The following is a 60,948-nucleotide window of genomic DNA, read 5'->3' on the forward strand; positions in this document are numbered from 1 at the left end:
GCAGCCCGGTCTCTGCAGTCATGGGGGAATGGAGCACCCCCAGGCCCCCCTGTAAGCAGGGCAGGGCCTTTTCCCCTGACCAACGGCTTGGTGCCCCTGGCCAGCGTGACCCCCTGTACTCAGGGCACGTCACAGTCATTTGGCCCTTGGCCACCCCTCAGAAGGTTCAGGCCCTTGTGGCTTCCCTGCAGCCCCCTCGGGGCAGGCCTGCAGCTCCTGTCTCCTGCCCTGCGGCTGGCAGGGACCCCCCAGGCTGTGGCACAGAGCTCCCTCCCTCTCCTGGCCCCCTGCCCTCCTGTGTCCCCCTGCCCATGTCAGTGTGAGTGAGGCAGTGTGTGTGTCCCCCTTAGAACTAGAGCAGAGTAGCTGAGGCTTCCCAGGAGGGGGACAGGAGCTCTGTGACTCAGCCTGGGGGGCCCCGGCCAGCCGCAGGCAGAGCCAGGGCCCGGCCTGGCCCCTTGCTCCTGAGGACAGAGCGAAGCCGCTTAGTGGCAGCGTGGGCACCGGGACCCGCCTGTAGCCAGGGCCTGGGTGTGTGCCTGTGCTGCGGGGCTGCCTGTCCTGCTGCTGCCCTGCCAGCGTGCCTGGCCTGCCCTCAGAGCAGGCAGCACTTTGAGCCCCCTGTAAGCAGGGGTGCAGCCTCTCTGGCTGCTGCTTTCCATGCCCAGCTTCATTTGCCCAGAGGGCCTCGCTGCCACCGCTGGAGGGGCCTGCAGCGGACGCCGCTGAGGTGAGGCAGCCTGTGCTGGTGGGAGACTTCTGGGGTGGTTTTGGGGGCTGTGTGGGAGGTGTGGTGGTGGTTTGAGGAGCTCCCTCTGGGGCTGTTGGGTACCGTTTCCTTTCACTTCTTGGTGCTGAAGCATCTCAGGCCTGACTGTTGTTCTTCCTTGGCAGAAGCCATCGAGGAAGAAAGAAGAGCCATTGTGAGGGACGACGAGGCAACAGGACAAGAGGATCAGCGGCTTCGAGGTCAAGAGTGGAGCGGCGAGGCAAGACACAACAGGAGGATCAGCGGCTTCGAGGTCAAGAGTGGAGCGGCGAGGCAAGACACAACAGGAGGATCAGCGGCTTCGAGGTCAAGAGGTGGCACGTGAGACCCTCTGGGCAAATGGCATCCCTGGCCTTTCCAGGGCACACGTCCCACGGAGTCTGGTGGGCACCTTCACGGTGCCTTGACTCCTTTTGTGCTGGGCGACCTCCCTGTAAGCAGGGCTGGGTCTTTGCTTTGGTGCCTTTGGCCTTTTGCCATTGTGCTGCTTTGGCTGTCTGGGGAGAGGGGCGACCCTGTAAGGAGGGTGAGAGCCCCTGCCTCAGAACTCAAGAAGGTAAATGGTGCGTTCTCTAAGCCCCCCTGTAAGCAGGGCAGGGCCTTTTCCCCATCGCCAGCAGCTTTCAGTCTTCAGGGCTGGGCCCGTGTCCCTGGCATTAGGCCGTGAGCTCAACTGCGTGGCTGTTGAGTCTCATTCCTGTTCCTGCAGGGGGGAAGGCCAAGTCTTGCGGCTGCCTGGGTGCTGACCGGCCTGTCAGCAGGCTGTGGGTCTGGGAGCTTTGTGCTCCCTCAGCTGGCGGCCTGTGCGGGGTGACCCCTCCGTTAGCGGCGAGCAGCTCAGGGTGCCCCCGAAGGAGCGACAAGGAGCCTGCGTGGGCCTTGGGGGCCAGGGGCACCCCGTAAGTTGGGGCTAGTGGCCCAGAGTCCCAGGCCTTTCAGTCCAGACAGCAGCTCCAGCCCCCTGTAAGCAGGGGTGCAGCCTCTCTGGCTGCTGCTTTCCATGCCCAGCTTCATTTGCCCAGAGGGCCTCGCTGCCACCGCTGGAGGGGCCTGCAGCGGACGCCGCTGAGGTGAGGCAGCCTGTGCTGGTGGGAGACTTCTCTGGTGGTGGTTTGCAGAGTTCCCTCTGGGGCTGTTGGGTGCCGTTTCCTTTCACTTCTTGGTACTGAAGCATCTCAGGCCTGACTGTTGTTCTTCCTTGGCAGAAGCCATCGAGGAAGAAAGAAGAGCCATTGTGAGGGACGACGAGGCAACAGGACAAGAGGATCAGCGGCTTCGAGGTCAAGAGTGGAGCGGCGAGGCAAGACACAACAGGAGGATCAGCGGCTTCGAGGTCAAGAGTGGAGCGGCGAGGCAAGACACAACAGGAGGATCAGCGGCTTCGAGGTCAAGAGGTGGCACGTGAGACCCTCTGGGCAAATGGCATCCCTGGCCTTTCCAGGGCACACGTCCCACGGAGTCTGGTGGGCACCTTCACGGTGCCTTGACTCCTTTTGTGCTGGGCGACCTCCCTGTAAGCAGGGCTGGGTCTTTGCTTTGGTGCCTTTGGCCTTTTGCCATTGTGCTGCTTTGGCTGTCCGGGGAGAGGGGCGACCCTGTAAGGAGGGTGAGAGCCCCTGCCTCAGAACTCAAGAAGGTAAACCGAGCCTCCCCTAAGGCCCCCCGTAAGCAGGGCAGGGCCTTTTCCCCATTTTCTGAGCAGCTTTGAGGCTTCAGAGAGGGGCGACCCTGTAAGGAGGGTGAGCAGCCCGGTCTCTGCAGTCATGGGGGAATGGAGCACCCCCAGGCCCCCCTGTAAGCAGGGCAGGGCCTTTTCCCCTGACCAACGGCTTGGTGCCCCTGGCCAGCGTGACCCCCTGTACTCAGGGCACGTCACAGTCATTTGGCCCTTGGCCACCCCTCAGCAGGTTCAGGCCCTTGTGGCTTCCCTGCAGCCCCCTCGGGGCAGGCCTGCAGCTCCTGTCTCCTGCCCTGCGGCTGGCAGGGACCCCCCAGGCTGTGGCACAGAGCTCCCTCCCTCTCCTGGCCCCCTGCCCTCCTGTGTCCCCCTGCCCATGTCAGTGTGAGTGAGGCAGTGTGTGTGTCCCCCTTAGAACTAGAGCAGAGTAGCTGAGGCTTCCCAGGAGGGGGACAGGAGCTCTGTGACTCAGCCTGGGGGGCCCCGGCCAGCCGCAGGCAGAGCCAGGGCCCGGCCTGGCCCCTTGCTCCTGAGGACAGAGCGAAGCCGCTTAGTGGCAGCGTGGGCACCGGGACCCGCCTGTAGCCAGGGCCTGGGTGTGTGCCTGTGCTGCGGGGCTGCCTGTCCTGCTGCTGCCCTGCCAGCGTGCCTGGCCTGCCCTCAGAGCAGGCAGCACTTTGAGCCCCCTGTAAGCAGGGGTGCAGCCTCTCTGGCTGCTGCTTTCCATGCCCAGCTTCATTTGCCCAGAGGGCCTCGCTGCCACCGCTGGAGGGGCCTGCAGCGGACGCCGCTGAGGTGAGGCAGCCTGTGCTGGTGGGAGAGTTCTGGGGTGGTTCTGTGGGCTGAGTGGGAGGTGTGGTGGTTTGAGGAGCTCCCTCTGGGGCTGTTGGGTGCCGTTTCCTTTCACTTCTTGGTGCTGAAGCATCTCAGGCCTGACTGTTGTTCTTCCTTGGCAGAAGCCATCGAGGAAGAAAGAAGAGCCATTGTGAGGGACGACGAGGCAACAGGACAAGAGGATCAGCGGCTTCGAGGTCAAGAGTGGAGCGGCGAGGCAAGACACAACAGGAGGATCAGCGGCTTCGAGGTCAAGAGTGGAGCGGCGAGGCAAGACACAACAGGAGGATCAGCGGCTTCGAGGTCAAGAGGGGGCACGTGAGACCCTCTGGGCAAATGGCATCCCTGGCCTTTCCAGGGCACACGTCCCACGGAGTCTGGTGGGCACCTTCACGGTGCCTTGACTCCTTTTGTGCTGGGCGACCTCCCTGTAAGCAGGGCTGGGTCTTTGCTTTGGTGCCTTTGGCCTTTTGCCATTGTGCTGCTTTGGCTGTCCGGGGAGAGGGGCGACCCTGTAAGGAGGGTGAGAGCCCCTGCCTCAGAACTCAAGAAGGTAAATGGTGCGTTCTCTAAGCCCCCCTGTAAGCAGGGCAGGGCCTTTTCCCCATCGCCAGCAGCTTTCAGTCTTCAGGGCTGGGCCCGTGTCCCTGGCATTAGGCCGTGAGCTCAACTGCGTGGCTGTTGAGTCTCATTCCTGTTCCTGCAGGGGGGAAGGCCAAGTCTTGCGGCTGCCTGGGTGCTGACCGGCCTGTCAGCAGGCTGTGGGTCTGGGAGCTTTGTGCTCCCTCAGCTGGCGGCCTGTGCGGGGTGACCCCTCCGTTAGCGGCGAGCAGCTCAGGGTGCCCCCGAAGGAGCGACAAGGAGCCTGCGTGGGCCTTGGGGGCCAGGGGCACCCCGTAAGTTGGGGCTAGTGGCCCAGAGTCCCAGGCCTTTCAGTCCAGACAGCAGCTCCAGCCCCCTGTAAGCAGGGGTGCAGCCTCTCTGGCTGCTGCTTTCCATGCCCAGCTTCATTTGCCCAGAGGGCCTCGCTGCCACCGCTGGAGGGGCCTGCAGCGGACGCCGCTGAGGTGAGGCAGCCTGTGCTGGTGGGAGACTTCTCTGGTGGTGGTTTGCAGAGTTCCCTCTGGGGCTGTTGGGTGCCGTTTCCTTTCACTTCTTGGTGCTGAAGCATCTCAGGCCTGACTGTTGTTCTTCCTTGGCAGAAGCCATCGAGGAAGAAAGAAGAGCCATTGTGAGGGACGACGAGGCAACAGGACAAGAGGATCAGCGGCTTCGAGGTCAAGAGTGGAGCGGCGAGGCAAGACACAACAGGAGGATCAGCGGCTTCGAGGTCAAGAGTGGAGCGGCGAGGCAAGACACAACAGGAGGATCAGCGGCTTCGAGGTCAAGAGGTGGCACGTGAGACCCTCTGGGCAAATGGCATCCCTGGCCTTTCCAGGGCACACGTCCCACAGAGTCTGGTGGGCACCTTCACGGTGCCTTGACTCCTTTTGTGCTGGGCGACCTCCCTGTAAGCAGGGCTGGGTCTTTGCTTTGGTGCCTTTGGCCTTTTGCCATTGTGCTGCTTTGGCTATCCGGGGAGAGGGGCGACCCTGTAAGGAGGGTGAGAGCCCCTGCCTCAGAACTCAAGAAGGTAAACCGAGCCTCCCCTAAGGCCCCCCGTAAGCAGGGCAGGGCCTTTTCCCCATTTTCTGAGCAGCTTTGAGGCTTCAGAGAGGGGCGACCCTGTAAGGAGGGTGAGCAGCCCGGTCTCTGCAGTCATGGGGGAATGGAGCACCCCCAGGCCCCCCTGTAAGCAGGGCAGGGCCTTTTCCCCTGACCAACGGCTTGGTGCCCCTGGCCAGCGTGACCCCCTGTACTCAGGGCACGTCACAGTCATTTGGCCCTTGGCCACCCCTCAGAAGGTTCAGGCCCTTGTGGCTTCCCTGCAGCCCCCTCGGGGCAGGCCTGCAGCTCCTGTCTCCTGCCCTGCGGCTGGCAGGGACCCCCCAGGCTGTGGCACAGAGCTCCCTCCCTCTCCTGGCCCCCTGCCCTCCTGTGTCCCCCTGCCCATGTCAGTGTGAGTGAGGCAGTGTGTGTGTCCCCCTTAGAACTAGAGCAGAGTAGCTGAGGCTTCCCAGGAGGGGGACAGGAGCTCTGTGACTCAGCCTGGGGGGCCCCGGCCAGCCGCAGGCAGAGCCAGGGCCCGGCCTGGCCCCTTGCTCCTGAGGACAGAGCGAAGCCGCTTAGTGGCAGCGTGGGCACCGGGACCCGCCTGTAGCCAGGGCCTGGGTGTGTGCCTGTGCTGCGGGGCTGCCTGTCCTGCTGCTGCCCTGCCAGCGTGCCTGGCCTGCCCTCAGAGCAGGCAGCACTTTGAGCCCCCTGTAAGCAGGGGTGCAGCCTCTCTGGCTGCTGCTTTCCATGCCCAGCTTCATTTGCCCAGAGGGCCTCGCTGCCACCGCTGGAGGGGCCTGCAGCGGACGCCGCTGAGGTGAGGCAGCCTGTGCTGGTGGGAGACTTCTGGGGTGGTTTTGGGGGCTGTGTGGGAGGTGTGGTGGTGGTTTGAGGAGCTCCCTCTGGGGCTGTTGGGTACCGTTTCCTTTCACTTCTTGGTGCTGAAGCATCTCAGGCCTGACTGTTGTTCTTCCTTGGCAGAAGCCATCGAGGAAGAAAGAAGAGCCATTGTGAGGGACGACGAGGCAACAGGACAAGAGGATCAGCGGCTTCGAGGTCAAGAGTGGAGCGGCGAGGCAAGACACAACAGGAGGATCAGCGGCTTCGAGGTCAAGAGTGGAGCGGCGAGGCAAGACACAACAGGAGGATCAGCGGCTTCGAGGTCAAGAGGTGGCACGTGAGACCCTCTGGGCAAATGGCATCCCTGGCCTTTCCAGGGCACACGTCCCACGGAGTCTGGTGGGCACCTTCACGGTGCCTTGACTCCTTTTGTGCTGGGCGACCTCCCTGTAAGCAGGGCTGGGTCTTTGCTTTGGTGCCTTTGGCCTTTTGCCATTGTGCTGCTTTGGCTGTCCGGGGAGAGGGGCGACCCTGTAAGGAGGGTGAGAGCCCCTGCCTCAGAACTCAAGAAGGTAAATGGTGCGTTCTCTAAGCCCCCCTGTAAGCAGGGCAGGGCCTTTTCCCCATCGCCAGCAGCTTTCAGTCTTCAGGGCTGGGCCCGTGTCCCTGGCATTAGGCCGTGAGCTCAACTGCGTGGCTGTTGAGTCTCATTCCTGTTCCTGCAGGGGGGAAGGCCAAGTCTTGCGGCTGCCTGGGTGCTGACCGGCCTGTCAGCAGGCTGTGGGTCTGGGAGCTTTGTGCTCCCTCAGCTGGCGGCCTGTGCGGGGTGACCCCTCCGTTAGCGGCGAGCAGCTCAGGGTGCCCCCGAAGGAGCGACAAGGAGCCTGCGTGGGCCTTGGGGGCCAGGGGCACCCCGTAAGTTGGGGCTAGTGGCCCAGAGTCCCAGGCCTTTCAGTCCAGACAGCAGCTCCAGCCCCCTGTAAGCAGGGGTGCAGCCTCTCTGGCTGCTGCTTTCCATGCCCAGCTTCATTTGCCCAGAGGGCCTCGCTGCCACCGCTGGAGGGGCCTGCAGCGGACGCCGCTGAGGTGAGGCAGCCTGTGCTGGTGGGAGACTTCTCTGGTGGTGGTTTGCAGAGTTCCCTCTGGGGCTGTTGGGTGCCGTTTCCTTTCACTTCTTGGTACTGAAGCATCTCAGGCCTGACTGTTGTTCTTCCTTGGCAGAAGCCATCGAGGAAGAAAGAAGAGCCATTGTGAGGGACGACGAGGCAACAGGACAAGAGGATCAGCGGCTTCGAGGTCAAGAGTGGAGCGGCGAGGCAAGACACAACAGGAGGATCAGCGGCTTCGAGGTCAAGAGTGGAGCGGCGAGGCAAGACACAACAGGAGGATCAGCGGCTTCGAGGTCAAGAGGTGGCACGTGAGACCCTCTGGGCAAATGGCATCCCTGGCCTTTCCAGGGCACACGTCCCACGGAGTCTGGTGGGCACCTTCACGGTGCCTTGACTCCTTTTGTGCTGGGCGACCTCCCTGTAAGCAGGGCTGGGTCTTTGCTTTGGTGCCTTTGGCCTTTTGCCATTGTGCTGCTTTGGCTGTCCGGGGAGAGGGGCGACCCTGTAAGGAGGGTGAGAGCCCCTGCCTCAGAACTCAAGAAGGTAAACCGAGCCTCCCCTAAGGCCCCCCGTAAGCAGGGCAGGGCCTTTTCCCCATTTTCTGAGCAGCTTTGAGGCTTCAGAGAGGGGCGACCCTGTAAGGAGGGTGAGCAGCCCGGTCTCTGCAGTCATGGGGGAATGGAGCACCCCCAGGCCCCCCTGTAAGCAGGGCAGGGCCTTTTCCCCTGACCAACGGCTTGGTGCCCCTGGCCAGCGTGACCCCCTGTACTCAGGGCACGTCACAGTCATTTGGCCCTTGGCCACCCCTCAGCAGGTTCAGGCCCTTGTGGCTTCCCTGCAGCCCCCTCGGGGCAGGCCTGCAGCTCCTGTCTCCTGCCCTGCGGCTGGCAGGGACCCCCCAGGCTGTGGCACAGAGCTCCCTCCCTCTCCTGGCCCCCTGCCCTCCTGTGTCCCCCTGCCCATGTCAGTGTGAGTGAGGCAGTGTGTGTGTCCCCCTTAGAACTAGAGCAGAGTAGCTGAGGCTTCCCAGGAGGGGGACAGGAGCTCTGTGACTCAGCCTGGGGGGCCCCGGCCAGCCGCAGGCAGAGCCAGGGCCCGGCCTGGCCCCTTGCTCCTGAGGACAGAGCGAAGCCGCTTAGTGGCAGCGTGGGCACCGGGACCCGCCTGTAGCCAGGGCCTGGGTGTGTGCCTGTGCTGCGGGGCTGCCTGTCCTGCTGCTGCCCTGCCAGCGTGCCTGGCCTGCCCTCAGAGCAGGCAGCACTTTGAGCCCCCTGTAAGCAGGGGTGCAGCCTCTCTGGCTGCTGCTTTCCATGCCCAGCTTCATTTGCCCAGAGGGCCTCGCTGCCACCGCTGGAGGGGCCTGCAGCGGACGCCGCTGAGGTGAGGCAGCCTGTGCTGGGAGAGTTGGGGGGGATTGTTGGGCCTGGGCCTGAGAATTTTCTGTGTGGAACTTGCGTTGTAACTTTTCTGTCTCAGCCTTCCCAACGTGGTTATGGGGTTTCATGTGCTGATGAATTGTTTTTCTCTGTTTCTGCCCCTCTCCTTTAGTGTTTTTGCCATCTTGTTTCTCTAATCTTTTTTTTTTGTTTTTTAGAGTAGTTTTACTGGTTAGAAAAATCTCTTTATTTAGCATTCTCAGAGTCCTCTTTTTCTATTTCCTCTCCAGGAACAGCAGCCATGATTTCTGCTTTTTCTGTTCTTCCATCATCTTTTCCATCAATAAAATGCTTTTTCTGTGTGTGGTTTACTGTTTTTCGTACACCTTTTTCTCTCATGCTTTTACACTTCTGCTTTCCTTGACGTTTTCCCCTGCGCCTGCAGATTGTTACGTCATGAGGTTTTTGTGCATCCCTCTTGCTCCTCAGTGCAGGTTTGTTACCATGTTTTGGTGCCCAGGTAAGTGCCATTACCCTGTTACAGCTTACATCTTATATGCATGTATCTCTGAATTATCTGTGAATAGGATGAGAGTGAGTTGTAATCAAGTGCTGACTGGCAGGATCTCAAACCCCTTAGGCATAAATGTTACACCAGATGCTGTGTAGCTTCTGCTTTGGAACATGCTCGCGCTCCCTCAGCCATAGGGAGACATTTCTTCCATTAAATATGTGACAGGAGGTGTTTGCTCTTTGCAGTGAAGACTTCAACATTTAAGGGAGATTTATTAAGCATATGTGTTGCCTTTTCTTGTTTATTCCTGGGGTTGCCAGCTGTGAATTCTTCAGCAACAGGAGAGCAACCTCAGCAAAACCTGGTTTTACTCATGTCTGTTGTGCTTCTTGGCCAAATTTAAAGAATTCTCCTAGTGCCAGGGCCTCCATTTGTGCTGGGCTTTAGGTACTGTAGACAATAATAACAACTAATCAAAAGCTAAGTAATTTATAATGATAATAGGTAAATATTTAATGATAATGCATAAGTAATAGCTCAGAGGGATGAGCACTTACCAGCACAGTTCTTTGTGTGCCAGGGTAAGTTCTCAGTGCTGCAGTCCTGAATTCTTTTCCCCTTTCATTTCTGACTTTAGGATTCTCCTTTCTAAAGCTCAGTGCTGTCTATATCCACAATCTCTACTACACTAATATTTCAAAGCAGAGGGTTGGCCCGGACTAAAAAAAAGGAATTTTTTAAGGGTGTGTTTTCTGTGGCAAAACCGCTCCCCAGGGATGTGAAGTGACCCACTTGCTGTCCCTGAAGGCAACTGTAGAAGGGATGGGGGACTTGGGCTTCCAGCTCTGCTTTGAGAGCCAAGGCACTCCTGGGTCCTCCAGCCTAAGCTGGAGTAGACAACAAACGGGTATTGAGCTGCCTGGGAAGCACTTGAAAATGGCCCTCTGCTCCAAACAATTTGTCCTTAGGGACTGGGAGCAATCCCTGAGTGACCATGTACAGCAGAAGAGGCTGATGTGGCCGGAGGGCTGCTGCTCTTCGGGCTGTGATGCTGAGAAGGGAAACAGCCGGGCTGGCCGAGTGCCCGGAGGAGCCACAGCCCGGGCTGTGGGCAGGCAGGGCGGCCTCCTCCCCTTCCCGGCACTGCGCTGCGGCTGGGGCAGGAGGGCTCCTCCGAGCAGGGGAAGCCCGTTCTCCCTGAGCCCTGCACATGTGCCATTGTCCCTGCTAACAATGGGAGAGGAGGGAGCGCTGGAGCTGATGACACAAACCCCAGCGCAGGAGCAGCTGGTGGCTGCTCAAGGGAAGCTCTGTGTGCGCAGCCACAGCCACGGCTCTGCCAGCACTGCCCGGGTCCCAGCCGGGGCTCCTGACAGCCTCAGGGTAGGACTGAGCCCTGTGTAGTGCTAGAAAGGGGCAAAACTGCCTTTATTTTTTGTGGAATCATGGAATAGCCTGAGTTGGGAGAGGTCACTAAGTCCCACAGCACAGCCCCAACAGTCCCACCCTGGGCATCCCTGAGAGCGTAGTCCAAACGCTCCTAGGGCTCTGGCAGCCTCGGGGCTGTGACCATTCCCTGGAGAGCCTGGTCAGTGCCCCAGCACCTTCTTTTCCTAATATCCAACCTAAATCTCCCCTGGCACAGCCCCAGCCCTTCACTTCCTGTCCTAAAGAGCAGAGATCAGTGGTGCCCCTCAGGAGGAAGTTGTAGACTGTATTTAAGCTGCCCCTCCAGACTTTGGGGCTTCCCAGCTGGCTCAGAGCATAGGGAAGCTGCTTCTTGTGGTTCCTCTCTGGTGCAGTCCCTGGGAACCTGTGTGGTAGGAGTTAACCACCCTGGCCTAATGGTTCCTTCATAAATAAGGAATGCTAATAAATACTTTGTATTCCTTAAGGCCCAGCAGATAGGAAGAGAATAATCAAGGAAGTTATTTCCACTTTCTGTAACTTGCATTAGTCATCTCTCCTGAGACAGGAGAAAGCTTGGCTGTGCATGGGCAGCAGAAATGGTGCTGTGCTCTGTCCAGCACCTCCTGGGAGGCCCCCAGCAGCTTCTCCTTTCCAACGTGGGTAAGTTTCCCCAAAACAAAGGCGTTTATCTGAGAGTCAGTTCCTTCTTGGGGCTTCCAGTGCTGCACATCCTGTGTCGGCCCCCGCAGCACTCCCCATTTTAAAGGGAGTGAGGGTGGAGGTGTCACAGGTGTTCAGCAGGTGCTGGAGGGGAGTTTCACCATCTGAAGTGCCAGCTTTTCCCAATTCCAACTCTGTCCATGTTTGCTGCCCTCCAAAGAGCCCGTGGGATGTGGCACCTTGCAGAGCTTGGAACACAGTGACCCTGCAGGTATGAAACAGGTCTGCAAACTGAGCCAGGAGTTAGCTGCCAAACCTGCCGGGCTCAGCTGGCAGAGATGCCTCTCCTGCCCCCAGGGATGAGTCTCCCTCGCAGCTCGGCAGAGATCAGGTTTGCAGGGCACAGTGCAGAAAGCAGCTCTCCAAAAAAAACAGACCCTGCCAAGAGCTAACAGGATGCAACGGGAGGCAGTGAGGAGGAGGCTGGAGCAGGCAGCCAAGCACCCTTCCCACTCAGTCTGGAGAGCAGATGGAGCAAACTGAGAGCTCTCTACCTCAGTCAACCTCCTCTTCCAGGCTGAGCTGGCTTTGTCGTGTCCTGGCTGGCTCCCACAAGGATTCCCGCCTCTTGCAAAGAGATTTTAGTGGTCTTGGGCTGCAGGCAGACAGTCACCCACTCCTCCAGCTGGAGATCAGGCTGCAGGGACAATGGCTCTGCTCTGCTTGGGCAGGACAACTCCACTGCTGGGCTCCTGTCTCCTGGATCCCAGTAGGCTGGGAAGGCAGTGCAGGTGAAGCTGGGATTCACTGGGGAGGATCCTCCACTGTAGTGAATGCTCAGTGCTGGCAGCCTCCCAGAGAAACCCCCCACATAACATAACATTCCCACTTTGGGGCACCCCTGTGACTGGTTGTGAGCACAGAGCTGGGAGCTGCAAGGCAGCTCCAGGACAGTGTGCAGTAAACAGGGAGGAATGGGAGGGGATGTTCCTGCTGGTAAATGTGTCGGTGCAGGGCTGGAGCTGATTGCTCACAGGCACTCCCCAGCCCTGATCGCTGTTGGAGATCTTCACTCTCTGGGGCTTCTCTTTATGCAGGACTCAGACACGAAGCAGGTACAGGCTACCGAGGCTGGGGCTCTGTGCCAGCCATCTCCTTTGCCAGGCTGCTGTGACCCCAGGCCGGTGCTGCAGCAGGAGTCCTCCCTGCCCCTGTTTTCCCTGGCTCTGTGCTGCCTGCAGGAGGCAGGGGAGCAGAGTCTCCTCCACCCCTGCTCTGTGCAGCACTGCCACAAAGCCCAGGGGTTTTATATCTGGGCCGTGCTACATTTAGCATCTGTGGGGCCTCGCTGGGCTCCCGAGGGCCATTCTGTCTCTCCCATCAAGGGCACAGCTCTTCTGTAGCCTCCCCTCCTTGTCCCTCAAAGATGGGGTGGGAAGGGCCTGGGTTTGGCTTAGTGCAGTGAGGAGTGAACCCTTTGCAGCCCCCGAGTCTCTGGGGCAGGGGCTGTGCTGTGAGGTGGGTGGGCATCAGTCACTCCTTGGGCTGTGATCTCTGCAGCTCCACCACTGATTCCCAAATACCCTCCCTTACTCCTCGATGTTGCAATTCCCTGGCTCTAATGGACTTGGGGAGGGTGTCAGGGGTCTCCCCACAGCACAGCTGCCCCCAGGTCCTGCTGTCCGTGCCCTTATATCACCTCTCCCCAGCAAATGCTTGCTGCGTGGGCATTGTTTTGAGCGGGACCCAGGGTGTGCTGTGATTCATGAGCAGGAGGGAAAGGGAGAGACTCTCCAATTCCTGTGTTTGGGATAGGCTGAGGGCAGGGCAGAGATGTTCCTCTTGGGAAAGATGTGTATCCACCTTTCTCCTAGAAGGGTGAATCGTGCAGCAGGATGTCCTTGGGCAAGGCCAGGATTTAATTGCTGCAGCATCACCAGACACCCGAGTCATGGTGCCCCTCAGAGCCTCTGCTCCCAGCCTGCCTCCTGCAGCTACTGAGCTATTGGGAGCAGTGAATTTCCCCCCAGGGACCCCCACATGCCCTGGATTTCTCTCCAGAGAGGATCCAGGGGCAGTTTGGCTGCTCTGAGCTCCCAGGGGAGCTGTCTGTGCCCTGCCTGTGCCTGCTGGTCTGTCTGTCCTGCCGCATCCACTCGCTGCTGCTGGTGCCTGCGCTGCTGTGCTGCACTGTGCCTGTTTGGCTGCCTGCTTGTCCCTCTTGCTGTCTGTCTCCCTGACTGACACCTGCCACTGCAAACACTGCCTGCCCCCCTCTCCACTGCTCTGTCACTATCAGGTTTTCTCCTCCCCACCCCTTTCCTCTGGCTGCTATCTGGAGGCCTCTGCATTAGGTGTGACTTGGGTGCTTCTCTCTGGTTTATGGATAGCAGCCAGGCTGCAATCTGCAGCAAAAGGACTTCCCAGAGGGGAAAGCTCTGCAAGGAGCCTCCTGCAAATACCTAGGCAGGACAGTGGCTGCCAGCACTGCCCAGAAACTGCACACTCACACCTGCCTCCACAGCACCACAGCCAGAGACTGAAAGGAAGCCCAAATCTCTCACAGTGGGACTGTGTGCCTCTAAAAGCCAGTCGTTGGAGCTTGAATTCCCTGTGTGATAGCTGGGGCTGAGGGTGGGGATGTGGAGGAGACACAGCTTGTGGAGATGTGAGCCTAAATGCGAAAAGGACCTGTGTATGTGGTTATGTGTGCTGCCCCACATCACAGCTGTGTTTGGACGTACACCTCTGTGCTTGCAATTTTCCCCCGACAACATTGCAGCGTGCCTCGTGTCTGTCTCTTTGCCTTGCATCCATCTGCTCCCACTCAGTATCTTTCCCTGTTGTTTTGCTATGCTTCTTCTCCTATCCATAGGCATCCTGAGCCAGCAGTGTGGTGTGTCATTGTGCTGCCACGAGGGTCTGGCCTTTGCCCTCCTCATGGCAGCACCCTGGGACCCTGCTGAACACTCCCAGGGCACCACAGGCCCCCTGGCCAGCTTGGGTGGCTGTCCCTGTTTGGGCCAGTACACCTGCAGGCCATGCAGTGAGCGAGCAGCCAGAGCCAAGCTTCTGTAGAATTAGCAAAACCCCCAGCACAGCCAGCTTGCAAAACCTCAGCACTCGAGTGTCACCTGGGATCAGGTTCTGCTGGAGGAGAACATGACTTGTATCAACTTTCCCAGTGTCAGCCCTTTTAGCAGAGCCCAGCCAGGGGTGTGGGAGGAGGTGAGGGCTGGACTGGCCCCCCTGTGTGTCTCCGTGCCTTTCTGGGATACCTCTGGACCCAAACTCCTGGGGAAAACAGCTCCCTGATGCTGCCCTCCTCTCCTGTCGTGGCCTTGCCAAGGAGCAGGGAAGAGGTCTTGTCCCAGGCTGCTGTCTGGAGCTGAAGCCATTTGGCCTGTGCAGCAGCAGCTCTGCTTATCCCCTTCCCAAACGTGCTGATAGAAGCACGTGGGGAGCAAAACCTTGGTGTGTCCCCACTGTCACCAGACCTGGGCCTAAAAGTGAAGGTCTGTGTCCAGTGACACCACAGACAGAGCCTGCAGATGTGACACTCGGGGCCATGGCCTAGTGGTGGATTTGGCAGTGCTGGGTTAGCAGTTGGATTTGATGGTCTTAAAGGTCTTTCCCTTTAAATGATTTCCCAATTAAATGACTGTGATTCTTTGATTCAGCTGAGCGTCCTGCCATTCCCACAGTGATTTCCCACATGGAGGAGAGCTGTGTCACACAGGCCTTTGGTGACTTGGTGCAGAGTGGCCACCTGGAGCACCCGAGCTGAACTCATTTGGTGGCAGAGGACGATACCTGCTTCCTCCTCAGCAAAGCCCACGCCAAGCTCCTCTTCCCCTTCCCGACCACCCTCCTTTCCCAGCAAAACACCTCCCACGCTGCCGGGGAGGACGAGGGCTGGCAGCTCTTCCGCAAAATGATGTTCCCATGGCAATGGCGATGTGTCGCCCTTCCCGGGGAACATAACGGGGGCGAACCGCACCTTCCGCATCGGTGCGCGCCCCTTGTCCGGGGCGGGGGCGGCCGAGTCCCGCAGAGGCAGGGCCCCCCCGCACCGCCCCCCGCCGCAGGGCCGGGGGCCGAGCCTCAGTGACGCCTCCCGGTCCCCATTCGCTGGGTCCGCCCGCCCGGCCCTGCCCAGACTGCGGGAGCGCCGCGCCCACAGCCCGCCGGACAGCGCCGGCAGCCCCGCAGGCGGCGGGCAGCACCGGACAGCGCCCGCAGGTAGGCACCGACCGCCCCGCGGCGTCCCGCACGCTGCCGGCCCGGGAGCGGCCGCCGGGCTGGGGGCACCGCGCGGGGCTGCGGGCGCGGGGAGGGGTCCGCAGCCCTCGGGCGCGGCGGTGGCACCGGGAGCATCTCGCCCCTCGCCCGGGGGATGCTCGGCCGGCCGGAGCGCGCTGGAGGAGGGGACGGGCTCAGCGTGCGACCCCGGTGCCCCTGCCCCGCACCCTCGGCTCGGGACTGCGGCATTCCCGGTGGGCGCGCCCGCGCGCACGCCCGCACCGCAGCCGCGCTCCCGCTCCGCGCTGCTGCAGGGGGGGAGCTCGCCCACCCCGGGCCCTCCTGCCCCTCTCGAGGGTCGCCCGATCGCTCTTCCCTGCGCACCGCGTCCCCTGTGCACCCCCTTTGCCGGCAGCCACCCCCCAGGCTCCGGCGGCTTTGCCTTTCCCCCAGCCCGCCAGCCTGGCTCTGCACGCCCCCGTCCCCATCCCCGCAGCCCGTTTGTCGCTGGTGGGCACGGGGGGTGGGATAGGTACCGCCGTGGTGTGACCCCGAGCAGGTGGGGACTGCGCCAGGAACTTTGCCCAGTAGGAGCTGGAGCCCCTCGAATGCCACCGTCCTCCTGAGCCCTGTCCCCTACGGCAAACCCCTGGGATCATGGAGGGAGAGTTACCTGGCTCCCTCTGCTCCCAGCACTGCTGTCAGGAGAACAGGGGTCCAAGGGTTACCAACACAGAGCCCAGAAAATCTGAGTGTTTGGGCACATAGATCCCCTCTCTGGGAGCTTCTTTGCACTGGTTTTCTGCAGGAAAGCCAGGCTATGACCTAGATAGTGCCCCAGGACATTCAAAAAGGAGCAGGTTGGTGCTGGGAAATGACAAGGGAAAGGGGTGGGGGGGACAGTTTCTAGGAATCCAGAGGTTCAAGCGTTTACCCCATTGGCAACCTCTTGGTTGTCAAGATGAAACAGAAGGGAATTTTTCTTCCTGGCCAAGGTTTAGGGTTCTGGATAAAGAGATTTTTCAGGGCTTCAGGGTGAGCAAATGGGTTTGGTATTTCCTCTTAGAACCTTATATGCAAAACCCAAAAATTACGAAACAGAAAAATGCAGCTGGCTGTGGTACAGGCAAGTCCTAGCTCTTCCCTGGATGCTTTGCCAGGCTCAGAGGGAGCAAACTGAGGGTCTGTTGTCCCCTCTGCCAGCCTGGAGTCAAGAAGGGCTGGTTTATCAGCTCCCCGTCTTGGACTTGGCCCTACATGGGCAGCCTGGAGGGCTGACTGCAGGCTGCTCGGTGTGTCCTTCAGCCTCACTGCTCCCCCACCCCGTCCCTCCATTCCGCATGTCTGCGGCTGGATTCCCCACGAGGTTGCTTGGCCGGGCTGCAAACCTTTAATTGATTCCTTGTGGCTGCGTTGGGCCAGCTGGAATCAGCAGCCCTGCTGTTTGGATGGCACATCACGGGCCCCTGTACCCACATGCACAGCCTGGAGAGAGACAGGCACCGCGCAGGGACCCAGAAAGTGGATGCTGCCACCCAAACCCTTTCCTCCCCGTGGCCAGGCAGGCCGAGCTCAGCTCCTGGAGGCTTCGTGCCATCCTTCAGTGGGCTTGGCTCCCTGTCCAGCTGCTGTGTCCCTCTGCCTCGCTGCTCTTGGCCCCTTTCCCTCACTGCATCGCAATGACTCATCCTTGCTGAGCTCACCCGCTGGAGCTGCGGGAGGACTGGCAGGGCGGGCGCCCACCGGCCCCGAGAGAGGGTCCCTCACCTGGGAGCCCCCCCGCCCTGAGCCACTGACCTCTGGTCAAGGTGTGCAGGCACTGGGGTGCAGCCTGGTTCCACCTGTCCAACCTTGGCTGGCCGTGGGGCGAAAGGGGGAGGAGCAGGACGTGCAGGCCTTGCTGCAGGTCTGGCCACGCTCATTTAACGTCTGCTGGGGGGAGCTGGACAGGGAAAACAAAGTGCAGATGGGGATGTGCAAAGGGGACACTGGGCAGACACACAGTGCCTGATTCCCCAGCTGGGTGCAGTGCCAGCCAGGCTGTGTGCAGTCAATCAGACACTGGAGAGGAGGCGCAGGCTCTAGAGCATCGTTTGTGCAGGAAAGGCAGCCTGCACCAGCGAGTGCCCACATCCTCGGGGCAGTGGCCTGGCTAACTGCCTCTCTCTCCCCGTGCCCAGGTTCCCCTGTCAGAGACAGCCCCACCGGGCACCTCAGCAGCGAGATGAACCCCACCGTGGGCATCGCTGTCATCCTGACAGGTACAGCCCTCCCTGCTCCCTGCCCGGCCCAGAGCAGCCTGGAGGCTGCATGGGCATCCCCAGAGCTCCGTGCTCCCTCTCCAACCCCCTCCTGCCTCTGCCAGTCCTCCAGGCTGCCCACTGCCAGATGATCAAGGACCTGAGTGCCTGCCTGCTGGGCCAGAACCTGCGCGTGGACTGTCGCTATGAGAACAAAACCGACAACCCCCTGACCTACGAGTTCAGCATCACCAAGGACAACAGGAAGCACGTCATCCACAGCACCATCAGCGTCTCCGAGAACATCTACCGGAGCCGAGCCAACGTCACCATGCACAAGAACCTGGTGTGCCTCCACCTGCAGAGCTTCACCACCAGCGATGAGGGCATCTACATGTGCGAGCTGAAGGCCACCAACGACTACACCGGCAACCAGATAAAGAACATCACTGTTATCAAAGGTGAGGCAGGCAGCGGCACCTGGCCTCGGCCCTTCCCACCTGCTCCTGGGCTTGGCAGGGCTGGCAGAGAACACCACAACTCCCTGTGGTGTCCCAAGATCCTCCCTGGGCTCCATAAATGTGTCCTGACCCTTACCTGCCCTTCAGGTGGGCTTCATCCCATAGATGGGCTCATTCCACCCCATCTCACACTGCTTTTCCTGCCTCTCTCGGGTCCCACCTCAGGCACATTGCCTAGATATCCTTCCATAGAGAGGACAGTGGGGATCCTCCACAGCGACATCCCGCAGGAGCAGTCCTCCAGGTGCAGAGACCTGGTGCCCATCCACTTGTCACCTCAGGCAGGGTTACGCTTCTCAGGGCCCCAAAAAATCTTTGCCTACTACATATTGGGAGGGAAACAGGCCAGGATGGGGCATGACAGAGCTAAGGCAAGAAGCTGTGTTCCAGTGCCATGAGAACACCCAGCCTGAGCCTCGTTCCCGAGGGATTTCATTGCCTCTCTTCTCTCCCTCCCCATTCCTCCTCCTCACAGACAAACTGGAGAAATGCGCCGGCTTCAGCCTCTTGATCCAGAACACCTCGTGGCTCCTGCTGCTGCTCCTTTCCCTGCCTCTCCTGCAAGCCGTGGACTTCGTGTCCCTGTGACAGGCCAAACACGCGCACAAACACACACACACACACACACAGCGCTCGCACGCACACGCACGCACACACCGAGCACCCCGGCCACCCCGCCTTCCTCGCAGCCCCTGGAAAGAGAAGCTGAAGCGTCTGGAAGCCGTGAAACCTCTCTCTGTGTTATCTCTATTTAGCCGTATATCTAACGCTAAGCACCGCCCCGTGCCGACGCCCACCATCCCACGCACACACAGCCCCGCTCCGAAGCATGGGGGCTCTGCTAGGCAGCGCTGCTTCTTCCCATGGCGCCTCCCCGCTCCGTAGGCTGGCTGGTTTGCTTGTGCTGGGAGCACTGGAGGCCTCAGCCTCGCTTGTCCCATCCCTTTAACTCCTGGGGTTTGCCCGTTCTCAACTGGGGAAAGACAGCTGGATTGGCAGGTAAGAGAGAGGGGTGATGCGAGTGGAGGGTGCCCGTGGTGGGTGCTGTGCCCGTGGCCCCTGGAGGTGACAGGGCTCTTGGTGTCCCCACCCGCCCTGCCTGCCACCCAGGTGATTCCTCATCCTGCTCCTCTCACCCCGAGCTGCCACGGCTGGGAGAGGGCACAGAATGACTCCTGTCTCAGTGCACAGGGGAGCTGTGGGATGCTGCTGGGCCTGGCAGGCTGGGAGGAGAGAGGGGAGCAGGTCTGGGAGACACCATGACCCCCCCCCTGCCTCCTTAGGGCTCCTCTGGGGCCCTGGGAACGGGCTCAGTGCAAACACGCCTCGGCAACAAGTTTTTCCTAATCTGTTTGTTACAGCTGAGCTGGAAGTGAGGCCTCCTCCAGACACCATCTGGTACCTTGGGGCTGCCCGAGCCAGAGACAGCACTCGCTCTCCCCGGGGACCAGCCCTTAGCTGTGACGAGAGAATTGCTGCCAGCACCAGTGGAGGCAAGCAGAGCCTCTCTGAGCTAGCCACAGCCCCACTGCCCTCCCCAGGGCCCTCAGAGCTGCACCCAGGCTGGCTGGTGGGGAGGGGGTTCCCCTCTGGGAGTGTGACCCCAGGGTCTCTGCTGGGACTCCTCTGCACCGGCACCTTGTTTTCCCTAAAGGAACAGCTGGGGACCCCAGTCCTTCCTCATGGAGAGGCAGAGCAGTCTTCCTCAAATCCCGCCGTGCTCCTGGGAGGAAGGAGCCCGTGTGCCCCCTCCCTCCTCCCGCTCAGCATTTCCCTGTCTCCCTTTAAGAGCAGCAAAGGATCTAAGGGCAGCCCAGCACCCGGGTAAGGCCAGGATGGTGCCAGGGGTTGGCGAGAGCAGGGACAGGGATGGCCAGCACAGCTCAGATCTGCCAGCCCGGGGGACCCCGAGGAGCCTCACCCCGGGGGAGGGCACAGGGAGAAGAAGAGGCAAGGCAGGAGCATCCAGGTGCATGGGGTGAACCCAGCTGTGCTAACCCGTGCAGCCCGGGCTGTGCCACCCACGGCTGAGAGCAATACACAGCAGCTGCTCCCCACTCCTTGCCCTTCTCCAGAGCCGCTTCCTACGCCCCCGTGCCCGTCCCCTGCCCATCCCTGCCTGCTTGCTTGCTGTCTAGTGCTGCTGAGGCCGTGCCCAGCTGAGGCCTGGCTGTGCCCAGCTCCCTGGGCGTGCTGGTGAGCGCCGGGGCAGGCGCAGAGCCCAGCGGCAGAGCGCGGACGCGGCTCGAGTCTCATTTTTTGGTGAACATTTGTAGTTGTTTCCACAGCTTGTCGTCAAAGAAATTCTGTTAATGGGAAAAGGGGGGGGAAAAAAAAAACCAAAAAAAAAAACCCCACGGGGAAAAAAAAGAACCCTATGAAAAGCAACAACAATGACAACAGGGAAAAAAAAAACCAAACCTTATCATCCAGGAGTGTTCCTCTGTCTGCACAATAAAACCCTACCTAGGTTGTGTGTTGGAGCCATGGGCGCCCGTGTGTGCGGCGGTGGGGACAGGGGCTGTGTGGGGACAGGGGCCCCAGGACCCTGCTGAGGGGTACAGCCTGGGGGAGAAGCAGGCAGAGGGGCAAGACTCGACTTTCCTGGGCAGGGTAACCCACTCCTCCCCCCCCGGAGCATGGCCCCATGCACCCTGACCCGTTGTCCCCATCTCTGTCCCTAAACCATCCCAGAGGCCACCTACTGCCCGCGGTGGTGGCAGGGTGGCAAAGCAGGGGACGAGTTCTAGTCCTGGCCCATCCATCCTGCGGGGAGGGAATTGCCAGGGATGGGAGCAGGGCTGGGTGTGCCACGTCCCAAAGCCGCTGTGCCTGGCACACAAGGGTCCTGCTGGAGCCCCTGTGCCCACACGCTGCCTGGGGGGCTGCCAGGGGCTCCCGTGTCCTCTGCAGCAGCCCTACACGGCCCTGCCCAGGGTCAGGATTGCCACCCTGGCACCAGGAGCCACCAGCAGGATGCTGCCACCACCCCCTAACACCATTGGTGACCCTGCGCCACCTCCCAGTGACGCCCCGACGCGTCCCTCCCTGTTTAAGGGCTGGAGCCAGGCGGGAGGGAGGAAGATGCCACCCTAATTACATCCCTCGCCATTATCCTCGGCAGGTGCTGGCTGAGTCACGGCCACGCAGGTGCCGTACCCTGGGCGGGTCAGGCGTCCCGGAGCGCTGTCCCGGTGTCCCCATGGATCCCCGAGGGGTGGCCTCGCCACGCCGGCTGCCCCACGCTCACCTTTGCTGAAGGTTCAGGGGGCTCTTCTCCCCACGGCTCACCCCAAGGGGGGCAAAACCCAGTCCGACTCCTCCCCTCAGCCTGATGCTGCACTCCAGAGCCTGCTGGCAGCCACGACCACCCCTTTTTTGTGCCCCCTTGCCCCCCACACACCAAGTTGTGTGTCCCTCTCTCCCGCTCCCTCTCTTAACCCTCCTTCTATCCTTTCCTTCCTGGACCTCGACCTCCCTCCCCAAATCTCTCCCTTCCTCACGTTTCCCCTCAGTCCTCCCTCTCCATGCCCGCAGCCCCCGCAGCCTCCCCTCCCGGCCCCCCCTTGCCGTGGCCACCAGCCCCCCTCGGTTCACGTCCCCTTTAAGCCTCGCCGGGCTGGAATGCGAGAGGAGCATTTCAGCGCCCTGTGAGGTCAGATAGAGACACTATATTTATCTGCCTGGTAACCTGAGCCCTGAATTTCTGCGGTGGTGTTTTTACGTGGCCCCACAGCCCTCGGGCTCGGCCCCCTCCGGCCACTGCGCTCCCTGCCAGGGCGGAGGGGCTGAGCCGGGGGTGTCCTGAACCCTGCGGAGGGTTCGGCTGCTGCCCATCTTCAAATCGCCCGTCTGCGGTGCCGGGGGAAGCTCCCCAAGGAGGCAGGATCAGCCCCGAGGGCATCCCCACCTGCCTGGCTGGTGGCCCCTCGCCGTGCCCCGAGCAGCCGCATGCAGGTGAGTGCAGGGGGTGCCGTGGGGACAGCGCCCCGGGGAGGGGGACACGGACACAGGCAGAACTGCCCCTCTCTTCCTTCAGCTGGATAAAGCCACGGGGGAGAGGTTTCTCTCCGGGGAGCAGGGTCAGAGTTCACACACAAAATCCTTGGCTCTGAGCCGCCCTCCCCGGCACCCTCCTCGCCCCCCGGCGTGGGCAGAGCCGCCTGCCCGAGGGTCCCTTCTCTTCTTTTTGCCACCCGCAGACGTCAGAGCAGTAACTCATGCCCCGGGTGTTAGGTCAGGGTCCCCCGTGGGTTTGGGGGTGGCCCGGGAGCAGCAGGTTCTGCAGCAGGTGGGGATGTGTCAGCAGCACGGAGCGAGGCCGGGGCGATGACTCCCGGCCATGTGGGGTGAGCTTGGAGGGTTCTGGGGCCCGGGGCTGGCCCTGGCCGGGCTGGTCCCGGCTGGAGGAGTCACCTTGGGCAGGGCCTGTCCCTTTGGGGGGTGGGAGTGCTGGGGGGCAGCGCAGGAGCCGCGCTGTGACAGAGGCACTGCAGTCCCCGTCTGTTGACAAGGGTGACTCCAGTCCCAAGCATTTTGCGGCACGTTGCCCCCAGGGCTGCTCGGGGTCACCTTTCCTGGAGGGAAATGGATACCTGGAGGGGTTCTCTGCCTTGTCTCCCTTGGGGAACGGGCAGGAGGCTGTCCCACCCCGCTGGCACGCTCAGCTGGACACGGAGCCCCTCAACCCCCAGACCACTCATACTCTGGAGCGTACGCAGGGTCCCCTCTCTGCCACCACCACCGCAGAGTCCTGGGAGCTCCCACGTAACCTCCAGGCTGGGACATCGTGTCTCAGGGGACAGGGGACACAGCTCCGGGCCTGCGTAAGCGAGAAGCAGCTGTGCTGTGACACCTTGGATGGAGCCAGCGCTGTGTAAGCTGAGCTGAGCCCGCCCTGGGGCTCCGCGGCCACCGAGGGGGACAGCTGCCACCGGGCATGGGCAGGACAGAGGGGACAGCTGCCACCGGGCACAGGCAGGACAGAGGGGACAGCTGCCACCGGGCACAGGCAGGACAGAGGGAACACCTGTCACTGGGTAGGACAGCAGCTGGGACAGAGAAGGGGCTCTGTCCTGCCTCCAGAGTGAAGGTTTTGCCTCCTCCCTTGGAGCTGAGCTTCCCACTGGGAAGGAGCTGGAGCTGGAGGCCAGGGCAGGACTCCCCAGCCCCATGGTGTTCCCTGTCGTGGCGCTGCTCCTGTCTGGCAACGTGAGCGCGGACCGGACATTCCTGTGCCTCAGCTTCCCCTGACACCCCGCGAGGATGATGAGGGTGCAGGAGGCCTGAGTCAGCCGTGGCGGCCGCAGGGCTTCACCAGGCAGCAGGAAAGCTCAGCACAATGACGGGTAGGGAGGGGCCAGGCAGCCCAGGAAGCGCTGGGAGGAACCGGGGTTTTCTCACACCCCCTCAGCTCCTCTGGCTCCTGGCACGCTGCGCTCTCCCGCCGCCCTGGGGTCCGCTCGGATGGGACACGGGGACTTGGAAGCACAGGCAAGGCTGGCAGATGTGACATCCCTCCATGGTAAGGGCTCTCTTCCCAAGGAATGGGGTAGCTCCCGGGTCTGGGGCCGGTGCCCGTGCGGAGCCTGCATCCGTCTATCGGCTCCTGCGCATCCCCAGGGCAGGTGCTGCCCTGTGTTGACCTGTCCTGCTGCCAGGAGCACCTGCTGCCCTCCTCTTCCCGAACTGCTGCTCTTCCCGAACTGCTGGTGCCAGGAGAGAGCGTGGGCACCTGGCAGGGTGGGCTGTCCTGGCGCTGTCCCAAGCTAAGATCATCTCTGCTGGCGAGGAGGTGGGGAGCAGGGGCAGTCCCTGTGCCAGGCTGCTCCGTGCCCCGGCAGGCAGGCAGCCAGGCATGTGCTCCCTGGGAGCCCAGGGGCTCCGTCACTCTCATCCTGGCACTCGGTGCCAGTCCCTTGGCTGGGGTCCCACTCCCTCTGAGCGAAATTCCCCATTGTCTGTGTCAAATCCTGACCGGCAGAACCGCGCTGCTGGCGAGGGCGGCCGCAGCCAGGCTGGGAAGAGCCGGGTGTTCCGTGGAGCTCTTGCCTGGGAGCAGATTATTCACCCTCCAGCCTCCGTCCCCAAACAGGTCTGTGCGCTCCACCTCGCTGCTGCCTGTAAATATTTCCCTGCCCGCTGTGGGATGCTGTTCCCTGGACGATCTGGCTGGCTGCAAAGCCAGGCTGGCAGCCAGGAGCCCACGGGGGCTGCCTGCTGTCTCTCACCACCTTCTCCTGAAAGCATTCCCGGGGCGTTTGCACACCGAGCAGGAGGCCGTGTCCCCGCAGGGCCAGGCACGGAGTGACCCGCTCTGCTCGCCGGGATCCAGCGCTCACCCCCGAGCCCGGGTGCACCCTCGGTGCTGCCGGGGCCCTGCAAGGGACAGGCCGGGCACAGGCTCCGGCACCTCCTGGCTTGGAGCCGGGCCAGAGCCCGCCCCGGCTGGGCTGGGAAAAGCCTTTGAATCAGGGTCATCTCCCGGGTGACTGGAGACTCTCAGAGCCACATGAGCCACTGTCCTGGCAGGGAAGGGACAGCAGTCACCCCGGGAGCTGAGCAGCAGCAGCGCCAGGGCCGAGGAGCTGAGCTGGGCTCCTGCCTGCCCCGGTGGCACCCACAGCCCCAGCACAGGTAGGGATCCAGCCGTCAGCCTGCCAGCTGAGGGCAAACTCTCCTCCAGCTCCTGACAGCCCGTGTTTGGGGACTGCTGGCTGCCACCCTGCCCTGTCCCTGCTCCGGGCTGCCTCTGTGTGTGCTCTGGGGGCCTCTGTCCCTGTCTCTGTGCGCTCCTCTCCTGCCACCAGCTCTCTGTGGGGACATGTGCTGGCTCTGCCCGGCTGGCAGGGACACGGCTGCCTCCTCACCAGGAGGACTCTCAGCTTGAATTACTGTTGGGGGCTCACAGGGCCATGGCAGGGACACAGCAAAGCTGCTCAGATGCCGACCTTGCCTCAGTTTCCCCTCCCACTGAAATGCCAGCCCCTTGCCAAGCCCCAGCACCCCCTGTGAGTGACCAGGGGAAGGTGCTGGGCTGGCTGGATTGGTGCATCCCACCTGTTTCAGCCAGAGCTGGGCCTGAGCATCATCCTGTGAGCAGGCCACTGCCTCCCACCTGGAGGAGGCACTGGGGATCTCTCTCCAGCCCCAAGAGTGGGACAGGTGGTGTGGCTGGGGTGCCAGGGCTGGGGCAGAGGTGACTGCTGCAGTTCCTCGGTGTCTGTGGGGATGTTTGGGTGCATCTGGCTGTGCCCTGGGGCTCCCTTCTGTGGTATGATGTGCCTGGGGACATAGGGTGGCAGTGCCAGCTGGGTCCTGCTGTCCCAGGCTCTCCAGGAAGGCTGGCAGGTGGCAGAAGCCATGGCCACACGGTGACCAGCTGGGACCCCTGTGTGTCTCCCAGGGTCTCCAGGGGAGGCAGGAACTGGGTGGGAGCTGGTGGGTGCCCTGTTGTGCTGACCAGGGCCTGTGGAAGCTCATCCCTGGGCTCTTCTCTTGCAGCCGATGCCTCCAGGACAACGTGCTGAGCCCCAGCCTGCAGCATGTCCCAGCTCTCCTCCACCCTGAGGCGGTACGTGGACTCCTCCCGCTACGCCGAGACCACCTACAGCAAAGTGCCCAGCGGCTACAGCTCCTACAGCTCCTATGGATCCGCCCTGTCCACCACCTACGCAGACAGCGACAAAATCGGCTTCAAAGCCAGCTACCTGCCCTCCCCCCGCTACCACCACGCCGGGGGGCTGTCCCCCACCGGCGGCTATGACGGCAGCCGCCTGTACCCCGACCCCAGCATCCGCCTGAGCCCCTCGTACATCCGCGCACAGCCGCGGCCGCCCGGCGCCGGGCTCAGCGGGGGCGCCTGCTACACCTTCCCCGGCAGCCCCGGCAGCCCCACGGGCTACCTGCCCTCCGCGGCGCCCCTCAGCCGCCACAAATCCATCAGCCACTCGGACCTGGCACGGGAGTTCTCGGCGCTGCACACCTCCGACAGCACCTACCTGCCCGCGGCCGGCGCGCTCAGCACCCGCAGCCGCCCGGAGCTCGGCAACCTGCAGGGTCTCTACCAGGCTGCCACCCACTCCGACTATGTCCGTGGCTACCTGGAGAGGAAAAGCCACCACGGCAGCTTCTCCAGCGGCCACCTCAGCCCCTCTCAGGCCACGCTGCCGCCCTCGGGCACCCGCTGTGCCGGCCAGCCCTGCGAGAGGAGCGACGACCACTGCGACGTGTCCGCCCAGGAGCCCACGGTACGCGGGGCTGGCTGGGGCTGGGGGACGGAGCTGTGCTGGGAGGGGATGTGGGCCGTGCTTGGGGTGAGCTGAGGAGCCAGAAGCACCCACGCTCTGCCTGGGAACCTGAGTGCGCTGCTCCATGCCTCAGTTTCTGCGTGTGACCCTCTGAGATGCCCTTGCTGGCGCAGCGGTCCCGGCCGAGCTGCTGAGGCAGCCGTGTGCGGGCGGGCGGGTGTCCTCGGAGGGGCTGTGCTGGCAGGGGACAGTCCCCAAGGAGGCAGGACCAGCCTGTGCCCAGGACTGTGCCCGCTGCACTTTCTGCATGCATGTGACCGCAGGTGATGGCTCCGGCCCCGCGTGGGGCTGACGAGGATTTCCTGCTGCCTCATCGCAGATAGGGAAGGTGACATGAGCAGGCTGGGCACTCATCCTGCTGGCACAGCTGGTTTGGCTGGTGCTGGCTGTGCCACAGTGACTCGGTGCCCAGCGATGCCAGTTCCCTGGCACCATCCACTGCTGCCAGTTTGTTTGGGGCCCTGTGGCCCAGCCTGTGCGGCAGCAGGGGGTTCCCCATGGCAGCGCTGCTCTGGGCACACCACATGTGTTGGCAGATGTCTGGTGCCCCACGTCCCCGTCGGTGCTGCAGCGTCCCCAGAGCCCCAGCCCGGGCCGGGAGCAGGCACCGCACACGCAGCCCGTGCAGGGGAGCAGCCTGGTAATTTTCCACTCAGGTTTCCTTCCAAGATCTGACCGGGCTCTGCCTGCATTGTCTCCCGCTGTCTTTCCAGTCACCCTCCATTCACCCACGGTCTGACCTGCCCTTTGCTTCCCTGCGCCTCTGTCCCCCCACCATCCGCCGAGCTGTGAGAATCCCTGTCCTGCTCGCAGGGAAGCAGAAAACACTCCCCCAGCAATCTTTCCCTTTGAAGGCAGTGGCCCCACATCCCTCCCTGTGCCCCTTCCCCCACAGAACCACCTTCAGCAGTGGTGTGGGACCCCCCGTGCCCACCTGCCTCAGGCCTGGCCCCCAGTCCTGGGCTGAGGGAGCAGGCTGGGGAGTCAGGGCAGTGGAGGATCAGTGCTGTGGAAGGGAATTCCTGCCTCCCTCTCCCACACCAGGCCCTGGTGGGGGGGACCAAGGGGGGATCCCGGGGCTGCTGCAGCCACTGGCTCTCACAAAAGCTGCCCCGTGTGCCCACACACTGCTGTGGTGGGGTGCCAGCCTGCTCCCATGGGATGCCCGGGGGGCAGCAGGGGCTGTGCAGGTCCCCAAGCACAGCCATGTGGTCTGCACGTGAACACGGCCTGGGCTGATAGGTGGCAAAGGTGGCACAGGGCACTGGGACAGGCACCATTGCCAGGGCGGGCAGGGTCAGTGACACTGGCTTAGGTTTCCTTGGTGCTTTGATGGGGCACACCTGCTATTTTCCACTGCTGTGGTTTATTCCCTCCCTTTCCCAAGCCGGGAAGCAAATGTCCCGATCGTAAAGCAGACTCGGGTGCCTGCGGCCGTGCCAGGTGCCGGAAACAAGCGCAGGCTGCAGCCCCGGAGCTGCCATCGGTTCTGCCCCATTGCCCAGCCCCGAGGGCAGTGTCAGCAGCACCCGCTCCTGACGCAGCCAGGCGACAGCGGGGCTGGCCCCGCGCCTCCTCCCATCCCTTTTTCCACCGCCGCCTCCTGCCTCTGCGCCTCAGGAGCCGCCACTCAGAGGGGTTTGCAGCCGGGAGGGAGGGTGTCTCCCTGTGTCCTTACCCTCGCCATCACCCCGTGCCTCAGTTTACCACGCCGTGGGCAAAGGGAGGCGTGTGAAGGTGCGGATTCAGCGAGGGGCTGTGCCTGCGGAGCTGCAGGGCCGTGCTGGCTCCCGGGAAGGGCAGGACTGGAGCTGTGCCGGCCCATTAACCACCCCGGGTGTACATAGGGTCAGAAGGCCAGGGCCACCCACAAAACCGCCGGCAGCTCTCCGCAGTCCCATCCTGAGCAGCTGACGTCCCTGGCCCGCAGCCAGTGCTGGCTGGCCCTGCCTGCAGCCGCCGTGCCAACCGGGCCTGTGGCAACCTCTGCCCGTGGCAGAAGGTCACCGCTGTGGAGAGGCCAGCTGAGGGCAGGGGCCTGGCTCTGGGTGGTGTCATCCCACAGGGTGTCCCCTTCTCTCTCCCGCTCCAGCCTCGCCCTCAGAGCCTGCGTGCTGCTCTCTGGCTGGAGGGAATTCGGTCCCTGGCCCGGGGCGCTCGATGTCACTGGGGCACGAGGTTCCACACGGGATGTGGCTGAGCCGCCTTCTCGCCATGGAACCGGCTCGGCCAGCACGGTGCATCCCCACGGGGAGGGAGAGCTGCCCCAGCTCCCTGCACAGCACCCGGGGCTGGCCGTGCTCCAGCGCCCATCCTGCCCCCGCCGTAGCCACCCGCGCTGCCGGGCAGGGTGGCAGGAGCCCTGGATTTTTGGGGAGCTGTGCCCCTGGGCACGGCAGGGCACCCAGGCAGGCTGCAGGAGAGCGCAGGGGTGTGTCCCCCGGCGTGCACACCGTGTCCCCGTGTGTGTGTACGCCGTACACAGCACGGGGTGTGTACATGTACACACGTGTGAGCACGCACAGGCCGCGCTCACCGCAGGCCTCCTGTTGTGATGCAAAAGAGCCCTTGGCCCTGCAGATGAATAACGCTGCAAGATGCCTCCTCAGATATTTTTGCTGGTGCCAAAAATAGTCTCCTTCTCTTCCTCCCTCCCCCCCCCAGTCCCCAGCCAGCCCCTCGGCTGGCTGTGCCGAGCTCTGCTCGACAGGGAAGGCTGCGTCTGCAGCCAGCAGGATTCAGCAGCCCCTGCCTCTGGATTTGGGGGCGTTTTGGGGGCTCCAGAGGAGGAAAAGAGGCTCTGCTTAGAGCCCTCTCGGGGAGGTTGGAGGCTGTGGCTCTGTCAGAGCAGCCCAAACCGCACTCCCTGCCCTGGTTGCCCGTGGAAATTTCCCTGAGCAGGCAGAGGAACACCTGGGCACGCACAGCAGGCGCAGGGCTCCGGCGCTCGTCCTGCCGCGGTCAGAGGGGTGAAGCAGCGGGAGACGCAGGACTAGGACGCAGGACACCCGGGCTCGCTGCCAGCCTCCGCATCTGCCCTTGCTGCAGGAGAAGAGCTGGAGCCCTGCCCGTGCCGTGCCTCAGTTTACCGAGGGGAGACACCAGGTGGGGTCTTTGCTCCACGTAGGAATTGCGGGGAGTTTTTCCCCAGCGCAAGGCACTGAAATACCCTCTGAGCTCTGCGCTAATGCACCCCCCAAAGAGGGGGGTTCCCCCAAAATGTCACTGCCTGGGAACCTGGCATTGGCACTGCAGGAAAGGCACACGCCCGGGAGCCCCACAGCCCTGTCTGGCAGCCCGCAGCCCCTCCGTGGGTACAGGCACCGCCTGCACCCACATGCTGTGGGACTGACCCACTTTTACCGAGGCAATTTTGGCGAGTGACCCCCAACTGGGGAGCTCCGCTCCCTGTGCCCAGCGCCTGCCCGGAGCACAACGTGCCCGGGGCCGGACAGCCGCTGCCACCAGCCCTGGGCACGCCGAGCTGGGAGCACGGGGGGAGCACAGGGGGGGCCGGCGCTCCTCCGGCTGCCGCCTCTCCCCAGTTCCCCCATCGCCCCCGCGGTGCGCGCACGGTGCCGGTGTTGGGGTGCGGGAGCGCGGGGAGCCCCGCAGACAGAGATGCCGAGGGGCCACCGCGGCCCCCCGCAAGCCCCCCGGAGCCGGGGCGGTGTCGCCGCCCGGTTCCGGAGCGTGTCCCCGGGGCAGATCCGCCCCTCGCGGGCCCCCCTGGCTCCCGGCGCGCTGTACCACGCGGTGCGCGGGGGCTGGCCGTCACCGAGCCGTCACCGAGCCGTCACCGAGCCCGGCTGCCGCCTCTCCACCCATTTGATGTCAGAGGCGCTCAGGTGCCGTCAGCCCCGCAGCCGGCACCGGCTCCGGCCCCGCACGCCCAGCACGGGGGGCTCCGAGCCGGACCCCGCGCCCCCGGCTGCAGCCGGCCCCGGGCGAGGGCAGCCCGGCCGGTGTCCCCCGGCACCCCGCTGCCCGCGGCTGCTCCCCGCCGTCCTGCGGTGCCCGCCGGGGCCACCATGAGGGACTCCTACACGGTGACGCTGCCCGAGGAGCCCCCCGCGCTCCCCGACCTTCACAAGGACCTGCGGCCCCGCACCTCCATGCCAGGGTCCCTGCTGGTCTCCACCTTCGTCGGGCTCGTCCTCAACAAGACCAAGGTACGAGATGCCCGCAGCCGCCATTCCCCGGCTTGGGGGCAGAGAAGGGGGCACCCCCTGCCCTCCCTGGGGAGCGTGGGGTGCCCGGTGCCATGCCCCGTGCCCGAGGATGGGGTGCCCGCGGGTGGGTGCCCTCCCAGCCGCCCGCGGGGACGGCGTGTCCCGGTGTCCCACAGGGTGACAGGGAGCAGGTGAGCTGCACGTGTCAGGACACCTGGGTTCCTCTCCCAGCCCTGCCCTTGCGGTGACCTTGGCCGGGTCCCCGTGTCCCACCACAAGGAAGGGTCTGCTGGCCACGCTGAGCCCCTTGGCAGTGTCATCGGAGTGAACTCGGCTGTCCCCAGGGCCACGGGGCCGGGACAGATCTCTCCTGCAGCGATGGCAGAGCAAGGGGCAAGGAGGGCAGGGGCTGGGCACTTATGTAAGTCAGGCTGCTCTGGTTCTCCTGCTGCCCCAGCCGGCTCCTGGCATGCCGACCTGGATGGGGCAGGACGGTCCGGGTCCTGCCCCTTGTCCCCATCGCCTGTCCCTTGTCCCCGTCCTGCGGTGCAGCCTCGGGGAGTCCCCAGCCACGCCGCGTGAGCCAGCTCTCCTTCACTGCCTCTGAGCATGTCGTGTCCTAGATAAAGCCCTGTACGGGAGAGGGGGATTAGCTGGAGTTGAGTCACCCAGGGGAGGGAAATCCAGGAGGGGGAAATAACACCTCGGAGCACACAGGGCTTGTGCCACGCTAGGGGAGCACCTGACACCCCCTCCTCAGCTCCAGCCCTCCCCTGGGGTTGTTCCAGGCTCTGGGAGGACAGCCTGGCACCTGGCTGTGGCGGAGTGCAGGATCTGTGGGGAGCTTTGCCCACACGGGCAGGACTGGCCGGTCCCTCCTGGCACACGGCGGGAGCTGCCCAACCAGGGCTACTGGACAAGCACGTCCTGGTGGGGATGGCTGGGCCACACTGGGGCAGCTCCCGGGGGCTGCCGCTCACCCCTGGCACCGTGACCTTCCCTGGGGTAGGTGTGGGGACACGAGCAGGCCCTTGGGGTTCAGATCCTCCAAGGGATGGATGTAGGTTGTTGGGGCACAGGCCCACCTCTCCTGCCGCCATCTGCTCAGGGGCCAGAGCCAGGCCAGCTCCTCCAGCCGTGGTGTGGCACTGACCAATCCCATCCTGCTGGCACCCTGTGCCCAGCTGAGCCTGCCCCCAGCCCAAGGAAACACCAGGGAGCCGCCTGGCGCTTTGGGACAGCAACCCCCCGGCACTGACGGCCATGGGCAGCCACATCTGGGGACACCCCCACGCTCTGGGCGCTGTGGGGGCACAGAGGGCAGCCGGTCAGTGTGGCAGAGCCACGCGTGCCCACACAGGGCAGCCGGGTCCTGCCGCGGTGGGTGATGCCTGCGCCGTCGCTAAGGAGCACGTGTAACTGGATCTGGGTTATTTTGGGCTGCTGTCAGGGCTGGGTGCTCAGCACCTCCCACACACACACCAGCTGCTGCTATTTCGGAGCTGCTGGGCCCCCTCCCCTCCTCTCGCCTCCTCTCCTCCTCCTCAAGCCTGAGGTGGGCAGCTGGGGCGTTTGCCTGAGGATCCTGAAATCCTGGGCATCTGGGGGAGCACCATCGGCAGTGTGACCCTGCAGGCCCTGTCAGACCCCCACCCTGCTCCGGGGGGGGTCATCCTGCTGCTCCCCTGTGCAGGGCTGGGAGCAGGACCCCACCAGTGCCCCCCACCAGCATCCCCGGGGAGGGGTGGTGGCACCCCTGAACCCCTGTGGTCTCTCCGGCAAAGAGTGATGATGCTTCCCAGCCCCAGCTGCCCATGCCCATCTTTGCTTTTCCTGGCTCAGGGAGCACCTGGAGCGCCTGGAATTGCCACCCCATGGCACAGGTGCAGCACAGCCAGGGCAGCGAGGGGCTGGGAAGGCACCGCTGGGCACACAGCCCTGTGTCCCCGGGCTGGTGTCGCAAGGGCTGGGCTTGCGCTTTCCCAGGCGGACTTTAGCCTGCAAAACAGCTGTGCCAAAGTCTGGGCTGCGCTTGTGCAGGGTGTCCTGGAGGGGATGGACACCCGGCGTGGACCAGCCAGGCAGTGCCAGGGCACTGTGCTCCTCCTGCAGCGTGGGGCAGGCACAGGGCTCTGCCATGCCCGTGTCCCCAGGGGAGGCAGCCGGGGCTGCTGGCCTGACCTGCAATCCTGGGCATGGGGCAGCAGTGTTGCTAGGCAGGGAGAACTTTGAGCCCTGTGTGTTGCCCGGGGCCAGCCGTGGTTTGTCAGCAGGCCCTTGGCTCAGAGCTGCTGAGTGCTGGCTGTGCCCATGATGTCACAGTGGGATGGGGCCTCTGCTTGCCCCTGAGGGTCTGCTCCACGGGGAGGGCTGTGGCACCATGGCCTCGCTGGGCTGCCCGCAGGCATGGCCAGCCCGCCACCCTCCCAGCCCTCTTCCCTCTCTCTGCAGAGCTCCAAGGCCGTGCAGGGGCTGACCGGCCTGCGGAACCTCGGCAACACGGTGAGTGTGTCCCCAGGCCCGTGGCACATCTGTGGGGCAGGGGGAGCCCTGTCCCTTCACCTCGCCCCCAACACCCTCACTCCGGCAGCTCCCTGCTGCCCTCTCCCCACGGTGCTGCCGGAGGAAGAGCTTCCCCTGCTCCTCGGGGCTTCATCCCCGTCCTGTGCCCACCCGCCCCAGGTGTCCCCCTGCCACGGCCTGCCTCCCTCTGCTTCCCGTTGCCATGGTTTTCTCTTCTGCCTCCCCCAGTGCTTCATGAACTCCATCCTGCAGTGCCTGAGCAACACCAAGGAGCTGCGGGATTACTGCCTGCAGAACCAGTACCTGCGGGACCTCAACAACAACAGCCGCATGCGCACGGCGCTCATGTCAGGTAACTGCCCGTGCCCGGCCCCCGGGGGCTGCGGGGGCTTCCCTGCAGCAATTCCTGCAGCAATTCCTGCAGCACATCCCTGGGACACCCCACAGCCCACACAGAGCTCGATGCTCCTCTGTGTGCCCATCCAGAGGAGGATCAGGCCCTGAGACCCCCGAGTGTGGCCCTGAGCTGTCCCCTTGGGGCTGTGGCCGTGCCACCTCTGCTGCTGACCTGCCTCTGTACCTGCAGAGTTTGCAAAGCTGATTCAGCTGCTCTGGACCTCTTCCCCCAACGAGAGCGTGAGCCCCTCCGAGTTCAAGACGCAGATCCAGAGATACGCCCCACGCTTCGTCGGCTACAAGTGAGGGGGGCTGTGTGCAGGGTGCTGGGGGCAGCTGAGCCCCCTGCAGCCTCTCACTGGCCGTGCCCCGTGTCTTGCAGCCAGCAGGATGCACAGGAATTCCTGCGGTTCCTGCTGGACGGGCTGCACAGCGAGGTGAACCGTGTGCTGGTGCGGCCGCGGGCCAGCACCGACACCCTGGATCACCTCCCGTAAGTACGAGCCCCAGGAGGGTTCACTGCCCGCAGGGCCAGCCCGGGGACAGTGACCACAGTGACCCTCCGGGCTGGGTGGCAGGGCTGGTGTCCCCCAGGCCGTGCTCAGTGCCCTGCTGTGTCCCCGTCCTTGCAGTGACGACGAGAAGAGCCGGCAGATGTGGAGGAGGTACCAGGAGAGGGAGGACAGCCGCATCAGCGGTGAGCAGGGCTGGGGAAGGGAGGACAGGGCCGGGCTGGGGCAGGGGAGGGGACCAGGGGTCTCACCCTGCTCTGTCCCACCCCACCAGACCTCTTTGTTGGGCAGCTGAAGAGTTCTCTGACCTGCAGCGAGTGCGGCTACTGCTCCACAGCCTTCGACCCCTTCTGGGACCTGTCCCTGCCCATCCCCAAGGTGAGGGGCAATCCCCAGGGATCCCTGTCCCACACTCCCGGTCCCACACTCCCTGTCCCTGACCATCGCTGCACTCCCACAGAAAGGCTACGGCGAGGTGACGCTCATGGATTGCCTCCGGCTCTTCACCAAAGAGGATGTGCTGGATGGGGATGAGAAACCGGTACGGGGCACGGGGGGGCCCTTCCCCTCTGAGCCTGGGTTGCCAGGACTGTGGGCAGTGCCCTCACCCTCCTGCCTGTGCTGTTTGCCTCCCACAGACGTGTTGTCGCTGCAAAGCCAGGACAAGGTGCACAAAAAAATTCAGCATCCAGAAGTTCCCCAAGATCCTGGTGCTTCGTATCCTTCGGGCAGAGGGATTGGGGACAGGGGCTGTTGTGGGGGGGAGAGGTGGGTTTGTGCAGGCTCCCCTTTGTCCCTTTGGCTCCTTGACGTGGCCCTGCAGACCTGAAGCGCTTCTCCGAGGCCAGGATACGAAGCAGCAAACTCACCACCTTCGTCAACTTCCCTCTGAAGGACCTGGACCTGCGGGAATTCGCCTCGCAGAGCTGCAGTGAGTGCCAGCCCCTGCACGCCTCTGATCCCAGATCTCTGATCCCAGCCCTGAGCTCCTGGGGCCTCCTGGGCTCCTCGTGTGCCCAGCTGGTGGGGGGCAGAGGCGGGAGGGGTGGGAGGCGCGGAAGCCAGGCTGCTGGAGCTGCTGGCACTTTGTGGGGCAGCAGGGCTGAGCAGCACCCCTGCTCCCCCACAGATCACGCCGTTTACAACCTCTACGCCGTCTCCAACCACTCGGGCACCACCATGGGGGGACACTACACAGCCTACTGCAAGAGCCCTGTGTCCAGCGAGTGGCACACCTTCAACGACTCCCGGTGAGCCCGGGGTGGGAGAAATGATGCTCAGGGGCATCCATCCATCCCATCCCTGCTGCTCACAGCTCTCCTGTTCCCCTCTGTGCAGCGTCACGCCCATGTCCTCGAGCCACGTGCGCAGCAGCGATGCCTACCTGCTCTTCTACGAGCTGGCCAGCCCGTCCTCCCGCATGTAGCCAGCCCTGCCCCCCCGGGGACCCCCCGTGCCACCCCTCAGAGCCGGCTCCGCCAGGGTTGGGGCGCTCGGACCCCCCAGAGCACGGGGGAGGCGAAGAGGAGACACCCCCGAGTGGCTGCGGAGGGAGCAGCCACAGCCAGGATCAGAGCCCGGGCAAGGACATCCCAGCTCCGAACTGAGGAGGGCAGCTCGTGACAGCTCAGGGCTCAGGCAGCTCAGGCGCCTTCTGATTGCTGGCATTTGGTTTTTACCTCGGGGTTTTAGTTTCTTTTTTTTTTTTTTTCTTTTTTTTTTTTTTTTTCTGGCGTGTAATAAAAATCCTGAGCAAGGGACTCTACAGGAATGGGGCCACCTGTCCCATTGACTCAACCAGGACCTCTGCTCCCCTGGGACAGCACCCAGGAGAGCCTGACACATCCCTCCTGGCCTCTTGCCACTCCTGTATCTGCTTGGCCATCCCAGAGGATTCGTGGACTGCTCCCGACCTCCTCCCGGCACTTCCAAACCTCCTGGCAAAGGACTCCAGCCCTCCGGTGGCCTCTATCCCGTCTCAGGCAGCACATCCCCCGCAGCTGCCCCACACACACTCCTCAAAGCCGCCTGAGCCCGGGCCCAGGCTCACGGACAGGAGGGAGGAAAACGTTTTGTGGAATTTATATGTATTTATAGTGGACTTCGCTTCAACCTGGAGCTCCCCCCGCCGCTTCCTGCCTCTCCAGGGACTCGTGCCGGGGTTGCTCCGGGTAGGTTTTTACCTGCCTCCTCATACGACGGTGCCTTAAACCATTTAGGGGAGCGGGGGGCCGTGGGGGTCGCACGGGAACCTGTGCGGGAGAGGGAGGGGAGGACAGCGGCTTTCCGGGACCATCTGCAATCGGGGCTTTTTTTTTCTTCCTCCCTGTGATCAGGAGCCCCCGCTGGGTGCCCGGGGACCCGCCCTGCTGCTCTGTCCTCCAGCTAGCAAATGCCAGTGGCCTTTTTAGCCTTTAATTTATTCTCCTCCCCGTCCTGCCTCGCCTGAGGTGCAGCGGGAGGAGACACGGGCACCATCCCAGCCCTCGAGGCAGCTCCATCCGACCCGCACCCGGCCGGCTTCGCCCCCGCTGCCCTGCGGGCACGGGCTGAGCGCTGGCAGCGGCATCGTGCCCAGCCTGGGGCATCCCCGCGGGGCTCAGGGGGGCAGGATGGGCAAGGGGGGCTGCCCGCGGCTGGAGCCGGGCTGGGGCAGCGATGCTGCTCGGCAGGTGGCTTGTTTACTGTGTAAGCAAGGCGGGTGGGAAGCGTCTCATACAAGGGAGACTCGTGCAGGAATAAATTTGAGCTTGAACAGGGCGTTTGGGTCGCGTGTGTTTTGTCTCTGGGTGGTCTGGCAGAGGGTGGAGACCCAGGAGCACCCGCGGACCAGGAGCACTGGGGGTCGCCTGGAGCCAGGGACCCGCAGGAGCTGTGGGGGCAGGTGGCAGTGCTTGGAGGCGGCGGCAGCCCCACGGAGCTCCCCACTCTTCCCTCAAAAGCCCTGAACAATGGCCCCTTTCTCCCCTGCTTAGGGACGGAGACGGCATTAAGGGGCAGCGGGAATGCCGGTGGCAGGGCGGCGAGGGCAGGAGGGACACGCTCAGCCCGGGGTGCCCAGCACAGCCCCTCCAGTGCTGCCCTGGGCAGTGAGGAGCCTGGAGGCAGCTGGAAAACCCAGATCCCGTGCGGGGAGCCCTCCAGCAGGGTCCCTTGGGGCCGGGCTCCCAGCGGGATGGGTGCGAGCACTCATTCCCCTTTAAGACGCTGGTTCTCCGTGCCAGAGCCTGACCTCGGCATCCTCAGCTGAGCTGGATTAGCGGGCCGAGGGGGAAGGGGCCTGCCCAGGGGACTGGGGCTGCTGCCTGCCGGGGCTCCCCGCACTCCCGGCACGGCGGGCATGGCCCTCGGGTGGGCTCCGGCCCTGAGCTGCCACCTGTAGAGCTGGCACTGCCACCACCCCCGCCCCGGAGCGCGGAGCAGGGGTCCCCACGCCGCCCCGGGGCCCATGGGGGCAGCTGGGGAGGGGCTGGCGGGGGGGCTGGGGGGCACAGGGCGCTGGGCAGGATTTTGGCCAGGCTGCGCCGGGAACCGCCTGCTGCCATGAAAGACTTCACCGAAATCACGCTCTGCCCCGAGGCCCTGGACGGCAGCAAGGTAGGGCTGGGGGTGTGGGTGCTGCTGATGGTCCCCAGGGTGTCACCCGCGGGTCCCCAGGGTGTCACCCGCGGTCGCTGTCCCACAGACCGAATTCTGCAACCCGGTTTTTGAGGGAGAGGAGCCCCGGGCGGCACCGAGCGCCGAGCAGCCGCCGGACAAGGACAAGGACAAGGATGGGAGCGGCCCCGCACCGCGCCGGGACGGCCTCGGTACCAGCCTGGGGGTTTGTACACACCGCGCTGTCCATGGGGCTGCAGGAGCGGGTGGTGGGCTCTGGGGCTCCCTGGGGACACATCAGCACCGCGGGGACAAGCAGGGGGGACGTGGCCACCAGGGCTGAGCCAGCGGGGCAGGGAGGTGGGGAATGGCTCAGCAGCTCTGCCCGCTGTCCTCGCCCCCAGGCCGGCAGCTCTGGGCACAGGTGGGCTGGAGGTACCGCGCCGACTGCAAGTTCACCTGGCTGTGCGTGGCTCTGATGAGCATCATCCTGCTCTTCCTCATCGCCCTCCTGCTCGGCATCGTCATCCACCGTGAGTGCCGAGCTGGGAGGTGGCCGTGACCGGGGTGGGGGACACAGACCGGCTCCGGGTGAGACAGGGGCACCCAGGGCTCTGCCCGCTGTGCGGAGAGGGTGACCCCACAGGAGCAACGGGGATTTCCATGTCCGTGGGATGTGGCAGTATCCCTGTCCCTGGGAAAGCCAGCTGGGATCCCCCGGGGGCTGCACACCCGTGGGAGCCCAGCGCTGGGTGGGCTTCCTGAGCCCTCTCCCTGCCCCGCAGCCATCCATCCCTCCCCGCCGGGGCTGAGCAGTCCCTGCTCTTCCCCGGGCACAGAGCTGACATCCCCGCATTCGCCCGGCGCCACAGCCACGGCCCTGCCCGCCCGCGGCACTGCCACCACCACCACAGCACCCATCCGCAGGGACCCCCCGGCCCCCAAAACTGCTGCCACCCCAACCGCCAGCTGGCTGCCCACGGCCCGCACCGAAGCACCGGGTAAGTCCCGAGCGGCGCGATGTTTTGGGATGGGGCTGCCCTGCTCCGGCTCACGGCCACGCTGTTGCCTCGTTCAGCCTGCGGAGGGACCCTGCGCGGCCCCGAGGGCTCCTTCAGCTCGCCCAACTACCCCGGCCCGTATCCCCCCAACGCCCTCTGCATCTGGCGCATCGAGGTGGGCGCCGGCCTGGCCATCCAGCTGAGGATGGAGACGTTCAGCGTGGAGGGCACGGCCTCCTGCCTCTTCGACCGCCTGGAGCTCTACGAGGAGCGGGGCACCGGCGGCACAGCCCCTGCCCCAGCCCGGGGCAGCCCGGCCAGGTAGGGCTCCTCACACCTGGGGAGCGCGGCGGGGGCAGCCAGCGGTGCCAGCCCTTGCTGTGCCCCCAGGTTTTGTGGCAACGTGGCTCCCCCGACCTTCAACACGGACTCGAACCGCCTGCGGGTCACCTTCGTGTCCGACAGCAGCGTGGGCGCGCAGGGCTTCAGCGCCCGCTACCGCGCCGTGGCCCCCGCCGAGAGTGAGTCCCCAGGGCACCGCCGGGGTCCCTCACGGCTGGGGGGCAGTGGGGACAGCCAGCGGGGAGGGGAGGGGGCCCGCTGGAACCCCCCCGCCAGCCCGGGTGTCTGTGGCTGCGTGCAGAGAGCTGCGCCTGGGACGAGCACTTGTGTGACCGGGGGCTCTGCCTCCAGCTGGGCTTCGTGTGCGACGGCTTCCACGACTGCACGGACAGGAGCGACGAGGCCAACTGCAGCCTGAAACACAAAGGTGGGCGGGACGGACCCCCACCTGCAGCCCCCAGCCCCCCCCCCCCCCGGCAGCCGGGGATGGGCGGGGAGGTGGAGGGAAGGGAGAGGGGCACGGGTAAATCTGTGTGTGTGTGTGTCCCTCCAGAATGTGGGGGGCCGTTGACCGCCTTGGAGGGGCACTTGTCCACCCCGAACCACCCCCAGCCGTACCCCCACCAGCAGGTGAGAGAAGGGGTCCTGCGGGAGCGCGGTGAGGGTGAGGGCGGGCAGGGAGGAAGGCAGCCCCCGCCCCGGGGAGAGCTGGCGGTGCCCCTGCCCAGCTTCACGGGTGTCGCCGGCTGCCCCCTCCCTATCCCCGCCCCGCAGTTGTGCCTCTGGCAGATCTCCGTGCCCCTGGGCCACGTCATCGACCTGCACTTCCACAACTTCAGCCTGGAGTCGCACGAGGACTGCAGCTTCGACTTCGTGGAGGTGCACGACAGCGCGGGCACGGGGACCGCCAGCCTCATGGGCAGGTACCCGGCCCCCCCGGGCCTGCTGCGCCACCCTGGCCACACAGGGGCCACGGCTCACCTGGGGAAACTGAGGCACGGGGCTGGCTGGTGGGGAGGAGCCACCACAAGGCGGGTTTGGGGAGGTGCAGTCAGCCCCCCGACCCCAACCCTGGTCCCATGACCTCGGCAGGTTCTGTGGCCACCAGCTGCCGCCCACCCTGACCTCCTCACGGCATGTCATGACCGTCCTCTTCGTGGCCGACGAGGGAGTTGCAGATGACGGGTTCTTTGCCACCTACCAAGCCCGCAATGCCACAGAGAGTAGGTAGCCCAGCGGGGGCACAGCCTGCCCAGGGTGGGTTGTACCGCCTCCATCCTTGGGGGGCTTCAAGGCCAGGCCGGATAAAAACCTGGGAAAAACAGCTCTTGTTCCACAGCTGACCCCGCCTGGAGCAAGAGGCTCCCGGGGCCTCTTTTTATCCCATAACCTTATAGCCATGGGGATGTGGCCTGGAAGGGCTCACCTGCACAGAGGCGTGGGGCTTGAGGGCTTCCCCCAAATAACCCAGGGAATTTGGGATGTCCCTAAGCTGGATCTGCCAGATCCCCTGGCCAGTGACCAGGAGGAGCAGTCTGGGGTGGTCGGCATGGGAACCTGCTGACTCCTGGCCATGCCCTGCCCTGTCCCCTCGCAGAGACCTGCAGCCCCGCCGAGTTTTCCTGCGGGAACGGCGAGTGCCGGGCGCTGGAGTCTGTGTGTGACGGTTGGCACGACTGCCCCGACGGCACTGACGAGCTCAACTGCACCGGGGTGTCCTACCCGGCCTTCGGTGAGTGCCCCCCCTGGGTGCCCCGCCCAGCCCCCCCGAGCCCCCCGTGGGCAGCACCGCCGCCGGCACAAGCGAATCCCCTCTCCTCCCTGTGGCAGGCTCTGTCTGCGAGCCCGTGGAAGTGGAGATGTGCCTGGGGCTGGGCTACAACGCCACCTCCTTCCCCAACATCTGGCTGGCCATCCCGGACCAGGAGGGAGCCGCCGAGGTGCTGCAGGACTACCAGGTGAGCTGCCCTGCCTGGGGGCTGCCCTGAGCCCGCCCCGCCGGGCTCACGCCGCTGTCCCGTTGTCCCGCAGACGCTGATGGAGCTGGCGTGTTACCAGCACCTCCGCCTGCTCATCTGCAGCCTCTTCGTGCCCAAGTGCACCCCGGACGGGGGAGTGCTGCAGCCCTGCCGGGCCGTGTGCCTGGCGGCGGAGCTGCGCTGCCAGCAGTCCCTCGGCCTCCTCGGCATCCTCTGGCCCATCAACTGCAACATCCTGCCCGACTCCAACGACCCCGTAGAGTGCTTCCAGCCCTGAGCCGGCAGGAGGAGAGGAGCCGGGGCTGAAGCCACGCTCCCCACCACAAATGTCCCTCCCGTGCTCTTCCTGCTGTAAATACCCAGCAGTTGGGGTGGCCCCTCACCTGCCCTGGGCTCAGCCCCTCTGCCCCGTGCTTGGCTTGGTGCCTGGGTGCCACGGGCTTGCCCGCAGCTCCATTTCCCTGGAGAGCAGGTGACATATCCCACAGGGACAGGCTTGTGCTGGAGGGGCACGAGGGAAGGGGCTAATGCTCCCCAAATGGAGCAAGGCTGGCCGAGGTGAGCCCAGGGCTGCCCGTGCCCCACAGCCCCAAAGCCAGCAGAATAAACAGCGTGAGCAGCTGACAAACCCAGTGGAGCAGGTGACTCACTTGGGGACTGTGTGTGGGTGCTGCCAGATCCTGGGGGAAACCGAGGAATGGTGAGGGAGGGAAGGCAGGGATGGGGTGGGGGATCTCAGCAGGGATGGAGGGGCACAGGGGAGAGTGAGCAGCTGGCTGTGCCCTCACTGGGCTGGGGGCTTGCAGGGTCCCAGGGACATGGATGGGTCTCAGGGGGGTCCAGTTGGTGGCCCCGTGGTGCAGAGAAGGGATCCTGCCCCACCACGAGCAGCGGCCCTGCTGGCTGAGCCGGCTGTGCTGGCTGAAGGCCACCCTGGTGACCACAGGCCTGGCAACACCCATGGCCACAAACCAGTGTCCAGCCGGCCAAAAACAACAGTCCCTTCACACCTTGGGAGAGAGGAGACAAGGCAGCTCCCTGCACCACCCGGCCTGGCCGTGGGTACCCGAGTCTGGAAGGAACATTTGCCAATGTCACCGGCTCCACTGCAGGCTCTGGCACGGGGAGCACAGAGCCGGCAGTGCCATCGTGCTTCCCACTGCCCTGAGCGTGCGGGGAAGTCCCCAGCCTGGCTGGGGTCACTGGGATCAGGACCCACTGGCACCAGCACCGCTCTGTCCCTGTCCCCAGCAGGGCACTGCCACTCCCACCCAGCTCCGGGGGTTTGAGCCCACCCCTGCACGTCCCACCCAGCTGCTGCCGGCCACGGGGACACCCCCCAGCCACAGGGACACCCCCCAGCCACAGGCCCGCCCCGCTGGCCGGCGTGTGACCGTGTCCCTTGGACGCACTCGGCGCTGGAACAAGCTGAAGGCGAGCCGGGAGAGCCTCGAAAGCTTCTCGGTGTGCTGCGCGGTCCCCGGGGCCAGCCCTGCCTCCCTGGCCGGGCACAGCGCGGTCCCCGGGGCCAGCCCTGCCTCCCTGGCCGGGCACAGCGCGGTCCCCGGGGCCAGCCCTGCCTCCCTGGCCGGGCACAGCGCGGTCCCCGGGGCCAGCCCTGCCTCCCTGGCCGGGCACAGCGCGGTCCCCGGGGCCAGCCCTGCCTCCCTGGCCGGGCACAGCGCGGTCCCCGGGGCCAGCCCTGCCTCCCTGGCCGGGCACAGCGCGGTCCCCGGGGCCGGCCCTGCCTCCCTGCCCGGGCACAGCGCTGCTCTCCCTGCCTGCGCTGCCACCTGCCCTGCACGCTCAGCCCGACGTGCTGGGACCGCCCAGACGGATGCCGCGGCTTCCCCTGGATGCTCCCAGGGCTGGCACTGCCAGGCTCTGTGTGTTCTGCCATCCCCTCTCTTCCTCAGCTCTGCGGCCAGTCAGGGCACCCGCACATCCTGACAGCTCCCTCTTTTTCTCTGCTGCTCCATCTCTCTATGCCTTGCTGGATTTCCTCCCCCCCAGCCTTTATCTTGTTTTCTTTCCTTCTGCTGCCTGTTTTCCCTGTTGTCCTCCCCTCCATCCTGCTGCCCCGCCGTGTCCAGCTGAGGTGGTTCCCAGCCTGTGCCTCCTCTCCCTCTGCCGGGCTGTTTGCAGCGCTCTCCCTTCCCCCTGCTCGCAGCACTTCCGACATCATGGGATTATTTTTCTTTTTCCCCTTGTCTTGTAGCTTTTGGCTCCCAAGGCCCTTGATTTCCTTTGGAGTTTGGGAGGAGAGACGTGGGGAGGAGGGGGGGGGGGTGGAGAGGCTGCCTCTCTTCGGGCCTTCGTCAGAGCCAAGTGGCCAGGAAGAGCCTCAGCCCTTCCACAGCAGCGAGCAGCGAGGTCCCGGGACGGGAACGGCGGGATCGCAGTGAGTGGGGATACCCAGCCGGGGGCAGCTGGGACTCCCTGGCTCCCTGCCTCCGGCGCCTGGGCGGAGGAGAGACACTTTTCTCCTCCTTTTCCTCTTTGTTGCCGTCGTGGAGGGGGGAACAGAGCAGCTTTTCTGGGTCAAGGCCACCGGGAGGGGGCCAGCGCTGGCCCTGGGGCTCAGCCCTGGCTGTGCTGCTGTGGGAAGGGCTGGGGGCAGCCCGGGCAGGGGGGTGGTCCGGCACGGCCGGGGATGCTGCAGCCGCGGCCGGGCGTGCCCCGGGGAGCCGGCCGGGGGTGGAGCGGAGGCGCCGGCAGGCGGGATGCTGCCAAGGGCAGGGCCACGGCGCGGCCCCGCGTTCCCCGAGCTGCCGCCCCACCACGCAGCCCCCAGAGACAACAACCCCACCCCGGGCACGCTCAGAGCTCAGCAGCTGACAGCCCTAAATCCCCCCACCCGTTCTCCCATAGCTGGGAGATCCCACCCCAAAGAGCTCCCAGACACGTACACAAGGGCACTGCCACAGCCCCCGGCCCTAAACCCACACCCCACAGACATCCCGAGCTATCCCGGGGATGCAGGATGATGTGATGGATGCTGTGGCAGGTGCAGGCAGCACCGGGGCCTTGCTGAGGGGAGCAGCCTAAAAGGTAAAGGGAAAAGAAGGGGGGGAATGTCCCCTGCTGACCCTGCCCGCTCCCTGCCAAGCACTCCCAACCCTCTTCACTGTGCTCCCCAGAGCTGTGATCCTTCTCTGCCCCCTTTCCAGCCCCTCCAGGACAAGATGAAGCAGCTCTTCCTCCTCTTCCTCCTCGGGCTCATCACCAGGTCCTTGCAGATCGAAGACAACAAGATCCCTGGGCTGTGCTCAGGGCAGCCAGGCATCCCAGGAACGCCGGGCCTGCATGGGGGCCAGGGTTTGCCAGGCAGAGACGGACGAGACGGCCGGGATGGAGCCACGGGCATGCCAGGGGAGAAGGGTGACATGGGCCCTCCTGGTAAGAAAAGAGAGATCCCAGCTGGGGAGGGGGATTTGCCATTCCCTGCCCATGGGGAACACCCTTATGCCAGGGGGTGAGTCCTGCATGCTGGCACAAATTGCCAAAGGGAGAATGAACCCTGCAGAAGCGCCCCTCTCGTGCCACCACCACCCCCTTGGCCCTGCCTGTGGTGTCCCTGTGCTCCTGTAAAAGGCAGCAGCTCCCTGTCCCCCATGCCACCCCTCTCTTCCAGCCCTGCTTTAGGAGGGACCACCAGGAATTGCATCATCGCTGCCCTGGCTCCTGGGCCCGGCTTTCTCCCAGCCTGGGAGGGTTTCTCCAACAACTTGTGCTAAATTACACACCCAGCCCTCCCCGCCCTCCCCGCTTGTGCTGCTGCCCCACGCCTGTGGCAGGGAATCCTGGTGGGACTGGGAGTGGGCAGGAGGGGTGGAGGGGCTGTGCTGGTGACATAGAGGTGACCCTGTCCCCTCCTGCCTGCCCCAGGAATGCCCGGTCCCCGCGGGGAGGTGGGCAGCCCCGGCGTGGACGGGCTGCACGGTGAGAAGGGTGCTCAGGGCGAGTGCGCCGTGGCTCCTCGCTCCGCCTTCAGCGCCAAGCGCTCCGAGTCCCGCAGCCCTCCCCTGGCCGACCAGCCCATCCTCTTCGACGTGGTGCTCATCAACGAGCAGGGCCACTACGACCCTGCCACGGGCAAGTTCACCTGCGAGGTGCCCGGGCTGTATTACTTCGCCGTGCACGCCACCGTGTACCGCACCAGCCTGCAGTTCGACATCATGAAGAACGGCCACTCCATCGCCTCCTTCTTCCAGTACTACGGCAACTGGCCCAAGCCCACCTCGCTCTCCGGGGGCACCCTGGTCCGCCTGGAGCCCGAGGACGAGGTGTGGGTGCAGGTGGGCGTGGGGGACTACATCGGCTTCTACGCCAGCGTCAAGACGGACAGCACCTTCACCGGCTTCCTCGTCTATTCCTACTGGCAAAACTCCGCCGTGTTCGCCTGAGCCCGCCCTGGGCTGCGGGTGGGGCCGGGCAGGTGCCCCTTCCCAGCCACCGGCGTGGTGGGAGCCGGGGCAGCGGGACCCCTGCCCTGCTCAGGGCAGAGAAACCTTCCCTGGGCCCTGGCGGGGGTGGCGGGGAGCACCCCTGGAGCAGCGCTGTGCCGGAGCTCGCTGTTTTTTTCCGGGCACGCAGGGCAGGGCGAGCCGGGCTGAGGGGCCAGGAGCCCGTCCCGGGGGTCCTGTCCCATCCCTCCCCTCAATAAAGGGCTGCTCAGCTACGCGTGTGCCGCCTGCCTGTGCGCCCCTCTGCCCGTACCCCGGGGCCCCCGATGGGGAGGGCGCTGCGCAGCCCCGCCTGGGGGTTCCGGGCCGGGGCCACCGCGTCGGGGTGTCCCCGCAGGGCCAGCGAGAGCCACTAGATGGTGGCATCGGCGTCCTGGAGCCGTGAGCGCAGCGCTGCGCCGGCCCCCGGCACCTCCCCAAGGCTCGGGAGCGGGGAGCGCGGCGGGAGCAGCCCCCGGGGTCCCCCCGAGGACAGACTGTCGCCGGATGGGAGGGTCCCGATGCTGTCAGGGTCACCCCGGGGGGAGCGGATTGCCACGGCTCCGGGGGGTGGCCCGTCAGTCCCCGGACGGGGCTTGTGGAGCCCCCCGTGCCCGCCCCCCGCCCCAGTGTGAGAGCCGTGACCCGCCGCTGGGAAAGGTCGCTATTTTTAGCAGGGCAATGAAGAGCTTCCTCATTCCTTGCCCAAAATGGGTCCCTGAGGGGAGCAGCCCTGAGGGGGCTCTTGGCCAGCGGCCGGACCTCTTAGTGGGCTTGGGACGCTGCCCTGCCCGGCTGGAGGGTGCCAGCCGGGAGCGGCTCTTGTCCTGGCAGTGCAGGGGGGACCTTGCAGCGCTCCCCAGCCCAGGAACCCCGAACAGAGCCGGACAGCCCCCCCTGCCCTGCCCCGGATCCCCCATCTGTGCCGGATGGACCCCCAGGAGGCCAGCCGTGCCCGTGGGGATGAGCAAACCCCGTGTCCCCGCCCAGGCCGGCAGCAGTGGGGACACCCGTGTGTCCCAGTACAGCGCCAGTGCCAGCCCCGAGGGGAGCCCGCACTCCAGGACTGAGGACCGTGGGCACACCACTGCAGCCTGCCTGGGCCGCCCGTGGGGACCCGTGAGGTGCTGGGAGCAGGGGTGACACCTCGTGCCCCTTTGGGGACAGAGGGGCTCTGCTGGAACCACCCCCAGGCCCCTCAGCCGGCACCGGGCTCGGGTTGCAGCGGCAGCCTCTGTTTGGGTTGGAGATGGCTTTTTGTGTAAGCAGAGCTGCTCAGGGGGCAAACAGCGCCGCAGAGCAGATCGATGGCTATTCTGGGAGGAGGAAAGGGAATTTTCTGGACGAGGGGTGTGGGGGCTGGGAGCGTTCCCTGATCCCTGTCACGATGTGGAGGAGCACGGCCAGCACTGGCAGCCACGGTGTTTGGCACAGCAGTTTGTGGGCTCTGCTTCCTTTGGGATGCTCTTGGTTGTGTGGACACTTTGGGATCAGGGGGACCCCTGCGAGAACACGAGGGTGTCTGCTGCTGCCTAGGGAGGATGAGGAAGAGGGTAAGGAAAGGAAAAGAGGAGCCACAGGAGAGTTTGACAAGTTCCTAGCAAGCTCCAGCTGCTTTTGATGAGCTCTGCCAGCTTCCCCCCTGAGTCAGGAGAGCTTGGAGACCCTGTTCCAGCTGAGCCCAGGTTAGGGAGGGGCCAGCATCCCTCAGCCAGGGCAAGAGAGAAGCCGATATAAGAGCCAGGCTGAGCCCACAGGTGCTGCAGTACGGCTGACAGAGGCAGCAGCAGCTGGGTAGTTTTGTTGTTCCTTTTGAGGTTTTTGTGGTTGCTTCGCGGGATTTTTAGAAACAAAAAATAAACGTCGGCACCGCTTTTCAGAGCAGCACCGGTGTCTTTGGCACTCCAAGGTCACCTGAGGAGGTCAGCAGGCACCAGAGATTAAAGAGATCATCTCTGAGACCCTACAGCTGCACAGTGCTTGTGGGTGTCAGGGCGTGGAAACGCTCCCAGTGCTGAAGGGTGGCCTGGTGACTCCTGGCAGCGGCAGGATGGCTCCTGCTCCACCCAAACCTTTGGTTATGGCCCGGGTTCAGAGGCCTCATCGCTGTCGAGGTGCAGGGAACACGCCCAGACATCTTCGGGACTGCTGACCCGGTAAGGAGACCTTTAACCTGGGAATGGCAGGGGAGGGGACAATCCTGGCTCACGTGGGGGCGGGGCGGGCGAGGAAAGGATCGCGAGCCTGGATTTTAGGAGAGAACCCCATGTCCTGGAGGACAAGAATCCCACGTCCAGGAGGATGAAGGATCAGCTCCTCCAAACTCAGGGAAGAGAGGTGGCAGCGCCTCTGTGCTGATCAAACCCTGCTCAGAGGGGCAGCAGAGTCTCCCCGCACTGAGATGTTGGGGACCCCGCTGTCCCCAGAACCCCACACGCTGCTCTAGGCTGGGTGACCTCCATGTCCCCGCCAGGCTCAGCCCCTCGGTGTCGCTGAGGCTCCCTGCGCTGGGGCACTAATGAGAGCCCAGGCTGGTGCCGGCAGCAGCCCAAAGGCCCCCCGTGGCTGTGCCGCTGATCCTCACCTGCTCCCTCCCTGCCGGCCGGGTATCAATCCCCGCTCCTGCTGTGCCACATCTGCGCTCCCGGCCGGCCCGCCCGCTCCCTGCTGGCAGGCGGAACGTGCCTCTTGTCCGCGGGCTGTGACCAGCCCTTCATTCGGGCGGGGGAGCTGCAGCTGGGCTGACAAAGGGATTTCCCCAGCGCCTGGGGGCTCCTGCTTTCAGCGGGCTGCCGGAGCCGACCACCGCAGCGCTGCTAAACCGGGCTGGCCCGGCAGCATCACGCTCCTGCCTCCTTGGGGAAGGGTCTCGGCGCTTTGATGAGCTGGGAACAGCCCGCTTGGCTCATGTGGGAGCCTCCCAAGCGTGGTCTGGAGCAGGGAATACCCCCAGGACTCCAAATCTGCCCTGGAGTGGTCTGTGAGCGTGGCTGCCGCCCAGGCTGTGCAGCCCTGCCCCAAAAACCAAAGTGCCGGGGCAGGCAGCGCTCACGGACCTGGTCCATTAGCAGGGAGGTGGTTGCATCTTCCTCCTGCAATTGCTGCCTGCGCGAGCAGAGATTGAGCCAAGTGTGTGCAGGATGGCTCCCGGGGGAGGGAGGGCTGTGTCCTGCACATCCTGTCCTCTCTGGGAAAGCTGGGCCACAGTGGCCTGAGGTGGCTGAAACGCTTCCCATCCCCTGGGAATGGGGGTGCTGGGCTGGGATCCTGCTGATCCAACCCTCCTGTCCCCTCTGCAGCCTCCACAGGTGCCCAGCCAGCCTCGGGTCACAGCCTGGGAGCAAGAGAAGCGCCTCAGTTTATCATCCATCTGCCAGCACTGCCCTCCTCCCTGTGCCTGGGCAGGTATTTGCCTCTTTCTGGCCTCCCAGCAGCTCCCATCTCTCCTCTCGTGGTTTCCATCCTGATTAAAATGAGCCACTTTGAGCCAGGGCAGGGCAAGCCAGGACGCCCGGAGTCTCTGCCCATCAGGGTCCTGAGCCATTTTTCCAAACAATTTAGGAGGATGCTGGGGAAGCAGAGAGTGCTTAAAAGCACAAAGCAACCTGCCAGGAGCTGAGATCCGAGCCAGGGAACAGCTCCTTGTGCAGCAAATGCATCTGCTCGCGGCAACCCTGAGCCTGCCACAGCCTTCCTGCAAGGCAAGAGCCAGCCCTGTGCTGCCTCCATCCCAGGGACAGTCTGGCACAGGACACTGAGGAACAGGAATGAACATGTCCCAGCATGGTCCTGCCAGCCTGGAACACGCCGGGAAACCCCAGGCCCTCCTCCCTGTCCCCTGGTGTGGTATATCCACAACCACCTCCCCTCGCCGGGGGTTGGCAGAGCAGGAGTTGGGGGCTGCCAGCTCTGAAAGGCCCACCCAGGCTGGGGTTGGGTGTAAATTCATCTGAAAAGCCCACCCAGAGTGGATTTGGGTGTAAATTCATCTCCTGGCTGCTGGATTTTCCCTGTGCAGCAGCCTGGCTCCAGGGTATCCCACAGCACTGCTTTTCTGGGGACAAACACCCCCGAGCCCCTTGTGGGGTGGGATGAGCTTTCCCTGGAGTCCATGGGTGGATAAAGGAGATCCAAACACACATTTCACCTCCCAAAAAAAACCTTCCCAAGAATGAGGCAGCGCCCAGCTTTTGGTAAAGGAGATTTTAATCTGCTCAGTACCTAGTCCATAGTGCAAAGAGTTAAACTTAAGGCAAAGCCTTCTCTTATAAACAGCAAACAGGCCCTAAACAAACAAGCGTGACTGCTATAATAACAATAATAATTAAAAAAAAAGGGGTTAAGGGAACAAACTGCAGTTTTGGGGAGGTGTCCCTTCCCCACCGCCCTGTAACTCATGCAGGGAACATCGCACTCCCTGATCCATGAGCTGGTCCCAAGGGAATGCTGCTGCCTGTGGCCAGGGCCACAATCCCACTCCTGAGTGACTCCAGGAGCAGCTCCCTGACTCCTCTGCAAGTGCCTGGGACAAGCCAGAGCCTGGGCTCACACTCACTCCTCTGCTGAGGCTTTGGCTGCTCCCAAGTGTCGGTGCCTGGAGAGAGCCAACATTAACCAGGGAGGTGTGTGGGGAGGCACAGGGACAAGAGGCTGAGCAATGGGGAGCTTTGCATCTCTTTGAAATGGAGTGGAAGCAGCTTAGAGCCCTTCTAACAGTGCTCAGGAGCCTGGCTTGGCCCAGGGAATCCTTCCAGCTCCCAGGAAGTGTGGGAGCAATCAGCCCTGGCAGAGCCTTTCCTAGCAAAGCCGCCCAACAAGGAGATAGTTCCTTGCTAGAGCTCAGCTTTACAGCTCAGAGGCATCTCCCAGCACAGCCTGGCCTCTCCGCTGCCTCTGTTTTGGCTTAAATTGCTAATCAAGAAGGAAAATAGAAGGAGAACCATGCCAGCTGCCCTCAGGCTCTTGGCTTGCAGTCCAGAGTCAAGACTCTCTCTGGTCTAGCTCCAGCCAAAATTGGCTGTGGCGTGTGGCTGACCTCAGGCAAGCAGCTGGAAAAGGAAAAGCTCTTTAGTGCAAGGCCCTCTTGCAGCCCAGCAATTTTTTGGAATGGTGCTGGTTTGCCCAAGCTGGGATGAGCCACCTCAGGCCTCCCCCAGCCAGGACGAGATGCCCTCGTTGGACTTCAGGGGACACTTCTGAACGGAAGTAGCTACATTGGTGACAGACGACGAGACAAAACAACAGGACAGCCCCGCCCTGATCCGAGATATCCGTGGTCCTGGTACTGCTCCACGCACACCACTGCAGATCCCCAGCAGGGATGTGCAGAAACTGTGCCGGGAGCTGGAATGTCTGCGAGCTCCCAGGAGCTTGGGGGTGCTCCTCTCCTCCCAAAGGGTCCCTCCCTCTAGCCAGCCCAGCCTGGGAAGGAGCCAGCGAGCTCCGCAGTGACCCTCCCTGTCCCATGGCACTCTTAGCCTGCAAATGTGTGGTTTTTTGGAGAGGATTCTCCAGCCTTGGCTCAAATCTGAGCTGCTGCTGCTGCCAGGGCTGGGAGCACTGGCTGGGGAGGCCACTCCTCGAGTTCCCCAAGCAGCAGCAGCAGCCCTGCAGAAGGAGTGGCTGCCCCCAGCCTGGCCATGCAGGTAACCTGACGTGTGCTGGCTAGTCTTGCATAGGTGATGCATAGGTGGAAGCAGCAGCAAGGCTGAGCTCTGCAGGGAGCCCGGGTTCATCACAGCCCCACGCTGCCCTGGCAAGCGAGATCCCTCAAAAAGCAAAGCCGCTGGGGTGATGAAGTACCCCAGAGAGCCTGTTCTCCAGCTGAGAGCCAGGTTCAGCAAACACTAAAAAAACTCAAGTGTGCTCCTTGCTCTCCCTGGGCCTGGCAAACAGGGCACTCTTCCCTTTCCCACGGAGCTCCTCCACTTGGATGGTGGGAGGAGGAAACAGGCCTGGATGCAGCCTGCCAGGTCATTTTCCTTGGGAAAACAAATTCCCTTTCCTTGCACCAGCCCCTGTGATTGCCAGGAGGGCACAGCCTTTAACCTTTCCATCAGCTTCGGCGAGGAGACACCAGAGCATTTTTCTGCGCTCTGCTTTGGATCTCAGGCTGCAGGCTCGAGGCAACAGGCCCTGAAACAGCAAAAGTTGTCAACAAAAAAAACCCAGGTAACTCTTCCAGCCTGCTGCAGAGATCAGTATTGTGCTTGCTAGCAAGAGCTACAACCTAGTTAGGCAGCAAATGTGACCAGCAGACACCCCACAGTGTTCTGCCCTTCCAGCACCATCCACAGTTCTTTGGAAGCTGCTCAAGGCAGCCCTGGGAAGTGCAGACAGGGGTGCCCTTGACCTCCTGGGAAAAAAAAAAAACAACAGCCCAAGCCCCCCGTGGGCTCACAGGTACACGTTGAGGGTCTGCAGGATCACCTGGCGGCACAGGGGGCAGTTGCGCTGGTAGATGTCCTGCTGCAGCAGCACCTCCGTGCACTCCTGGCACAGGCACAGGTGCCTGCAGGGCAGCAGCAGCACTGTCTTGGTCTGGTCCTGGCAGATGACGCACTTCTTACGCTCCTCTTGCTCTTTCAGCAGCGCCCAGGGGTCGTTGTCGGGGGCTCCCTCTGTTCCATTCAGCTGCTGCTTCCTCGGGGCTTTCCACCAGGATGTTCCCGGCTCCTCCCTGGGTGGCTGGTGACGCTGCCCTGCCCCAGCACGGCTCAGAGCCGGCCGTGGCTGTGGCCCCTGCTCCGCATCCGGCTGCTCCTCCTGCTGGGCCGGCTGCTGGCCCAGGGTCACCCTGCCGGCAGCCGGGGCTCTGGGGGCAGCCACGGCGCGTCGCTGCTCGCTGCCCTGGTTCACCATCCTGCCTCCCCGGCTCCAGTTGGTCACCTGCAGGCTCCAGTCGGTCACCTGCAGGATCCAGTCCACCAGCCTGCGCCAGGGCTGCGAGGTCATGGCCACGCCCAGGGTCAGCACGGCCACCTGGTAGAGCCGCCACGCGTCCCGCTGCAGGCGGCGCAGCGAGGGCAGCGTGTGGAAGTAGCCCAGCAGGTATCCCGTCAGCGTCCACAGCAGCCCGGGGTTCAGCACCAAGGCACCCACCACCACGATGAGCAGCAGCAAGCCCAGGCCGTAGACGTTGACGAAGAAGACGCTGATGAAGAGGTCGGCGGCGGAGCAGAGCAGCTCGAAGGCCATCTGGCACGGCGACCACAGCAGGATGGACACGGCGATGGCGCCGCTGGACACGTGCGCCAGGCAGGCGGCCAGCAGCTCGGTGACCCGCACGACGGGCCCGGCCAGCGAGTCCCAGAGGGCGCCGAGCAGCGTGAAGAGGTTCTGCGCGCCGATGAGACACACGTTCACCAGGCTGTTGACCAGGTACATCAGCAGGCTGGTGCCGATGGCCAGCGCCTCGCACAGCTGCCGGCACAGCGCCTGCCCGCAGCCCAGCAAGGCGCCCAGCCCGCGCTGCGCCAGCTCCCGGGCCCGCAGCGCCGCGTGTGACACCAGGTGCGACACCAGGTGCCCGGCCGCCCGCATGCCCTCCATGGCCCCGCAGCAGCCGCGCAGCAGCACCAGCGCATCCCAGCACGCCACCGCCGCGGCGGCCGCGGCCGCGGGCAGGCTGGAGGCCGCGGCCAGCAGCCACAGCACCGCGGACACCAGCGAGGACACCAGGAAGAAGTTGAGGTCGAGCACCAGCAGCAGCAGGTCGAGCAGCAGGCGCAGCCCGCGGAGCAGCGCGAACAGCACGTCCATGGTTTCCCCCGCGGGGCCCGTACGGCAGATCAGCCGCGGGGCCCCTCCGACACGGGCGCAGCCATCTTGGCAGCCGCCGCCGTGCGGGGCGCGGCCAATCACCGGCGGGGGCTCCGCCGGGACTCGCCCCCCATTGGTCGGTTCGCAGGATGCGGCGGGGGGCGCGGCGGGGGCGTGGCCTCAGCAGGGGCGCGAGCCTGGCCACGCCCGTTGCCGCTCATTTAAAGGGCCGGGAGCTCCCGTTAGCCCGGGCCGCTCGTTTCACCGCGCGCGACATCGGCACTTGCAGTTTTTTAATTGCGGAATGAAGACCATCGAGGTAATTCCCTATCTCTTTGTGGCAGTGGATCTGCCTGACCGCTACTTTCCATGAGAGGAAAAGCTCATGGCACAGGGACACCTTCCAATATCCCAGGCTGATCCAAACTCAGCCCAACCTGGCCTTGGACGCTTCCCAGGATGGGGGAGCCAAAGCTTCCCTGGGCAACCTGTGCCAGGGCTCCCCCACCCTCACAGGGAGGAATTTCTTCCCAATATCCCATCTAACCCTGCCCCCTGTTAGTGTGAAGCCGCTCCCCTTGTCCCACCACTCCCAGAGCAGGGCACAGGGATGCTCAGGGGATGCAGCAGCTCTGCTCTGGAGCCAGGCTGGGAGAGCTGGGGCTGTCCAGCTTGGAGAAGAGAAGGAGGACGAGACCTTGGAGCCCCATCCAGTACCTAAAGGGGCTCCAGCAGAGCTGCAGAGGGATTTTGCACAAGGACATGGGGTGATGGGACGGGGTTCAGGAGCCAGGACAGGGCAGGCAGAGTGCACAGCATGGACAGGGCCTGACATCAGCCCCCTCAGCTGGTTCCAAACAGCGCAGGGGGCACCCAGCACCCGCAGTGTCCCTGCAGGAGATGGGTTTGTGGCAGGCTGAGCCCTGGCACGGGGAAGGTGTGCACTTGCCAGCAGGATCCCCTGGGCCTGTTTGGGACAGGGTCAGCCCAGGGTCACCGGGCCAGGCAGTTTCCTGCAGGAGGTTTGAACATAAAGCCATGGCTGTGGCTCAAACCAATGTCCTGCCCTCCCTGCTGGATCCCAGCCAGGGCATGGGGCTGTCAAAGCTCCACCGTGCCCCAGGGGATGGTCCAGCCCTGCTGCCCTGATGGAGATGACAAGTTCAGGAAAATCCAGCCCCGAAGGCCAGGGCTTTTTAAGGAAGGAGAGGGCGAGTACAGTGGATGATGACCCATGGGAAAGCCACGCAGGGCCGAGGAGGGAGGCACCACACCCCAGGCAGCGAGGCAAGAGCCCCAGAGGGACCTGGGGTCACCTCGGTGCAGGTGCCTCCCTGAGCAGGGCAGGGGCCGGGCTGGCACATCCTGTCTGTCTGTCCGTGCCCGGGCTCTGTCCCACTGTCTGGCCAGCCCTGTCCCTGTGGCTCCGAGGCAGCGGGCGCCTGGATCCCCAGGGAGTGACGGAGTCAGGATGCTTTCAGCATTTATGGTAATGTTTGGATTTCTCATCGCTTTCCCAAACAGGAGAAGGGAAAAGAGAGCCGAGCCAAGGGCAGGGTGTGCTCCACTCATTCCCTGCCTCCGGCTGTGCACCTGCCCCACCCTCCTGGCTCCTGGAGCCTGCCCATCCCCTGCCACGGTGGGCTCGCCCCCGCCGGGCCGGGGGTGCAGCGGCTGCAGCCTTCAGAGGTCGTGGCTCCATAGCAGGGCTTCTCCGTGCTCCGTGGGATGGAGGGGAGCTCTGCCCGCTCTCATTCCGGTAGGATGTCCAGCTCCAGGGCGTGCAGACCTGCAGGAGAGAGGCACAGGGGCGAGGAGGGGGGCAGGGGGCTGGGGACATTTGGTGACAGTTCAGGTTGGGACAGTGATTTGGCTGGAGGAGACCGGGGCTTTGGATGGAAACCCTTCCCGGGGCTCTGCGGGGACACAGAGCTCCCCACCAAGGTGCCTGGCAGCCAGGCTGTGGGTGGGATCCCTTCTTGCAAGGACAGTCCCCCCAGCTGTTGATGCACTTGCTGGAGCTCTGGGATGATGCCCCTGCACTCCCAGCTGTGCCTGTGGCAGTGGCTGGCAGCAGGACAGGCTGTAGCCCACTTGTGAGCCCCCTCCCCTCATCATCAGCCTCACTGGGCAGGGGGCAGACAGAGCTCTGGGACCACCAGAGCCAACCCCGAGAGCACAGAGCGCGGCACGCGTGTGAGTGCCTGCCCCGCCTGGACACCGGGGCTGGGCAGCACCGACTGTGCTGGCACCGAGCCCGGCCTCGGGGCTGCTGCTGCTGCATCACGGCTCCAGCCGCCTGCCCGCTGCTGAGCTCACCCCGCGTTCCACAAAACCTGCAGCCAGAGGACGCCGGCTCCAGGGAGCGCCTCAGCCCTGGCAGGTGCTGGGTCCTTCTGCATTCATCTGGAAGCAGAGGGAGACAGGCAACAACTCCAGGCCTGCCTGTCCCGGTGCTCGAGGGATTCTCTGCAGCCCAGGCGCAGCACTCATGGCCTGCCTGCCTTGCTCCTTGGCACATGCCGAGGAAATTTCTGGAGTGTGGGTCCTGCTGGCATCCCTCCAGCGCTGCCAGGGCGCTCCCAGCTGCGGGGACCATCCCCAGGGTGCCTCCCGTGCGGATCCAGGGCGTGTGGCAGCCCCAGAGCCGGGCCAGGGCAGGCAGCAGGGTCCCGCTGGGCACTGCCGGCAGCCTCACCTCGGCTGCCCTGAGGACAGCCCTGGGCAGCGCTGGGCAGCCGGGGGCTCCAGCCCGGCCGGGAACAATGGCTCGTTTGGCCGCATCCGCTGCGGGAAATCCCCCGGCCCCGCTCGGGCTCCGCTCCAGGACGCTGCGGCTCGCTCTTCCTCTGGCCTTGGAGGGGCAGGTGATGGAGTCCCCCGTGGCACGTACCCCGCGGGCGGGCAGGGAACAGCCCCAGGCTGCTGGGGACAGCCCTCAGGAAGGAGCTGGAGCTGCAGGGAGCCCAGCCCCGTGTCCCCAGCGGCCACGGCCGGCCCTGCCTGCGCTCACCCTGCAGCCCGGTGCAAGAGCAGGAGCAGCAGGGCTGCTCGCCGTGTTTCTGGAGGGCCCCCCGCGATGGGAGCCGGGATATCTATCTCCTCCTGGAGCCTGGCCAGACAGCCCTGGGAAAGGCAAGTCCTCTTCCATGGGAAAGTCCTGCAAGGAGAAATTCCTCTTTGGCCAGCCCGGCCCCACCGTTCCCCTGGGCTCTGGTGCTCCAGTGTGTCCCCAGTGCTGCGGGGATGTGACACGAGGACCGTGCCCTGCTTGCTGCCTTATCCCGGTCAGTCCTTGGCTGTCCCCACCCCTCTCCACAGGGAACCTTCCCCAAGGACCTCCAAAGGGATCTCCTGCAACCAGGGAGCCGGAAAAGCCGGGTGCCGGGGAGCACAGGGCAGGGCCGTTGCCCCTGCCCGCTCCTCCGGGCAGCTGTGGCCTTGGCAAGTGCTGGATGAGCGTGGCCGGGACCCCTCGCTGTCCCCTGGGCAGCCCAGGCAGGACCCCACAGCCAGAGGCATCCTGTGCCCAATGTGGGTCAGACCCCACAGCCAGAGGCATCCTGTGCCCCATTGTGGGTCAGACCCCACAGCCAGAGCCATCCTGTGCCCCATTGTGGGTCAGACCCCACAGCCAGAGCCATCCTGTGCCCCACTGTGGGTCAGACCCCACAGCCAGAGGCATCCTGTGCCCCACTGTGGGTCAGACCCCACAGCCAGAGCCATCCTGTGCCCCACTGTGGGTCAGACCCCACAGCCAGAGCCATCCTGTGCCCAGTGTGGGTCAGACCCCACAGCCAGAACCATCCTGTGCCCCATTGTGGGTCAGACCCCACAGCCAGAGCCATCCTGTGCCCCACTGTGGGTCAGACCCCACAGCCAGAGCCATCCTGTGCCCCATTGTGGGTCAGACCCCACAGCCAGAGCCATCCTGTGCCCAGTGTGGGTCAGACCCCACAGCCAGAACCATCCTGTGCCCAATGTGGGTCAGACCCCACAGCCAGAGCCATCCTGTGCCCCATTGTGGGTCAGACCCCACAGCCAGAGCCATCCTGTGCCCAGTGTGGGTCAGACCCCACAGCCAGAGCCATCCTGTGCCCCACTGTGGGTCAGACCCCACAGCCAGAGCCATCCTGTGCCCAATGTGGGTCAGACCCCACAGCCAGAGCCATCCTGTGCCCAATGTGGGTCAGACCCCACAGCCAGAGCCATCCTGTGCCCCATTGTGGGTCAGACCCCACAGCCAGAGCCATCCTGTGCCCCATTGTGGGTCAGACCCCACAGCCAGAGCCATCCTGTGCCCCATTGTGGGTCAGACCCCACAGCCAGAGGCATCCTGTGCCCCATTGTGGGTCAGACCCCACAGCCAGAGCCATCCTGTGCCCAATGTGGGTCAGACCCCACAGCCAGAGCCATCCTGTGCCCCATTGTGGGTCAGACCCCACAGCCAGAGCCATCCTGTGCCCCACTGTGGGTCAGACTCCACAGCCAGAGCCATCCTGTGCCCCATTGTGGGTCAGACCCCACAGCCAGAGCCATCCTGTGCCCCACTGTGGGTCAGACCCCACAGCCAGAGGCATCCTGTGCCCCATTGTGGGTCAGACCCCACAGCCAGAGCCATCCTGTGCCCCATTGTGTGGGTGAGTGCCCAGCCCTGTCCCCGCCGGCGCCAGAACAATGGGGCCTTTTTCTGGCCTGGCCGGTGCTGGGGGACAAGGACTCGGAAGTGCTCCCAAGGAAAAGGTTTACAAATAGCTCCTGGCCTCCCCAAACCACCCCGTCAGTGCTCATCCCCAAATCCTGGGAGCCCACAGAGGGCTCTGTCCCCCTGTGCCCTGGCAGTTGCTCCCAGATGGATAAGGTGGGTAGCAGGGACTAGACCTCCTTCTGTGTTCTGCTGTGGATCTCTGGCTGGTCCAGTCTCAAGGCAACCAACAGGCCTTTGAACCACAAAAATTGTCAAGAAAACAACAGGTAACTCTTCCAGCCGGCTGCAGAGATCAGTATTGTGCTTGCTAGCAAGAGCTACAATTAGTTACGCAGCAACCAGCAGACACCCCACAGCGTTCTGCCCTTCCATCACCAACCACTGTCCTTTGGAAGCTGCTCCTGGCAGCCCTGGGAAGTGCAGACAGGGGTGCCCTTGACCTCCTGGGAAAACAACCCCATGCCACGGGCTCACAGGTACACGTTGAGGGTCTGCAGGATCACCTGGCGGCACAGGGGACAGGTGCGCTCGTCGAAGTCCCGTTTCAGGAGCTCCTCCGTGCACTCCTGGCACAGGCACAGGTGCCTGCAGGGCAGCAGCAGCACTGTCTTGGTCTGGTCCTGGCAGATGACACATTTCTTTTGCTCCTCTTGTTCTTTCAGCAGCGTCCAGGGGTTGTTACCCAAGGTTCCCTCAGCATTCCTGGCTGTTGCATTCAGGTGCCGCTTCCTTGGAGCTTTCCACCAGGACGTGCCCGGCTCCTCCCTGGGTGTGTGGATGCTCTGGAGGCCCAGAGCAGGCCGTGGCTCTGTCACCTGCCCTGCATCCAGCAGGTCCCTTCCCTGGTTCATCCTCCTGCCTGCCTGTCTCCAGTTGGTCAGAACCCAGTCCACCAGCCTGTGCCAGTGCTGGGAGGTCCTGGCCCTGTGCCAGGTCACCACGGCCACCTGGTAGAGCTGCCACAGGACCGGCTGCAGGCGGCGGGAGGAGTCCAGCAGGTGTCCCTTCAGCACGCACAGCACCTCCCGATTGCAGTAAATGACACTGAAAAAGACAATGAGAAACACAATGCGCAGGAGCAAGCCCAGGGTGTAAACACCGAGGAAGAAGATGATGGTGAAGACCTGTGTGACAAAGGAGAGGAGCAGGAGGGCCAGCTGGAAGGGCAACCACAGCAGGATAAGCAGGGGCCTGAAAAGGTACGCCAGGACCATCACCAGCGTGTTGGTGACCCCAAGAATCAGAGTGGACAGCAAGTCCCAGAGGGTGGCCAGCAGCATGGAGAGGTACTGACCACCCATCAGACACAGGCTGGACAGGCTCTTGACCAGGCTGCTGACCAGGAGGCAGATGCTGATGAAGGCCTTGGTGATGGAGCAGAGGAGCTCAGAGGCCATCTGGCAGAGCCACCAGAGCAGCGTGGACACAGCGATGGCACCACTGGACACACGTGCTAGGAACGCTGCCAGCAGGTCGGTGACCCCAAAAATGAGACTGGTGAGTGAGTCCCAGAGGGTGACCAAGGCTGTGCCGAGGCTCTGGGCACCGCTGTGACACACAATAGCCAGGCTGTAGACCAGGAAGTAGACGCCGAGGAAGACCACAGTGGCGGAACAGAGCAGCTTGAAGGCCAGCTGGCAGTGCAGCCAAAGCCGGATGGGCACGGCACCGGCTCTGCCGGCCACGAGCGCCAGGAACGCGGCAAGCACTTCGCTGACCCTGAGGACAGACCCAGCCAGCCAGCCCCAGAGGGCGCCGAGCAGCTTGAAGAGGCTCCGTGTGCCGGCCACGAACACTTTGCCCGGCTCCGTCAGCAGCCAGCCGCCGACACGCAGCAGCTGCCCGCAGCGCAGCCCCGAGAGCCCCGGCCGCCCCAGGAGCCCCTCGGCGCCCTCGCAGCACCCGCGCAGCAGTTCCCGTTGAGCCCCGCACGCCGCGGCCGCGCTGCGCAGCAGGCACAGCAGCGCGGCCAGCAGCCCGCAGCACAGCCAGAGGCCGAGGTCGAGCAGCAGCAGCGGCAGCAGCAGCGGCACGTCCCGCAGCAGGCGCAACCCCCGCCGCAGCTCCGGCTGCCCCGCCATGGTCCCCGCGCGGTCCCGGCCGCCGCCTCGGCCCCGGAGCCTCTTCCGCGATGGGCGTCGCCGGATGGGTGCTGGGGACGGCCGAGGGGCCGGAGGTGGCCGGGGACTGGCTGTCGGGACGGCTCACACCCATTGCCGCTCCTTTAAAGTGCCAGCGGTGCTCGCTGTCCCGCGGCCGCTCCGCTTTCCCCGCGCCCGCCGATGGGTTTTGGCAGGTTTTTTGGACAGGAAATGAAGTGTTTACTTATGCTGAATGGTATGAATATAGCTTTTATTAATGAATATTACTTTTGTTAATGAATATTACTTTTGTTAATTATTATGCTCTTATTTAAGTTATATGCTGTTATAATATAACGATAAAGGAATGAATATATCTAGAAAATCATTATTATAATATTGAGGTGTATCGTGATCTCTGTAGAAGTGGATCTGCCTGACCATTACGGTAAGAGGAAAAGCTCGTGGTGGAGGGTCGCCTTCCAATATCCCTGGAAGCCCTGCCCAACCTGGCCTTGGACGCTTCCCGGGATGGGGCAGCCACAGCTTCCCTGGGCAACCTGTGCCAGGGCCTCCCCACCCTCACAGGGAGGAATTTCTTCTTGTTATCCCATTTAACCCTGCCCTCAGTCCAGAGCAGGGCACAGGGATGCTCAGGGGATGCAGCAGCTCTTCTCTGGAGCCAGGCTGGGAGAGCTGGGGCTGTCCAGCTTGGAGAAGAGAAGGAGGACGAGACCTTGGAGCCTCATCCAGTACCTAAAGGGGCTCCAGCAGAGCTGCAGAGGGATTTTGCACAAGGACATGGGGTGATGGGACGGGGTTCAGGAGCCAGGACAGGGCAGGCAGAGTGCACAGGGTGGACAGGGCCTGACATCAGCCCCCTCAGCTGGTTCCAAACAGCGCAGGGGGCACCCAGCACCCGCAGTGTCCCTGCAGGAGATGGGTTTGTGGCAGGCTGAGCCCTGGCACGGGGAAGGTGTGCACTTGCCAGCAGGATCCCCTGGGCCTGTTTGGGACAGAGTCGGCCCAGGGCAGAGCTCTTCTCACTCCACCAAACAGTTTCCTGAAAGAGAACCAAAAATAAATCCATGACCGTGGTCCAGATCAAGGTTACCTGCAGCAGATCCTGCCCTCCTTGCTGGATCCCAGCCAGGGCATGGGGCTGTCAAAGCCTCTGGCCTTTGCTCTGCCGTGTCCCAGGGGATGGTCCAGCCCTGCTGCCCTGAAGACGATTACAAGTTCAGGAAAATCCAGCTGAAGGCTTTTTAAGGAAGGA

The 60,948-nt window shown here is 63.9% G+C and overlaps 6 protein-coding genes across 9 annotated transcripts; 4 read left to right on the forward strand and 2 right to left on the reverse strand.

Moving 5' to 3' along the window:
- The first annotated feature begins 14,994 nt into the window (after window positions 1-14,994).
- Window positions 14,995-20,329, forward strand: THY1 (Thy-1 cell surface antigen). Its single transcript, XM_066203441.1, has 4 exons — window positions 14,995-15,085; window positions 17,266-17,346; window positions 17,451-17,786; window positions 18,322-20,329. The coding sequence occupies exons 2-4, from the start codon at window positions 17,310-17,312 to the stop codon at window positions 18,432-18,434; spliced, it is 486 nt and encodes a 161-aa protein (XP_066059538.1). The 5' UTR covers window positions 14,995-15,085; window positions 17,266-17,309; the 3' UTR covers window positions 18,435-20,329.
- Window positions 20,330-21,600: 1,271 nt separating this feature from the next.
- On the forward strand, window positions 21,601-35,276 carry USP2 (ubiquitin specific peptidase 2). Of its 2 annotated transcripts, XM_066203525.1 has the most exons (13): window positions 21,601-21,803; window positions 25,350-26,095; window positions 32,779-32,829; window positions 33,079-33,202; window positions 33,437-33,548; window positions 33,629-33,739; window positions 33,879-33,943; window positions 34,033-34,136; window positions 34,219-34,299; window positions 34,397-34,475; window positions 34,582-34,689; window positions 34,888-35,008; window positions 35,097-35,276. In XM_066203525.1, the coding sequence occupies exons 2-13, from the start codon at window positions 25,391-25,393 to the stop codon at window positions 35,182-35,184; spliced, it is 1,749 nt and encodes a 582-aa protein (XP_066059622.1). In that variant the 5' UTR covers window positions 21,601-21,803; window positions 25,350-25,390; the 3' UTR covers window positions 35,185-35,276. The 2 variants fall into 2 exon arrangements, with proteins under 2 accessions (XP_066059622.1, XP_066059625.1); XM_066203528.1 differs by lacking the exons at window positions 21,601-21,803; window positions 25,350-26,095 and adding an exon at window positions 30,005-30,327.
- Window positions 35,277-37,239: 1,963 nt separating this feature from the next.
- Window positions 37,240-41,346, forward strand: MFRP (membrane frizzled-related protein). 2 transcript variants are annotated; one of them, XM_066203461.1, is made up of 13 exons: window positions 37,240-37,355; window positions 37,444-37,567; window positions 37,760-37,888; window positions 38,195-38,356; window positions 38,434-38,677; window positions 38,747-38,877; window positions 39,000-39,125; window positions 39,252-39,328; window positions 39,473-39,621; window positions 39,791-39,921; window positions 40,296-40,430; window positions 40,529-40,656; window positions 40,730-41,346. In XM_066203461.1, exons 1-13 carry the CDS (start codon window positions 37,302-37,304, stop codon window positions 40,952-40,954), a joined length of 1,815 nt encoding a protein of 604 aa, XP_066059558.1. In that variant the 5' UTR covers window positions 37,240-37,301; the 3' UTR covers window positions 40,955-41,346. The 2 variants fall into 2 exon arrangements, with proteins under 2 accessions (XP_066059558.1, XP_066059557.1); XM_066203460.1 differs by having other exon boundaries at window positions 37,263-37,355; window positions 38,228-38,356.
- A 1,640-nt stretch (window positions 41,347-42,986) lies between these two features.
- Window positions 42,987-45,179, forward strand: C1QTNF5 (C1q and TNF related 5). 2 transcript variants are annotated; one of them, XM_066203408.1, is made up of 4 exons: window positions 43,015-43,078; window positions 43,633-43,728; window positions 43,848-44,076; window positions 44,566-45,179. In XM_066203408.1, exons 3-4 carry the CDS (start codon window positions 43,863-43,865, stop codon window positions 45,081-45,083), a joined length of 732 nt encoding a protein of 243 aa, XP_066059505.1. In that variant the 5' UTR covers window positions 43,015-43,078; window positions 43,633-43,728; window positions 43,848-43,862; the 3' UTR covers window positions 45,084-45,179. The 2 variants fall into 2 exon arrangements, with proteins under 2 accessions (XP_066059506.1, XP_066059505.1); XM_066203409.1 differs by lacking the exon at window positions 43,633-43,728 and having other exon boundaries at window positions 42,987-43,078.
- Window positions 45,180-50,711: 5,532 nt separating this feature from the next.
- RNF26 (ring finger protein 26) lies at window positions 50,712-52,920 on the reverse strand. Its single transcript, XM_066203552.1, has one exon. The coding sequence runs from the start codon at window positions 52,881-52,883 to the stop codon at window positions 51,519-51,521; it is 1,365 nt and encodes a 454-aa protein (XP_066059649.1). The 5' UTR covers window positions 52,884-52,920; the 3' UTR covers window positions 50,712-51,518.
- A 4,690-nt stretch (window positions 52,921-57,610) lies between these two features.
- LOC136300833 (E3 ubiquitin-protein ligase RNF26-like) lies at window positions 57,611-59,887 on the reverse strand. Its single transcript, XM_066203484.1, has one exon. It carries the CDS (start codon window positions 59,670-59,672, stop codon window positions 58,062-58,064), a length of 1,611 nt encoding a protein of 536 aa, XP_066059581.1. The 5' UTR covers window positions 59,673-59,887; the 3' UTR covers window positions 57,611-58,061.
- Window positions 59,888-60,948: the final 1,061 nt, after the last annotated feature.

The sequence above is a fragment of the Chamaea fasciata genome, unplaced genomic scaffold (genome assembly GCF_029207755.1).
Source record: "Chamaea fasciata isolate MVZ Bird 193981 ecotype frontalis unplaced genomic scaffold, bChaFas1.0.hap1 SCAF_24, whole genome shotgun sequence".
Classification (NCBI taxonomy): domain Eukaryota; kingdom Metazoa; phylum Chordata; class Aves; order Passeriformes; family Sylviidae; genus Chamaea; species Chamaea fasciata.

What these genes read in the sequence shown, in the direction of transcription:
- USP2 (XM_066203525.1), top strand. Translation starts at nt 25,391, where the DNA reads ATGTCCCAGCTCTCCTCCACCCTGAGGCGGTACGTGGACTCCTCCCGC. An exon ending in CCACGCTTCGTCGGCTACAA is followed by an intron (nt 33,549 to 33,628) that starts GTGAGGGGGGCT and finishes CGTGTCTTGCAG; the next exon opens with CCAGCAGGATGCACAGGAAT. An exon ending in CACACCTTCAACGACTCCCG is followed by an intron (nt 35,009 to 35,096) that starts GTGAGCCCGGGG and finishes CCCTCTGTGCAG; the next exon opens with CGTCACGCCCATGTCCTCGA.
- C1QTNF5 (XM_066203409.1), top strand. Translation starts at nt 43,863, where the DNA reads ATGAAGCAGCTCTTCCTCCTCTTCCTCCTCGGGCTCATCACCAGGTCC. An exon ending in GGGTGACATGGGCCCTCCTG is followed by an intron (nt 44,077 to 44,565) that starts GTAAGAAAAGAG and finishes TGCCTGCCCCAG; the next exon opens with GAATGCCCGGTCCCCGCGGG.
- RNF26 (XM_066203552.1), bottom strand. Translation starts at nt 52,883, where the DNA reads ATGGACGTGCTGTTCGCGCTGCTCCGCGGGCTGCGCCTGCTGCTCGAC.
- THY1 (XM_066203441.1), top strand. Translation starts at nt 17,310, where the DNA reads ATGAACCCCACCGTGGGCATCGCTGTCATCCTGACAG. An exon ending in CATCGCTGTCATCCTGACAG is followed by an intron (nt 17,347 to 17,450) that starts GTACAGCCCTCC and finishes TGCCTCTGCCAG; the next exon opens with TCCTCCAGGCTGCCCACTGC. An exon ending in GAACATCACTGTTATCAAAG is followed by an intron (nt 17,787 to 18,321) that starts GTGAGGCAGGCA and finishes TCCTCCTCACAG; the next exon opens with ACAAACTGGAGAAATGCGCC.
- LOC136300833 (XM_066203484.1), bottom strand. Translation starts at nt 59,672, where the DNA reads ATGGCGGGGCAGCCGGAGCTGCGGCGGGGGTTGCGCCTGCTGCGGGAC.
- MFRP (XM_066203461.1), top strand. Translation starts at nt 37,302, where the DNA reads ATGAAAGACTTCACCGAAATCACGCTCTGCCCCGAGGCCCTGGACGGC. An exon ending in GGTGTCCTACCCGGCCTTCG is followed by an intron (nt 40,431 to 40,528) that starts GTGAGTGCCCCC and finishes TCCCTGTGGCAG; the next exon opens with GCTCTGTCTGCGAGCCCGTG. An exon ending in AGGTGCTGCAGGACTACCAG is followed by an intron (nt 40,657 to 40,729) that starts GTGAGCTGCCCT and finishes GTTGTCCCGCAG; the next exon opens with ACGCTGATGGAGCTGGCGTG.